We start from the raw sequence: 72,089 nt of genomic DNA on the forward strand, positions 1-72,089 counted from the left end.
TCCCACTCCACAAGAATCTGTCTGTAATTTCCATATAATATTTATTCACTTATACTGTATAGCACCATTAATTCCACGGTGCTTTACATTGTGAGCCCCAATGGGGACGGTGTTGCCATTCTAAATTTCCTATCAGTATGGTCTTCGGAGTGTGGGAGGAAACTGGAGAATCTGGAGGAAACCCACACAAACACAGGGAGAACATACAAACTCCTAATAGATGTTGTCCTTGGTAGGATTTGAACCCAGGACCCCAGCGAGATATATTTAGATATATATGTAACGCCCCTGGACTATCAGGTCGTCACAGGGTACTGCACGCTCTTTCCCCTTAGTGCAGTATTCAAATCCCTCATGGTTCTGGGTCCCCATCTTACAGTGCTGCCTCCAACAGCAAATCAAATCCTAGGTACACCCTGCACCACACCCACCAGACACACCAGTGGGCGGCTTGAGCGGAATAGGGTCACCCACCTAGGGGTCAGGAAGGGAAGGTTAGGAGTGTGAGTGAAGTAGAGTGGAGTAGAGTGAAGTGGAGCAGGCAGGGAGCAGTGGCTCCCAAGAGTAGCTGTTTTGGTTGCGGACGGTGGTCTGGACCTAAAGGAGTCGGACCCCCGGTCGCAGGGGATTGAGGCAAGGTGCCTGGACCTGTTAAAGAGAATGGTCAGCAGCCTGGTCCTATCACCAGTCCGGGACTGAAGGCACGGCGGGATACACGGACCCTAGGTCGGGGAGAACCTTCAAGCAGCCCGACAATTAACCTGCGGAGAACGGAGCCTTTATGGACTGTTCCCACTAGATCCAGAATCGGGGCACTAGCGCAACGAGAGGGATAGGGCCTTCCATACAAGCAGCCCACTAAAATCCCAAGCGTGAGCCCTGAGAGCTGGCTCCCACACTTAACCACAGTGGGGAGCGGGGCCCAGCAAGTTCCAGACTACCGGGCCACCACGGTGAATCTGAACTTTGTGCCGGGAGGCGGGTCACGGATCATCAGGCAGCACTGCAGGGGACGGGACCCGGATGAACGGATCAACAGCATCTGCTTACTGGCTGAGTGAGTACATGAGTGATCTCCCCATCACGGCACCCAGTATCATCTTCCAGAGTCCCGGGGCATACCCCTACCCGTGGAGGGTAATGACACCTTGCTGCCCCATTCCATCGCCCCGGGTACTCCCAATGACAGCGGCGGTACTCCCAGTTACTGCATCCCACGGGTGCCTTTACGAACTATAACTCCCCTGTAAATATCCCCCTTTTACTTTAGAGTGTGGCCCCTAAGCCCCCAGGTCCGGAGACCCTCGAGCCACAAATGGACATTACCCCGGATCCGAGCGGTTCGATCCGCTGCTGGGGCGGCACATATATACTGTAATAAATATATATAAATAAATAAAATATGTATATATATATATATATATACACACACACAGCATATATAAATGGCTGTCTACTAATGGAGCTGTTTATGTTCGGTACCTGAGTACATAAACTCTTTCATTACACCATATGGCTTTACCTGATGATCTCTATGGTATGTGATCTCCTGAGACCAAATTTCCATTCTCATAGCTAAACATACTACAAGCTTAGATGACTCCTGCTTTCTTGTTGAAAACTGCAAATGTAGAACTACAAGTAAAAGAATCACACAAGCCGATAGCTACCGCTCATCTACCATAACAATGCCTTACCCAGAAAACGTACACGGCCACAGGCACTCAGGAAAGTTTGCTGGCATTCTTTGCTCTTTATTTCTAGTGCCGTGCCAGTATTGTTATTGCAGCCATTATGTGTTTTCATTTATACCTTGAGCGATGATCCAGAGGTCGTGCGATATATCCATAGGGACGCATGTAGATATGTCATTTATGGAGACAGGCGCATATAAACTATTTCCTTCATATATAGTATATTATCAATACAAAGAACTACATGTATACAGTAATATTCATAGAAATCAGAAAATCTTAAAAAAAAATAACAGATATAGTAAATGCAATGAGTCAGTATAAAAAATGTGAAAATAAAAGGAATTTTCGCACCCCAACCAAATATGTAGAACGCCTCACCTTATGTGTGCTGGTTTATACCTTGCCCTGCATCTTCCTGGGTCCCTCCCTTTACCTGTCCCACATGATCTCATACCTGTCCCTCCTACTGCATTGCTCATACTGGAAGTGAGACTCACAGAGACAGGCACCAGTAAGTATCGACTAACGAATTCATAAAATATAGCCATAGAGCATGGATTAACGAACCCAATGAAACGTTTGTAGTGGATAAAAGAACTAACGATAACTAGGAGTTTGGGGAAATGAGATTGGGACCTTACTAGAGGCCAGGTAATAGGGGATTCCAGGCAAGCTCTCCATAATCAGCAATGTGCAGTTCAGCTTCAGTATGTTGGGTCATTAACCCTGTGATGGATTTATTTTTGAGGGGTTTTCAGGTGTTCTAAGAATAAAACGCTTGTATGAATATACCCTAAGAAACTTTTGAAGCTTTTCATTGCGGGGTGTGGTGGAGGTTGTGCGTTACATCTGGGAGGTGCAGCAATGAACTTTGGAAGTCAGAATTATGTCTCGTAGGAATGTCGCAGGTGTAGGACAGGTCAGACCTGGCGTGAGGCTTGTGTCACCATTTTTCACAGTATTACATTACAGATGTTATCAGAGATCGGGACGAGTATAAACTGATATGTTGCAAATATCTCGACCTAATTCTGTCCCTGAGCTATTATTGCTATATGAGCCTCACATGTAATCCACCTACGTGGTGTATAAATAGTTAATGTTAGGCAGCTAGGAGAGGCCCTGCTGTAGAGCTCAGTTCTAGATCTGTTGTCTCTGGCAGCAGTGAAATGTCCAGGAAGAAAGTCAAAAAGGCTATTTGTAGCAGCAGATAGATATGCTGAGGTGTGTGCACAAAAGTACTGACCCCCTTTTTTATTGGCATTTGACCAGTGGCGTAAAAAGAGTTTGATAGGCCCCAATGCGAAGTTTGGTCCTGGGGCCTCCCCTCCATGTACACCGACACTTGGGGTACGGGATAAAGACACTGACACTCGGGGTACAGGATAATGATGCTGACACTTGGCGCTTACCCTCAGCACCCAGGTTTCACATGATATGAAATCCCTCTATAAGCACCCGCTTTCCTATGTTCTGATATCCATCCACCCAGCTTTTCCATGCTCTGCTATACATTTTTCCCTCAGCACCCAGCTTTCCCATATCAGCATGGGAAAGCTGGGTCCTGATGGAAAGAGCGTTTTTCCCTCAGTACAAAACATTCCCATCCCATGCTTGTATCTTTGTCCCCCCTCATATATAGTTCTCCAAATACAATAATGGCCCCCACATAGCCTTCCATAAAGTATAAAGGGTCCCACATAACCCATCATATATTAGAATGCACCCACATAGTCCTCTATGTATCATAATGCATTTCCCATAGTCCTCCATGTATTATAATTCACCCCATAGTTCTCCATATATTATAATGCGACCCCATGGTACTCCATATTTTATACTAAACCACATAGTCCTCCATATATTATAATGCACCCCCATAGTCCTCCATGTATTATAATGCATTTCCCATAGTTCATAACGTATTATAATTCACCCCATAGTTCTCCAGATATTATAATTCACCCCATAGTTCTTCATATATTATAATGCACCCCCATAGTCCTCCATGTTTTATAATGCACCTCCATAGTCCATGTATAAGGTAGCCCCCATAGTACTTCATATATTATAATGTAGCCCCTATAGTCCTATATGTATTATAATGCAGCCCCATAAACCTTCATATTGTATTATGCAGCCCCATACTCCTCCATGTATAATGCACCCCTATAGTCCATGTATAAGGTGTCCTTCATGTTGTATAATGCAGCCCCCTAGGCCTCCATGTATAATGCAGCCCCCTAGGCCTCCATGTATAATGCAGCCCCCTAGGCCTCCATGTATAATGCAGCCCCCTAGGCCTCCATGTATAATGCAGCCCCCTAGGCCTCCATGTATAATGCAGCCCCCTAGGCCTCCATGTATAATGCAGCCCCCTAGGCCTCCATGTATAATGCAGCCCACTAAGCCTCCATGTATAATGGAGCCCACTAGGCCTCCATGTATAATGCAGCCCCCTAGGCCTCCATGTATAATGCAGCCCACTAGGCCTCCATGTATAATGCAGCCCACTAGGCCTCCATGTATAATGCAGCCCCCTAGGCCTCCATGTATAATGCAGCCCCCTAGGCCTCCATGTATAATGCAGCCCCCTAGGCCTCCATGTATAATGCAGCCCCCTAGGCCTCCATGTATAATGCAGCCCCCTAGGCCTCCATGTATAATGCAGCCCCCTAGGCCTCCATGTATAATGCAGCCCCCTAGGCCTCCATGTATAATGCAGCCCCCTAGGCCTCCATGTATAATGCAGCCCCCTAGGCCTCCATGTATAATGCAGCCCCCTAGGCCTCCATGTATAATGCAGCCCCCTAGGCCTCCATGTATAATGCAGCCCCCTAGGCCTCCATGTATAATTCAGAACCCCTAGATCTCCATGTATAATGCAGAACCCCTAGACCTCCATGTATAATGCAGTCAGCCCCCCATGTATAATGCAGCCAGCCCCCCAGGCCACCATGTATAATGCAGCCAGCCCCCCCAGGCCACCATGTATAATGCAACCAGCCCCCCCAGGCCACCATGTATAATGCAGCCAGCCCCCCCAGGCCACCATGTATAATGCAGCCAGCCCCCCCCCAGGCCTCCATGTATAATGCAGCCAGCCCCCCCCGGCCTCCATGTATAATGCAGCCAGGGCCCTCAGGCCTCCATGTATAATGCAGCCAGGGCCCCCAGGCCTCCATGTATAATGCAGCCAGGGCCCCCAGGCCTCCATGTATAATGCAGCCAGGGCCCCAGGCCTCCATGTATAATGCAGCCAGGGCCCCCAGGCCTCCATGTATAATGCAGCCAGGGCCCCCAGGCCTTCTTGTATAATGCAGCCAGGGCCCCCAGGCCTCCATGTATAATGCAGCCAGGGCCCCCAGGCCTCCATGTATAATGCAGCCAGGGCCCCAGGCCTCCATGTATAATGCAGCCAGGGCCCCAGGCCTCCATGTATAATGCAGCCAGCCCCCCTAGGCCTCCATGTATAATGCAGCCAGCCCCCCCAGGCCTCCATGTATAATGCAGCCAGCCCCCCCAGGCCTCCATGTATAATGCAGCCAGCCCCCCCAGGCCTCCATGTATAATGCAGCCAGCCCCCCCAGGCCTCCATGTATAATGCAGCCAGCCCCCCCAGGCCTCCATGTATAATGCAGCCAGCCCCCCCAGACCTCCATGTATAATGCAGCCAGCCCCCCCAGGCCTCCATGTATAATGCAGCCAGGGCCTCCAGGCCTCCATGTATAATGCAGCCAGGGCCCCCAGGCCTCCATGTATAATGCAGCCAGGGCCCCCAGGCCTCCATGTATAATGCAATGCAGCCAGGGGTCACCAGGCCTCCATGTATAATGCAGCCAGGGCCCCCCGGCCTCCATGTATAATGCAGCCAGGGCCCCCCGGCCTCCATGTATAATGCAGCCAGGGCCCCCAGGCCTCCATGTATAATGCAGCCAGGGCCCCCAGGCCTCCATGTATAATGCAGCCAGGGCCCCCAGGCCTCCATGTATAATGCAGCCAGGGCCCCCAGGCCTCCATGTATAATGCAGCCAGGGCCCCCAGGCCTCCATGTATAATGCAGCCAGGGCCCCCAGGCCTCCATGTATAATGCATAAAAAAAAAAAATCGAAAACCAAGTACTCATTTCTCCTTGTTTCACCGCTGTTCTGTCTTCACCTCTCTCCTCGTCCCCCCGCTGCTCTGGTCAGAGCGTCCTCCCATCCTGCACTCTACATGCCTCAGCACAGCAGTCGCACAGGAGTGACTTCACCGCGCAGGCACAGGATAGAATGATGATGCATGGAGCGCCGCGCACTGCTCGATGCTTCATCTTTGCTGTGTACAATGACTAGCGAGGGGGGCGCGATACCGCTGACACCAAGCCCCTCTGACTCACGGGTCATATAGCGGCCGCGTGGTCTGCCACAGAGCAGTGCGGCTCCTCTCTCACAGAAAGGAGCCGTCTGCTGATCTGCAGGGTGGGCCCTTAACCTGCCGGGTCCGGTCGCGATGGCGACCTTTGTTACCGTTGTGGTTACACCCCTGCATATGACCTCTGCAGCCAATGTGTGGCTACAGTGGTGATGCATTGGTCACCAGAGTGGTCATGTTAAGGAATTAACATTGGTAAAGACCAGCAGGGGTCCAAGGCAGTGGCAGGCACATGATCATAGGGGAGTACGTGCTTTTTACTATTTTAGAGCATTCGCCGGTCCTTCTTAATATGAAACAAGCCTGCATGCCCAATGAGTTTTTGAAGTAGAAGGCTTTTCAGGAAAACGCCATTGATTTTTTATCTGAAGCGTCTTCTTTGTCATTTTTATGGTCGTTTTTGTGCCACTTGAATCAGAAACCATCTGAATAATGGCCAGGTCACTTAGCCACTTCTCGGTTTTTGAAGCCTTGAAAAGATGGAGAAAAAGACAGAACATATGCACAGCAATTTTGTTTTGATGTTGTGATAATTCTTTTTAGGATTTTTTAAGTATTTTTTCAGACAGATTTCAGATGGAGTCTGCTTGAAAAAGACATTGTGTGCACATGATGTGAAGAGCTACATCCCGGCAGAGGCTCACAGGCTTCCCTGCTTCATTCAATGTATATGTCCATGTGATGCTCCTATTGGGGAGTGCGGCACTTACAATAACATCTGGTATTACCTCCATCTTGACTGTGGGTCCTTCTTGTAGATGGGGAAGGACGACACAATTGACACACCAGCCTCTTGTAAAACAATTCAGGAGCCAGTTTATTAGTGGTTATCACTTCTTCCTTCTGACACACAAGGCCGCTGTGCTGTTGTTGCTCTTCCGGAGGAAGGTCTATCTTGCTGGCACTTGTCCTGGGGACTATAGTCCAGCAGCTGAGTTCAATATATGCTTCCTGCCCCCGTGTCGTTTCTTAGCTGCTACTGTGTCTCACTCAGGCCCTCAGACGATGTACCAGCCCCAACCAGTTCAGGGCCATGACAGCAGTCTCGATACCCCGATGTCCCACTGGTCTCAAAATGCTCTACAGCCCATCCGCACGGTGAGATCTTGACACATGGGAGGATTCCTCCCGGTCCAGATAGGTCCTCACTTTTGGCCCTGTCCTCTTACTTGGACCTCTGCAGCTTCACTGACCAACTTTCCTGCCTTCCTGATCCTACTCTGCTTACTCCTCCCTCCTTGTCTCCTTCTCCCTGGTAACCATTTTGCTACTTGCCTCTGTTCCTGCTCTATCCTAACAAACTAACTAACTACCACTGACAGCCCACTCCTGCACACTTAGTCCCTAGTTACACTACACTAAAACATCCTATCTTATTAATGCTATATCTATTCTATCCTTAACTTTATATCTATTGTGCTCCTGCCTGACATAGCATGAGGAGCCAGCATCTTACATTACACGTACACATTATTTACAGTATTCTAAATCATGCATATTATCAAATACATTTCTTACTATAGAACATTTGACACTTACGATCATAGGGGGTGCAGAACCGTGCTCCCGTCCAGCTCTGCTACATCCTACATTGAATATATTATAATGTTATATACATTACATTTATAATACACTAGAATTTTTACGTATGAGTGGGCATAGCCCGGCCACCTCCTACACAAATATCCTAATTTTTACAGTCTGCTCACACTAGCGTATAAAAAAATTGGTCTGATTTTCATCTAGATAAGTTGGACAAGTGTCATGTAGCTGACGTGCCCCAGGGCCTAGGGTACTTGGTTCCGGGCGTTGGATACATGGGGACAATGTCACTCAGGTGGCTGGTGCCCGGTTCCGTGACGCTGGGGGTAGCTTGAAAAAGAAAGGATTTTTCCAAGGGAGTATGTACAACATGTCTGTGACGCCACTTGAGGTGCGTGGGTATTTAGGAGAAAGCCATAGCAGTTTAATGTCCTCTGCTAGGGCTGTTGGTGTGGTGCAGCATAGATGTTGAACCCTCCGGAAAGCAGGGTTAGGCCCCAGGTGATCAATGTTAGGCGTAGCAGTTGGTGCTGAGGAAGGTATAGCAGTAATTCAGACGACATGGGTTCTGCGCTTTAACTGGGTTTTACTCACTGAGTCCTGGTAGCCGCAGCCCGCTTCTTGCTGGTTTCGGGGTCCTGGGATCCCTTTGTCCCAGTGCTGGCATGGAGACCCGGTAAAACCTTCTCTTTGTACTTTTTGGTATTAGGGTCCCTGTGGCCTGGAGCAACTTGGGGTCCCTCTCTGTTCTCCCTGTTGTCCTTTTGGGTACGTATAACAGGTAACTTGAACCTCTCTTGGGTCAGACCTTTCTTTCTGTCTCAATGCCCAGGTTCCCTCTTTGTTACTGTGTCCCGTACCTTCAGTGGCGACAGACCCTTATAGTTCCTGATCATCTGCAGGATTACTGGGTGGGCTTGAAACTTCCGCCCAGACTAGGGTCCTGTGCCCCGTCATGCTCGGTCCCTTAGGGTACAGGCTCTGTTCCCCTTCAGGCGACCGGTCTCCTCTTTCATTTACCAAGGCCTCCGCCAGACCACACACACACCCTTTCTCCCTCACGCCGGCCTCCCGTTTCTTGTAGTTCACCGGTACAGGATGTGTATCAGGTAACCATCGCGACCGATGCTGGAGCTTCCACTGCCAGAGCACTGACGTCAAAGGCATGAGACGCTTGCCTCTGATTGGTCAGCGTGCTGCCTTTGAGAAGCGGCTGACAGCGTAAGTTCCTCCATCGTCGCGATGGTTACCCGATACACATCCTGTACTGGCAAACTACAAGAACAAGGAGGCCGGCGAGGGAATGGAAGGTAAGATGAGCATAATATGTGTGTACGTAAGTGTTTGTGTGGACTGTAAGAGCGGGTCAGAGAGCGGTGAAAGTACGGAACCGGAAGTGTGTGCGGTGAGTATTTGCTCATACAGCAAAGTATGCTCGTAAACTTACAAATTTACAGCAAGCTTTGCTCGTATAGCAAAATACTCACACACCAAGTTACTCGTAAACTGAGGTTCCACTGTATTTTTAAATAGGGGTTGTCGACTACTGTTACATTGATGACCTATACTTAGGAAAGGTCATCAAGGTCTCATCGACTGGGGTCTGACATCCCACACCTCTGCTGACCAGCTGTTCGCAATGCCGGCGGTGGCAGCAGGCAGCCTAAAATGTTCAGGTCCAGAGCCACCCTGTCAACTGATGGTGGCCGCTGCCGGGTACTTCACATCTGCTTCCCATTCAAATCAATAGAAGGTGGATATACAGTACCCTGCTGCGGGCACTATCAGAAGATGGAGCTGCTCCGGAACTGAGCTTTTCCGGCTGCGTTATGCTGGCACTGAGAACAGCTGATTGGCGAGGTTGCCGGAGGGTGTCGGACCCTGGCCGATCAGACATTGATAGCCGATCAGACATTGATGACATATCCTAGGGATAGGCCATTAATGTAAAAGTAGTGGCCAACCTCTATATAAAGCTTTACTTTTCAAGCTGCAGAACTGATATACTGATTTGTGTATAAGCAGACTATACACAGACTTCGTATACACATTTTTTCAGAGGTCTACGAGTAATTGCGCACCCTTGGGGCGCGCGGTGAGATTACGAACCATGCAATGGGGTGTAACCACGCATCAGACTGGGTATGTGCAGACTAACAGCAAACATAAATGCCTGGTGTACGTGTCCTGCCACTCTTAACATAGTGTATGAAAAATAGAGGGAATAGTGCCAATAGTGCTTCTTTTTTCGATAGCGCTATCCATTCTCTAGGAGTAGCGCTATTGGTTAGCTCTATGTCGCGGGCGGAGGAGTGGACGCTGCGCTCCCCCACTGCTCGGGTCCGGCCGCTGCTGCTCGGTTGGTGGCTCGAGCAGTGGGCCAGATCCCGGGGACTCGAGCGGCGCTCCTCGCCCGTGAGTGAAAAGGGGAATTTTGATGGTGGGGGTTTTGATTATTGTCCGTGATGCCACCCACGGCTGTGGTGATAATGGTGACACCACCACTGCTCTGGACGGGGATCCCGGGAGCGGTGACAGGGAGCAGCTTTGTTGTTAGTTCTCCCCTCCGTGGGTAGGGGGTTGGTGGTCCCGGGGCCCGGTGATGGGGTAGGGATGGATGGCAGGTGGGTTACGGGGCCTGGCGAGGTGCAGGGTCGCAGGGGCAGCGCTGTGCCGCACGGCACGGTGGTACTCACTCAGCCCAAGGATGAAGACACAGTTCTCGGTAAAACACTCGGCTGGATGGACGGGTCCCACAGACGGCTGCGGTGTTGTTTCTCCCGGCAGGTTGATAGTGACTGCCTTTCCCTGCACCTAAGTACGGTTGATGGTTCCGATGGGTTCCCACCGGTAACCCGCTCCCCAGCTTGGATATGGGCTGGAGGAGCCCCTCTTTGCCCGCAGGCGCTGGCCCTGAGAAACGGTTGCCTTTGCGGTGGCGGTGTCTCCCTCTGTTGGTTGGACTGTTGCCTTCTGTCGGGACTTAACTGTTTGGAAAACCAGGAGGTCCCCTTCACTAACGGATTCAGCAAATTCACGGCGACTCCTAGCCTTGCCGGGGTCCGAAAAGCCCCTGCCAGATGGTGCTGGCTTCTGTTTGTGTACCGGTCCGGTACCGCCGGGCCACCGCCCGTCCACGGTCCTTTCGGTAACTCGGATAGGGATTCCTGCAGACGGTCACCACAGTCTGCCAACCTTGCTGATCTGTCCGGGTCACACACCCGGACCAACTTCAGGCTGCTCTCTTATTACTCCTCCTTCCACTTCAACCTCCACAACTAATCTGCCTGGTTTTCCCGCCTCCAAGACTGTGAACTCCTCGGTGGGCGGGACCAACTGTCTGGCCCACCCGCTGGTGTGATCATCAGCCCCTGGAGGAAGGCAACAAGGGTTTTGTGTCTGACTTCGGTGTGCCTGCTGGGAGTGTGGGGTGTGTGGGTGTTGTGCTCTGTGGCCCCTGGCTTGTCCAGGGCGCCACATCTACATGTTCTCTTTCATTATCGGTAGCGCAATGTGGATAGTGCTATCTGTGCTCTTTCATTTGAAGTAGCATTATCAGATAGCGCTAGCCCGACATAGTGTTGCCTCAGAAATATTACCTCACAGTGTGGCCTCACAATATTGCCTCGGTGTTTCCTCAAAGTTTCCTCAGTGTTGCCTCAATATTGCCTGAGTGTTCCCTCAGTGTTGCCTCAGTTTTGTCTCACAATGTTGCCTCAGTTTTGCGTGAATGTTGCGTCAGTGTTGGCTCACAATGTCGCCTCACACAGTGTTTCCGTCAGGGGACAGCTCTGTCATTAATACTGTTCGGGTAGAGCTATCCGATAGCGCTACCCATGTAGAAAGTGAACGGGTAGACCTATCTGATAGCACTTTCCATGAAAGAAGTGAACGGGTAGAGCTATCCCATAGCTCTATTCCTAAAGGAAATTAATGGGTAGAGCTATCCGATAGGGCTACTTTTGCGACACGTATTCTATCTTGTTCTCGTCTTTGCGAAATTTGTGTCTTAGTTTGTGCATTGCGTGTTGCTCGTTCTCGTGCAGCATTAGATGTTCTACATGATTCAGTTACTTCATTTGTTTCTCTTGCTCTGGCCGCCCTCTGTCGGGCTGCATCAGCAGTTCTTTGACAATTTCGTTCATCTTCTGTTTCATTAAGACGCAGGTTATGCATCTGTATGCGATTTGCTTCTCTACATGCAGCAGCGCAATCAATTTGATCCATCGTTGCAAAGTTGCCTCACACTGTTGCCTCGGCAACACATTGCCTCACACTGTTGCCTCACACTGTTGCCTCACACTGTTGCCTCACACTGTTGCCTCACACTGTTGCCTCAGTGTTTCCTCAATATTGCCTCACAATGTTGCCTGACAGTGTTGCCTCGGCAACAGAGGGCTGTGGATAGTGTCCTCGGCAACATAGGCCTGGGGATGACTCATTGCGCACAGACACACAAACACGTCCAAATTAGGTATATTGATTATTCTATGCCAGCTAAGTGGGTGACACTTCCCTCAGAGGTCCCCAACCTTGCTGACCTTGAGATCCATGTCCAGCTCTGAGAGAGGGTCACGAGCCACATACAGCTCCTGCCCCTTACAGTAGTGACACACAAAGCCTCCAATATCGGTAAAGTGACAACCAAAGTTTTTCCACAGAAAACACACTAAGGCGATATACCAACATCCATGGGTTCTTACCTTACCCCATTTAGATCAACTCTTCTTTGTGGGGTTACGCATAAATGTTACCATCTGGAGACTTGCTCTTCATAGTTGCTTGATAGACCTGGTTCTAATGCACCAAGCTGGAAGACAGTCATGAACCCCACATCACGGGTCCGCGAGCCACATGTTGCTCATGACTCATGAGCTACATATTGGGGACTCCTGATCTACGGTACATACAGGTGTTCTGGCATACAGTTTTCTAAACCTGTGGCAGTGCTGTAGCAATTTCCTTGTTTTGTTTTCGTTTCTGTTTCTTTCACTCTCGGTTTAGGCATAAAATCTTTTCAATCTGTATTCACTGATAAGATATTTTCCCCTCTCTGAGATGGATGATGACAGTCAGTGTGGCGCCCCTGAGGCTTCCGTCGCCACAGGACATTGCACCCCATCCAGCGGTGTGATGCCCCATTCTGGGTGAGGAAGGGAGTGAACACCGGTCCCCTGGTAAAGCCACACTACACCCATTGCTAGGAACACACTGGGACCAGGGATCGTGGCAGAAACCCTCCCATGCTGCATGCTGGGAGGGGCCGTAAGACCCATCCCTGCTCCTATAGGGTAGATCAGAGCAACTCGGGAGGTGGGAGGAGCCACATGAGAGCAGACACAGAAAGGAAAGTCTAGTGTGAGCAGATAGAGAGAGTGTAGGGAAGGAGAAGGAGGCCTGCAGGAGGCAGGCAAGGAGGAGAGAAAGGAAGAGAGCTCCAAGTCAGTCAGGAGCTAAGGAAAGAAAGAGACGCTTCCTGGTGAAGATCCTGGGACTCAGAGGGCCCAGGTGCCACCAAGCAGAGAACAGAAGGGGTCCCAGGGCCACGGGTAGCTGTAGAGCTGCGGAGGGATCAAGCTGCAACAGGGGACGGTCCCTAGAAACCGGAGGAGCGCAAAATCATCTCCAAACAGTAAAAACCGAGGCCCAGGGAATGTTGTAAGCTCCCCGGGCCACAGCCCACAGCAGAACTTCTAGAAAAGGGGTAATCGGCCGACAGCTGACCCCCCAGCCTGGAGGCTGTTGTGGAGGCCAAGCCAGGTTTATCCTACAAAAGGCAAGGCTTAGGAAGACAGCTGAAGACGGAGACACTTAAGAGAAGGGTACCGGGTTTTGCTCCAAGAATCATCCAGGAACGGCGGAGGTCCCCGACAGTGGTCCCAGCAGTCCAAGGGTTCCTGCCGGCCTTGACAAGAACTGTGAGTAAAGAACTTGAAACTGCACCCTTGGAGTTGCCTCTGTTATTTCACCTGCATAGACACTCACAAGCACCAACAGTGTGCCCCGGGGCATTGCTCCACCTGTGGGGAGCAGTACCATCATTGCTGCCATATCATCACCCCGGAGGCCTTACACAGCAGCGGCGGCTTAAAAGCCGTGTTGCGGGCGGGGAGGAGGGTGTCAGCACACTACGCTCACCCCCTTCTGCTCGGGTCCGGCGGCCGCTGCTCAGTGGTGGCTCGAGCTGTAGGCCGGATCCCGGGGGTTCTCGAGCGGCACTCCTCGCCCGTGAGTGAAAGGGGATTGTGGGGTGTGGGGATTGTTTATTGTCCGTGACGCCACCCACGGTTGTGGTGATTTCACCACCGCTGCTCAATATGGGGATCCCGGGGATGGTGATTCGGAGCAGCCAGGTGTTGTGTTGCCCCTCCGTGGGTAGGGGTTGGTGATCCCGGGGCCCAGTGATGGTGTGGAAGGTGCAGGGCCTGGTGGGCGCAGGGACGCGGGGGCAGCGCTGTGCCTTGCGGCACTGTGGTACTCACTCAGCGTGAGACGTTGACACAGTTTTACGGTAAACCACACGGCTGGAAAGACGGTTCCCACGGACGGCTGCACCTGCTCTCCCAGCAGGTGACGGTGATGTCCCTTTTCCTTGCACCTTTGTTTCTATGTTGGTCGCGATGGGTCCCCACCGGTAACCCGCTCCCCGGCTTCAAGCTGGACCGGGGGAGCTCTACTCTTTGCCCGCAGGCGCTGGCCCTGAGAAACTGGTGCCCTGGCGGTGGCGGTGCTTCCCCTAAAATGGTTGGACTGTTGCCTTCTATCGGGCCTTGGTTGTTGGGGGATCGACGTCCCCTTCACTGACGGATTTGGCAAATTATGGCGACTCCTAGCCTTGCCAGGGTCCGAGAGGCCCCTGCCCTGGTGCTGACTGTCCTTTGGTCCACTGCTCCAGACCGCCGGGCCACTACCCGTCCGCGGTCCTTCCAGGAACTTCCAAACGGTCCCCCTCCAGACAGTCACCGCCGTTGCTGACCTTGCTGACTCTGTCCTGCACACACTTTTCACCTTCCTTCACTCCTCCTTTACCACTTCACTTTCACTTAGCTGTTTACTCTTTTCCGTCCCTAGCTGGGCTCCTCACACAAGCCCTGCCTGGGCTAATCTGCCTGGTTCTTCCTGCCTCCAGAGCTGTGTCCTCCTCGGTGGGCGGAGCCAACCACCTGGCCCACCCCCTGGTGTGAACATCAGCCTCTGGAGGAAGGCAACAAAGGATTTTTGGTTAGCTTTGGTGTGCCTAACTGGGGTGTAGGGTGTGGTGGTGCAATGACCTGTGACCCCTGGCTTGCCCAGGGTGTCACATTCCCCCTTAGCAAAATGCAGACCGTCCGCGGGCTGCCCGTCCAACACCGGTTTTATTTTTCTGTAAAATATAACATGGTAACGGTAACATATATACATTTTTAATGAATCTTCTTCCCTTAACGGGAAGCACTTTTACTTAAACGTTTCAAACTGTTTACGGTTACGGTTTCCGCTCTCTCCCACCCAAGCAACTTGGCCCTGATGCTGCCCCTAAAGCCCAGGCAGCACCCCTTGACCCACAGTCCAGCACACGGTACCCGAGCGGGATCTGTCCTTCCCCTCCAGAGGGTAGCCACCGGTTCCTTTGGTGGCTGGGCCCCAGCCTGCTCTGCTGAGGGCCCTCCCTCCAACCTGCCTCTCCGGAGGCGGCAATGCGGAAACGGTAACGGCAAACAACATATTTACAAGCCACTTAACGTTTGTGGGTGCCCTGCAAGTTCACGGGCTTGTCCATGGATAGTTCCCATGCAAAACTTTTTAAACGGTCCCCACTGGGACAACGGTGCCGGCTCCGGCCGGTTGCAAATCAAGCAGACAATCAGGTAAAGTACTCGGTATCATCTTTCATCATTTTCTGCAAACTTTTCAAACTTTTAAACAACAATTCACACAAACGTCCTGGCCCCCCCCCCCCTTCTTTAAAGGACAGTCTCCCTGTACCTAAGTGGGGGTCTACCTAGGTTGGGACGGGTGGACCTTCGGGGCCCGGTGTCAGTGGGGCTATGCAGTGGGGCAGAGGGAACAACCGGTTCCTCCTCCCTTCTATCGTGTGGGGCAGGCGGAGGCATAGGGGAGCTGGGTACAGGTTCATCCCTGGGCACTGGCAATGGTTCTGGCTCACGGTCGACCGCTTCCACCACTTCTTCATCCACGGGTTGTGGGAACAGTATCACTGGAAGAATCACCGTGCCGTTCTGTGTAGGCCAGTCTGCTGGGAAGTCACCCATGACAGTGTGGATCACCTCTTTTGCCTTCTCCGCTGGTGGCGGAACTGGTACGTCCGCCGTTGTCCTCAATGCTGGTGGGCACCTTTTCAGATGGTCCCGGGAGACGGTGGCCAAAGTGCCCCCTTGGTCACGACTGATCTGGTAGGCCTTCCCATCTTCCCACCCTGTGGGTTGTATGACGTATGGGATCGGTTCCCATTGATCATCCAGCTTGTGGGTCTTCCTCTTCTGTTTTAACACCACATCTCCCGGCTGGAAAGGGCTCGCAGACGCTTTCTGGTTGAATCGCTGCTCCTGCTGTTCTCGACTTCGACTTAGATTCTTCTCCACATACTCCTGAATCTGCCGGTATTGTGCTCTCCGCCGAGTTTCCCACTCAGCTGTCGAAGGGAGTGCTTCTGGGGGCTCCAACCCTATCTCTAGGTCCACCGGCAGGCGGCCGGGACGAGCCCTCATCAGGTATGCTGGGGTGCACTTTGTTGAGCTGGACGGGATATTGTTGTACATATCGACCTAGTCAGGTAGCTTCTCCGGCCACAGGTTCCGCTCTTCCAGCGGTAACGTCTTGAGGAGTCCCAGGACCAAGTGGTTCATCTTCTCACACATGCCGTTGGTCTGGGCATGGTAAGGGGTGGTCCGGATCTTCTTACAGCCGTACAACTGGCAGAACTCGTGGAACACCTCCGCTTCAAAAGCCAGGCCTTGGTCAGTAAGCACCTTTTCTGGATATCCATGTGGGCGGCAGAAATAGGCTTGGAACGCTCGAGCAGCAGTTCGTCCAGTTAGGTCCTTGACGGGGACAACCACCATGAATCTTAAATAGTGGTCTACGATGGTCAACGCGTAGGCGTACCCGCTTCTGCTGGGGGTGAGCTTGACATGGTCTAGGGCGAGCAACTCCAGCGGTTGATGTGTGATGATTGGGTGCAAGGGCGCCCTCTGGCTGGCCTCGTCCTTCCTTCTCAGCGTGCAAGGACCACACTCTCGGCACCAGGCTTCTACCGACTCCCGCATCCCACTCCAGTAGAACTGCTCTCTCAACAGCATCTCCAGCTTCTTCCACCCGAAGTGTCCGGCACCATCATGGTATGCCCGCAGAACAGTAGCCACATCAGCTTGGGGGATAACCAACTGGCAAATTTTCTCATGGGTCTTCGGGTTGATCAGCTCACGGTACAGCTTCCCTTGATGTAGATAAAGCCGTTTCCGTTCCTTCCACAAGCGCTGGGCTTCAGCTGGAGCAGCAGGGTCTATCCCTATAGCACATTGTTCCACCAGGGTCTTGACGAGGCGGACAGCCGGCACCTGGTTTTGAGCTTCCTGCCATTCCTGACCGGGCCGGGGGTCCAGATCCACCCGTTGTTGGTGTATTTGTACTTTCTCAGTTGGTGGCTGGTGAAATGCAGGCAGCTCAATCTCCTCGAGGTCATCATTCTCGCCCCCTTCCTCTGACAAATGGGGCATTCGGGAGAGTGCGTCAGCGTTAATGTTGACACGACCAGCTCGGTACTTGATGGTGAAGTCGTAGTTGGCTAGCCGGGCCACCCACCGCTGCTCCAATGCGCCCAGCTTAGCTGTGTCCAGGTGGGTCAACGGATTGTTGTCCGTAAAAGCGGTGAATTTTGCGGCAGCCAAGTAGTGGCGGAACCGCTCGGTGATAGCCCACACCAATGCCAGGAGCTCGAGCTTGAAGGAGCTGTAGTTCTCGGGGTTCCTTTCAGTTGGCCTAAGCTTCCGGCTAGCATAAGCTATCACTTTCTCCTTCCCATCCTGGACCTGGGACAGGACTGCTCCCAGTCCCACATTGCTGGCGTCAGTATAAAGGATGAATGGGCAGCCATAATCAGGATATGCTAAGACTTCTTCCCCAGTCAAGGCCGCCTTCAGCTGGCAGAAGGATTCTTCATGCTTTTCCTCCCACACCAGTGGGGTCCCTAGGGGTCTACCACCTTTGGTCTGTCCCACGAGGAGATCTTGCATGGGAGCAGCCATCTTCGTGTACCCTTTGATAAAGCGCCGGTAGTACCCCACCAGACCCAGAAACTGCCTTACTTCCCTCACTGTGGTTGGTCTCGGCCAGCCTTGGATGGCAGTGATCTTCTCAGGGTCGGGGGTGACACCCTCTGCACTTACCACGTGCCCCAGGTATTGCACCCTGGGTTTCAGCAGGTGACACTTAGAAGGCTTCAATTTCATCCCATATTTGGCAAGGGACGTGAACACCTCGGCCAGGTGCTCCAGATGGGCTTCATACGTCTGGGAGTAAACAATCACATCATCCAAATACAATAGGACGGTCTCGAAGTTTAGGTGTCCCAGACAGCACTCCATCAGCCGTTGGAAGGTTCCTGGCGCGTTGCACAGCCCGAACGGCATACTATTGAATTCACAGAGCCCCATCGGAGTGGTGAAGGCGGTTTTCTCCCGGTCTTCCGGTGCTACTGCCACTTGCCAATATCCGCTGGTGAGGTCAAGGGTAGAGAAGTAATTTGCAGTTCTCAGTGCGGCCAAAGACTCTTCAATACGAGGCAGTGGGTAGGCATCTTTATGGGTGATCTGATTAATCTTCCGGTAGTCCACACACATCCGCATGGTACCATCCTTCTTTTTAACCAGTACCAACGGAGCGGCCCAGGGACTACAGCTGTCCCGAATAACCCCTGCCTCCTTCATATTCCTCAACATGTCCTTGGCACACTGGTAATGCGCAGGGGGAATAGGCCTGTACCTCTCTTTGATAGGGGGGTGTTCGCCGGTGGGGATGTGGTGTTGGACCCCTTTGATCCGCCCAAAGTCTAGTGGATGTTTACTGAAAACCTGTTCATACTCCTGCACCACCCTGTACACCCCTGCTTTGTGATGTGTAGGAGTATCGTCAGTACCCACGTGTAGCTGTTGGTGCCACTCCTTTACCACCCCTTGAGGCGGGGAAGTGCTGGTGTTAGGTGGGGAGACTGAGGGACTGGCTTCGTGGATGGTGTGGGGATCCAGAGTGAGCAGCTTGGCAATAGTGGCATACCGGGGAAGCCTGACTTCTTCCTCCCCACAGTTCAACACTCTCACAGGCACTCTCCCCTTCTTTACATCCACCACCCCTCTGGCGGCCATTACAGTGGGCCAGTGCTCGGAGGGCATGGGCTCCATCATAGCAGGGTAGTCACGCCCCTGAGGCCCTACTGCTGCCCTACACCAAATCATCATCTCACTCCTAGGGGGCACAGTCAATGGAGCAACATCCATCACTCTCACTCCACCAATCTCCCCTCCTGTTGAGCTTACATGCTGGCGGTACATCAGGGCTCGGATCTCACGCTGCCGGCTCCCTGCCGCGGTGGCGGCTAGCTGTTGCAATAGGGTCAACACATCAGCCATGCAGTGCTCCATCACATTGGTTCCCAGCACTATCTTCGGGTTATGATCACTGGGTTCATTCATGATCACAATCATACCCTGGTGTTGCAGTTCAGCTTGCCCCACTGTCATAGCTACTTGTTTATACCCCACCTGGGTCAATGGAAGTCCATTAGCGGCAATTAGCGTTATACTATTATCTGGGGGTGCCAGCTCGTCTATTGCCCAATACCGCTGGTACAACGTGTACGGTATAGTGGTTACCTGAGATCCAGTGTCCAAGAGAGCCATCACTGGTATGCCGTCCACAGCCACGGGGATGATGGGGCGGGCCCCGATATATCGGTCCCGCCAGTCCGGGGGGCCACGATGTTCTACTCCTGAGGATTGGCCCGGGGCCCCAGGGGTTGCTCGTTTAACGGGCACTGTCGGAAGTAATGGCCCGGCTTACGGCACTTGTAGCAGATTGGACGTCTGCTCCGCGGGTTGTTAGCACTTCTCCGCTGCATCCAGGGAACATCCTCGGGACTGTCAGCAAGCTGTATCTGTGCTGGAGGCTGAGACCTGGTCAAAGGTTGTAATGCAGCAAGGATCTTGGCGAGGTCTCCGTCCATGCGACGGACCTGGGCTGCCAGTTCTTCCACTGTGCTGCTTGGGGCTGTAGGTGTTGGAGAGGTTGGTATGGCAGAGGCCGCCACAACGGGGGCCGTCTCGACGGGCCACGGGGCGGGTTCCAGAACTTCTGCAGCTGGGGGCTGTAGTGCTTTAATGGCCCGCTCCTTTAACACAGCAAAGTCCACATCAGGGTGTTCCAGGGCCCACAGCCGGAGTTGTTTACGATCCTCAGGGGACCTCATCCCCTGCGCAAATTGCTCTACTAACATCTTGTTGCTATCCGCCTCATTAATAGGATTCACCCGCTTCAGCGTGCGGAGAGCGGTCTGCAAACGTAAAGCATAGTCCCGAATGCTATCCCCAGCCCGTTGCCGGCACTGGTAAAACTGCATCCTCAGCTCAGCTTCAGTTCGGGTCTCGAAGGCAGTCTGCAGCTTCTCAAAGATGGTGGCTACAGAGAGCCGATCCCCCTCGGCCCAGGTCTCCGCTTCCTGCTCAGCCGCACCGGTTAACTGGCCTAGCACTATCGCTGCACGTTGCTTATCAGTCAGGGGGTACAGCTCTAGCAACGGGTTAAGCTTTTTCCGGAAGGCCTGTAGGGCATCCGGTTTCCCGTCATACTACGGTAGCCAGGCAGCTCCGGGCGCATAGGGCAAGGAGAACGGCATGACCTGAGCGAGTGCGGGGGCCGCGGCACCTCCCGCCGCGGCACCTCCCATCCGCGGATGCCGCTGCGACCACCGCTCCTCCAGCGGCTCCGTCGGGCGCAGACATCTTGTTTCCGTCCCCCTTAGCTCTTTCCGGCCCCTCCTCTCTCGGGGCGGGGTTTTGGCCTTCGCGCCTCTGCTACTCGAGAAGACGCTCGAGCGGGAACTTTTCGCGCCAAAGATGGCGGCTTCTGAAATTTTCCTGCCGGGTATCTCCGGCGGTAACAAGGCGCACCTCTACCAAACGGCAGAGCGGTAGTATCCTGTTCGTGACGCCAAGTTGTCGCGGGCGGGGAGGAGGGTGTCAGCACACTACGCTCACCCCCTTCTGCTCGGGTCCGGCGGCCGCTGCTCAGTGGTGGCTCGAGCTGTAGGCCGGATCCCGGGGGTTCTCGAGCGGCACTCCTCACCCGTGAGTGAAAGGGGATTGTGGGGTGTGGGGATTGTTTATTGTCCGTGACGCCACCCACGGTTGTGGTGATTTCACCACCGCTGCTCAATATGGGGATCCCGGGGATGGTGATGCGGAGCAGCCAGGTGTTGTGTTGCCCCTCCGTGGGTAGGGGTTGGTGATCCCGGGGCCCAGTGATGGTGTGGAAGGTGCAGGGCCTGGTGGGCGCAGGGACGCGGGGGCAGCGCTGTGCCTTGCGGCACTGTGGTACTCACTAAGCCTGAGACGTTGACACAGTTTTACGGTAAACCACACGGCTGGAAAGACGGTTCCCACGGACGGCTGCACTTGCTCTCCCAGCAGGTGACGGTGATGTCCCTTTTCCTTGCACCTTTGTTTCTATGTTGGTCGCGATGGGTCCCCACCGGTAACCCGCTCCCCGGCTTCAAGCTGGACCGGGGGAGCTCTACTCTTTGCCCGCAGGCGCTGGACCTGAGAAACTGGTGCCGTGGCGGTGCTTCCCCTAAAATGGTTGGACTGTTGCCTTCTATCGGGACTTGGTTGTTGGGGGATCGACGTCCCCTTCACTGACGGATTTGGCAAATTATGGCGACTCCTAGCCTTGCCGGGGTCCGAGAGGCCCCTGCCCTGGTGCTGACTGTCCTTTGGTCCACTGCTCCAGACCGCCGGGCCACTACCCGTCCGCGGTCCTTCCAGGAACTTCCAAACGGTCCCCCTCCAGACAGTCACCGCCGTTGCTGACCTTGCTGACTCTGTCCTGCACACAGCTGGACTACTTCAGGCTTTCCTTTCTGTCACTTTTCACCTTCCTTCACTCCTCCTTTACCACTTCACTTTCACTTAGCTGTTTACTCGTTTCCGTCCCTAGCTGGGCTCCTCACACAAGCCCTGCCTGGGCTAATCTGCCTGGTTCTTCCTGCCTCCAGAGCTGTGTCCTCCTCGGTGGGCGGAGCCAACCGCCTGGCCCACCCCCTGGTGTGAACATCAGCCTCTGGAGGAAGGCAACAAGGATTTTTGGTTAGCTTTGGTGTGCCTAACTGGGGTGTAGGGTGTGGTGGTGCAATGACCTGTGACCCCTGACTTGCCCAGGGCGTCACAGCCGCATATCACAGGTGGCGTCACGAACACAAACTTTATTCATCACCAAGTCATCAGCCATATTTAAACTGACACCCACCAGGGCCACGGAGCCGGGCCCTGCCACCACTGACGACCCCCGGACTAGTCCGGCCCGGCACCGGGTGTCCCATAGCCCTGGGGTGGGTGAGTCAATTTTGTCATCACGAACAGGATTTCGTGCCCGGTCCCACCGGGTACTGTGCGCCTGAAGAACCGTGTGACAAAACTGTGTGTTTTACTGTGAAAACCGCCGCCATTAGCGCTGCTGAGAGCGGGAAGAAGGGGGGCGTGTCAGAAGAAAGGGCGCGAAGAGAAGCCCCGCCCCCTTGGTCTTGGCAAAAAGAGCGCGAAGAAGTGCCCGCCATGGAGGGCGGAAGAAGAAGAGATGGCGACTAGAAAAGCTGGCCGGCTGGCAGCAAGAGTCTAGATGCCAGACCAGACAAGAGCCAAAATGTACCTCATCGCAAGCGGAGTGGTGCCGGCCGTGATGGGCTGGGCGCCAGTCTGGCGCCAGATGCTAGTGCAGCCTCCGGCCCCGCCTCCGAGAAGGGAAAGGGTGCAGCCGAGTGGCGTGGTCGAGCACCCGAGCAGTGTTCCAGCAAGCGTTCCCCAGGTCGGCAGCATGGCAGAGAGGCTGCAGAAGTGCGCACCAGGGACCGGGAAGATGGATCCTGAGCTGGACCTGCTCCGGGAGGAGATGAAAATCCTGGCCCGGAGGCTGAACAGCATGCAAACGGAGGTGGACCGGCGGAGAGGAAACCCGATGGTGCCGGAGAGCGTGGGCCACAGGATGGAGGCCGCCGAGCAGCGTCCAGGTGAGCCATTTCTAATCCCGACCCGTCCGGACCCATGGCCCTACCAAGCGCCACCGCCCAGTCCCTCCACCGTCCCGCTAGCTTTCCCAGCCAGCCCCGCTGATGCCCGGTGGGGCACCGGAGGCCTGCCGGAAACCCCCGAAGACGGCGCCTGGGGTGTGGTGGACCCCGAACAGTTAGTGGGCCCCTTACCAAGTCCCCCTGTAAGCCTCCTGGGAGCAACATCCCCGGGAGTGAACTGGGACGCAGTGCCCATTGAGAGTGGGAGACTGCAGCAGCCACTGCACCCCAAGGAGACTCCCCTGGCAAATGCCTTAGCCTGCCAGAAAATGGTGGTAGAGTTCCAGAGAGAGCGGGAGACCCGGGAGGAGAAGAGGAGGGCCGAGGAGGCGTCCAACCTGGCCTCCAAGGAGCAGATTAGAAAAGCCCTCAAGGGATCCCAGGGTCCGGTGAGAAGGGGCCGAGTGATCGACTTCAGACAACAAGGCGGCTGGGGCTTCATCAGAGAGCCCGGACTGGGCAAAGATGTTTTTGTTGCCCACCGGGATATCGAGGAGCACTTGCCCAAAGGCCACCCCGAGCGGGATGCTAAGCCGGGTGACACCGTGGAGTACACCAGGCTGATGGGGAGCCGTGGATGGTACGCTCTGAATGTCCACATCCTGCGGGAAGAGGCAGCCCCAGAAGAACCGGAGTGGCGCCGCACTATGCCAGCGTGCAGCATCTCCCCTGCCAGCAGCAGCACTACCTCAAAGCAGGCTCAGGCCGCAGAACCATGCAGCAGCCCTGCTCAAGCCACGCAGGAGACGCAGACCAAAATCTCCATGGCTTATATGCTGCCCAGGGCCCTGCCAAAGCACGACCCCGAAGATCACAGCAGTCTCATGCAAGCAAGCAGTCCCCTGCAGAAACGCCGTGCTGTGCCTACAAGCAGCCCCACTCCTACCCAGGCTGCAGCGCCCCGCAGTAGGTCAGTGACCAGCACCAGGGAGACCCAGACTATGATCTCATCGGCATACCTGTTGCCCGGAGCAATGCCGGAGTGGGACCCCCGCATCTATCCTCGTGAGTGAAAAGGAAAAGAAGAAGCTGAACTGTAAATAGCCCCTGTCTGCCCCTCATTCTTTGTGAAGATGTCCCTTTTGTGCTGCCCCAATGTTCTTTTTGAAGATGACACCTTTCCTGCCTTACTGCCCCTAGTGCTTTTTGAAGAAGTCACCCCCCCATGTGTATGTGTACCGGGCCACGGAACTGGAATGTGGTCCCCGGTGAATGTCAATGTATGTGTCCTGTGTTACCAGGCCACTGGACTTAGTGGCTGGTATGTTGCTTTTGTAGCTTAAGAAAGTTGAACTAACTGCCAGGCTACTGGACTTGTTGTAGCCAACAATGTAAATAGTTGCACCTGTTGTGCCCCCTACCAGAATTATGGGGGATGTGCCCAAACTGTGCAATAGACTGAAAGTGCACACTTAGATGTTTCTTTATAAGAAGTTTGCAACGTTCAAATACTTGTGCCTCCCATAAAGGGAAGAAATGTTTAATTGTTTTATGTTATGCATAACAAAAATGTCTTTGCAGTTTTTCCACATGTTTTGTTGTCTTTTCAGCCCGAGGACGTGCTGGGATTCGCTGTGGGGGAGTGTGGCGCCCCTGAGGCTTCCGTCGCCACAGGACATTGCACCCCATCCAGCGGTGTGATGCCCCATTCTGGGTGAGGAAGGGAGTGAACAACGGTCCCCTGGTAAATCCACACTACACCCATTGCTAGGAACACACTGGAACAGGGATAGTGGCAGAAACCCTCCCATGCTGCATGCTTGGAGGGGCCGTAAGACCCATCCCTGCTCCTATAGGGTAGATCAGAGCAACTGGGGAGGTGGGAGGAGCCACATGAGAGCAGACACAGAAAGGAAAGTCTAGTGTGAGCAGATAGAGCGAGTGTGGGGAAGGAGAAGGAGGCCTGCAGGAGGCAGGCAAGGAGGAGAGAAAGGAAGAGAGCTCCAAGTCAGTCAGGAGCTAAGGAAAGAAAGAGACGCTTCATGGTGAAGATCCTGGGACTCAGAGGGTCCAGGTGCCACCAAGCAGAGAACAGAAGGGGTCCCAGGGCCACGGGTAGCTGTAGAGCTGCGGTGGCCTGTTCCACGGATCAAGCTGCAACAGGGGACGGTCCCTAGAAACCGCAGGAGCGCAAAATCCTCTCCAAACAGTAAAAACCGAGGCCCAGGGAATGTTGTAAGCTCTCCGGGCCACAGCCCACAGCAGAACTTCTAGAAAAGGGGTAATCAGCCGACAGGTGACCCCCCAGCCTGGAGGCTGTTGTGGAGGCCAAGCCAGGTTTATCCTACAAAAGGCAAGGCTTAGGAAGACAGCTGAAGACGGAGACACTTAAGAGAAGGGTACCGGGTTTTGCTCCAAGAATCATCCAGGAACGGCGGAGGTCCCCGACAGTGGTCCCAGCAGTCCAAGGGTTCCTGCCGGCCTTGACAAGAACTGTGAGTAAAGAACTTGAAACTGCACCCTTGGAGTTGCCTCTGTTATTTCACCTGCATAGACACTCACAAGCACCAACAGTGTGCCCCGGGGCATTGCTCCACCTGTGGGGAGCAGTACCATCATTGCTGCCATATCATCACCCCGGAGGCCTTACACAGCAGCGGCGGCTTAATAGCCGCATACCACAGGTGGCGTCACGAACACAAACTTTATTCATCACCAAGTCATCAGCCATATTTAAACTGACACCCACCAGGGCCACGGAGCCGGGCCCCGCCACCACTGACGACCCCCGGACTAGTCCGGCCCGGCACCGGGTGTCCCATAGCCCTGGGGTGGGCGAGTCATCAGTGCTTGTTAAACTCTGACATTTACATTTCTCCATAGAATTTTATGAGCACCAACTGTCATCTCCTATCTTGGTAATGGGAAAGCCTGTATTTATTTATCTCACTTATACAGCGCTATTAATTCCACAGATGTGATCATTCACTAAATACAGATTTTAGCCCCAAATTGAGAGTTTGAGAATGAAGGATGAGTCCAAGAGAAGAAAGGATTGGATTTCTCTGATAGAATAGATTACAAAGTTTCTTATTGTTATGTGTACTATTAATTTATGGGGAAAAAAAATGTTGGTTAGTCTTTCTAGGAAATTTGTTACATCAAAAAATATTTTTAACCTGCAAATTAATGATGAGCAAGTGTGCTCACCAATACTCATTACTCGATCGAGCATCAGGGTTTTCGGCCACGATTCGAGTACCACATGTAATGGACATCAATGGGAAACTCGTGCTTTTTCAAACTTAGATGCTCGATTGAGTAACGAGCTGCGGCAAGCTCGCTCGCTCACCATTGCTGCAGATATGGGGCTGATCCGCAGGTTATTAGTTTTCTAAATCTGCCCTGCCACCGCACTGACAGCTCAGCTGGCTGCAGGAAATTAACTTTAGTCTTCCCTGCAGCCTTGGGCTTACAGTCATTGAGGCACGGCTGGAGCAGTTTGTCATTGCTCAGTATACAGTGATTGGCAGCTGTAACCGCACCCCGGCTCTGTACTGATGCACTACTGGGCCGGCTGTTAGTCAGTGTCATGCTGTGTTATGGTTCCAGCCACTGCTCACTATGTACTGAGCAATGATTGAAAATGCTCTGTATGCAGCTCTAGGGCTACAAGCCTAAGGCTGCCGGGAGGAATAAAGTTCATTCCCTCCTGGTAGCCAGGCTGCTTAAAAACACTATTAACCTGCAGATTAACCCTATAGCTGCATGTTAATCGTGTTTTTTGACATTAGAGGTTCCCTTTATCACTTCTTTAGCTTGTTTGCTGTGGATGAATGGAGCCGGCTCAGGAGCTGAGCCCGTCCTATTCCTGGCAGATAATGGCTTTGCCATATGGCTCCACTCACCTCATGACTGTTAACCTGTCAAATGCTGCTGTCCTCTTCTCGTTGACTCCGCACCACTGCTCCAATTTTTGTTGATCGCTGGAGTGCTGACGTCACATCTACAACGTTGCGGCCAATCTCTGGATTTAGCAACTTGTGAATTCTATATGGCTGTACAGTTAAGCTCAATAATTGGCTGCAGCAGTTATGAGTTGGGTGATATCACCACTGCAGCCAATCAACCAGAGCTGAGCACAGTGCCATTCAAATGTAGCTGCCACAGCTGCAGTACAGCTTTTACAGAAGGTGACAAAAGCTGTACTGCAGAAAACAGTAGTGGCAACTACACTATGCCGGAGAAAAAAAAAACAGCTGATCGGAGGGGGCACCAGGTGTCAGACCCCATCAATCTGCTAGTCATGACTCATCCTGTAGATGATCTGTGCTCAGACAAACCCTTTAAAGTCATTTACATTTGTCTACCGCTGTTGTTAAACGACCACTATTGAGTTCAATGATCGTTTTGCTCATTCATCGGTGAATGTTGTCATGTTTACACAAGCTGGCAATCGTTGTCCGAGCATTTTACCAAACACCTATTCTTGATTATTGGCTCTTCTAATTGGGCCTTTAGGAATAGGAGTGACTGCGGAGTGATAATAAGCTTTACAATTGTTGAGAGAGGAACGTCTGTCATCATAACATTCATAATATATGACGACGCAGTAGATATAAGGTGTGGCCGTACTGAGGGAACAAAGTCTATGTGAAATGGCTGAATTATGCCTTCTTTAACGTCATTTACAGTAGGCTGATCCATCGAGGATCTCTGAGGCTATGCTGTATTTACATCAGATTTTTATTATTACCTCATAAAATCTATTCTTTCTGTATCTACAATATGTTGATTCTTTGAAGCTTCACTTTATACTAGTAACAGTGAGAAATTGTAACAACTCATGACCTGACGTTATTAGTAGTTTCATTCCCCATGAAATAACAATTGAGCTGTTCGGTCTAAGGCTATGTCCGCACTTTGCGTCGAGGTAGTTGCAGTTCTAAACGCATCCTCTGGCAGAAATTGCTTTTGCCAAAGTTGCTTTTGACAACAAAATCACGGTAAATACGCGTGCGTTTTTACCGCATTTTAGCCGCGTTTTTAGCGCTTTTTACCTGCGTTTCCATTGCTTAAAGTCAGATGCGTTTTGATTACAAAGACACTGCTATATAAAGTTTTGACATACAAATACTATGAAAAAAGGAAAAAAAAAATTTAACGAAAATAGTTATAATTAATATAATTATAGCGGTTTTATACTATTTATCGCTATAATTCCAATAAATTAATATTTTTCATTAATTTAATTGTCGGACTATGTGTGTGTGTAAAGGGACATATCATTCCATTATTTTGATGTCAGAAACGCATGGGTTTATATAGTCCAAAACGCATGTTTTCTGCAGCCAAAAAGCAGGTAAAACGCTGGAATTTTGATGTTTGTTGCTTTTTACAACTTCTCATTGACTGACTTCAATTTTAGCAAAACGCAGCCCAAATGGCAAAAACAATTGACATGCTGCTTCTTTGAATGCAGAATTTTTGCCCAAAATTATGCAAATTAAACGCAGCGTTTTGAACTGCAAAGTGCGTACAAGAAATCCCTATTTCCCATAGACTTTGCAGGAAAATCAAAACGCATGCATTTTGGCATGAAAACGCTGCAGTTCAAAATGCTGCAGAAAAGCAGGTGAAAACGCAAAGTGCGGACACAGCCTAAATCTATGTCTGCAGTCCCTCCATGTGTTAGTCTATGTGACTGCAGATTTGTGAATCCTCACATTACAAGCACTATATGGTGTCAGAAACGGGAAGGGTGGTCATGAGGCCGCGAGTATGTGATATACATACTCCCAGGCAAAATCTGACTAGATCGCGAGGCCTCCCTGAATACACTTGCATTGAGTGGGGTCGTACCCATCTAGTCAGATACTGCCTGGGAGTATGTATATCACATACTCGGGGCCACATGAGCACCCTTCCCATCTTGGCTACTTTCACACTTCATGGAGAGAAGGTATGCACACCAGTGACTATGTAAGGAGAATATATGAAAAGCAGAAACTGCTGTGTGAATACTGACATGAAAAATGGAATCTGCATTACTGCCATGAACATATGAATAAAGAGAAGTTTAGCTACTGAATTGATCAATGCAATAGAGCCCCAACACTACGCCAAAGTATTTCTCTACGTTGGGGTCCCTAGCTAGTGTGTGTCCTCTCATGCAGTTAAAAAACCTACCGTGTATGGGAAGCTGAGACCCAGGCTATATATGCGTATAATGTGGACTGGCAATAGGTGTGAATGGGGCCGGGTTCACAAACGAAAGACTACAAATCAATCAAGAAATAACGTCTGGAACTCCATTCTGAGTCTGAACTGGGTGCAAAAATCAGATACTGATACAGTCAGATACTGCCTGGGAGTATGTATATCACATACTCGTGGCAACATGAGCACCCTTCCCGTCTAGGCTACTTTCACACTTCAGTCGTTTAAAATCCATCAGGTCAGTCGTTGCGGCAGAACGACGGATCCGTTGCTTTTTTTTTAGCTGTCAAGGGACGCAACGGATGTGATATTTCACAGGATTCTGTTCACAAGAATCCTGTGAAATAACTGATCCGTCGCCTCCGTTACATCCGTTGTGCATACGTTTTACAACGGATCCGTCATAATCCGTTTGTTTTTCAGACAGCCCAATGAGAGTGCCAAACATTTTGGTGACCTATTACTTTGTTTTCATAGGCCATCTGTGACAGTTTGTAGAGAGAGGGGCAGAATAAATGTTGTTATAGCTAAAACTGTGTGTGGATTATTCCCATCAAGCCTATCTGGAGCCTTGCAGTGTGATTGTGTACATACTGGGCATGCTCAGTAGCAAATGACGGAATCCAGCACTGGATTCCGTTGTGCGACGGATTATGCCGGAATCCAGCACCATAGACAACCATTATACCTTGTGACGGATTGCGACGGAATCCTGCGCAGTGAGTTTTTTTGACGTTCCAAAAAACGCTAGTGTCAGTTCCTTCCACCCGGTGGTCAGTCATTCCACGACTAATCCGTCGCGCGCAGATGCATTGTAAGGCAATCAGTTGCAATCCATCATTGATACAAGTCTATGGGGAAACAACTGACTCCTGCAAAATATGTTGCAGGATACCGTATTTTCTCAAGGTAACGGATTGTGACTGATGGAAAAAGACTGACGTGTGAAAGTATGCCAGGATTCACAAGTCTGCAGTCACATAGAGTATCACATAGAGGGACTGAGGGACTGCACATAGAGGGACTGTAGACTTATATTTAGACCGGACAACCCCATTAAAGTTAATTTATTTTTTCTTCCAATAAGGTCTTATTTACTTTACTACATTACGTGTGTGCTGCAGCACTGCATAAGGGTACAGTCACACATCCATTGTACATGTCCATGCGCTGTCTGTTCTGTACATGGATAGCACATGGACCCATACAGTTTCACTGAGCCACACACATCCATTTTAAAAACAGATCCGTGTGTCTGATCCATGAGACTTCGAGCATGTCCTATTCTTATCTGTTTTGCGGAATCCGACTTGTACTTTAAAGACTATGGAGAAAAAATGAATTAAAAAACAGAAGATAAACTTTTTACTTCAGTTTTCCATCCGATTTTAATTCATTTTTAACAAATCCATTGCCAAGAGTCAATGTATATTAAAAAAAAAAAATACAGATCGTTTATCTCCTTCAATTTCTTAAAGGGAACCTGTCATCTGATTAATGCTGCTCAAACTGCAAGAAGCATGAATCAGATCAGAAATGGATGTGTGACTGGAGCTTAGTATTGCACCCTTAGAAATTCATACGGGTTAGAAATTCAAAAGCTTAGAAAAGTTGCTAAATTCGGGCACAACATGAGGCTTCAGTACAATTGTGCAACTTTAGGCAGTCTCATGCCATTTTCACCCAACTACTACAAAGTGACCGGAAGTGGGGGAGGACAGGCGCTTGAAAACCTCCGCTCGTCCGTAGTGATGGGTGAATCCGAACTGTAAAGTTCGGGGTCTGTACCGAACACATACTGTTCGTGTACACGGTCCCAAACACGAGTTTTCCTGGGAAACTCGTGTTACAGTTCGGGTCCAGGGGCGGTATAAAACAAAGCACATTAGTAAAAAGCATTGATTATACTTACCGGTCCCGTGACGTGTCCTGCAGACTCTGTCTCCAGGCCACTTCTGCACCGCCCCGCGGGCTCGGCTGCGACCGCCGAGCCACTTGGATCTGTGCTCGTACGGTGGGTGGCTCGAGCTCCTCACGGACCCGGAAATCACGTCGCTTTGCAAGGGGGTTGGCGCTACACGCAGGGATTTTGGTGGGGAGTTCCACGGCCGGGGCCGCGGTGGTTTGCAATGGCATGTAAGTTTGTGACGCCACCCACGGGTTGTGGTGAATGGATGGACACTACCGCTGCCGTTAACTAGGCCTCCCGGGGACGTTGTTGCGCAGCTTGGTGTTGACCCCTCCGTGGGTAGGGGAGTGATGGTCCCGGGAGCCCGAGGGAGGTACTGAGGCGTGAGAGCGGGTGCGTGCTGGGTGCTGATGCGGTGCGGCGCGGTGCGCGGCCCGAAGGCACTGGTGTACTCAATATGACACAATACACTGGAGTCTCTGGTAAACCAAACGGGATGATGAACGGGGCCCGCAGCCGGCTGCAGCTTCTCCCTTGTCAGGGTGGTGGTTTCCGCCTTTCTCCTGCACCTCCTTATGTGAATGTTTTGACTCCTATGCCTAAGAAACGGTAGTCCGCTCCCCGGCTTGCTGGGTGCCGGAGGAGCCCTGTTTGCCCGCAGACGATGGCCCTTTGGGTCTCTATGCCTTGGCGGTGGCTTTACCCTGTATGGTTCGGCTGTTGTCTTCTAACGGGTCTTGTGTAGGAAAGGTCCTTAAGTCCAGTTATCAATCAGTTGATTTGACTCGACCCTGTCGGTTCGGGGCTTTGTGCTGGATCGGAGTACCCCTCCTGGTGCTCCAGTTTCCAATCGGTTCCCCGGTTCGGTACCGGTGGGCCACCGCCCGACCCCGGTCCCTACGGTTCCAGCGGCTGTAATCCCAGCTCCTGCAGGCGGCCACCACCGTCTACCTCCTTGCCAGAGGTGACTGGGCTCCAACCCAGCCACCTGAGTACATTATTGGCAGGCCTGGTCACAGGTCTGCCCTTGAACTCGACCTCTCTCTCCTTCACTGTCAAGACTCATCTACTTGTGCTCTAGAACTTGTGTCTTTTCCCGCCTCCAGGCCTGTGAACTCCTCGGTGGGTGGAGCCAACCGCCTGGCTCCACCACTCCTTGTGTGAACATCAAACCTGGAGGGTGGTGACAAGGTTTTTAAGTTTGGCTGCGGTCACCTTTTTAGGGAGGGGGTGTGTGTGCATGGGACTACCTGGGACGACCTGACTAGTCCAGGGCGTCACACTTCCAGGTCTCATCATTAACTTCCGGCGGTATTCACTGCACTGCTCGTCACTCGGCAGTTTTCGGCTTTTTCAGCCGCGTTCATGGTGACATCAGATTTCACCCGAGTCTATGAGCCATGGACGCGATTGAACTTTGCCTGTTACTGTGTGAGTCTCGCATCGGTATCACCCGGAACGGCGCACACTCTCCTGACAGGAGAGGGTCAGCTGTATGTATTTCTATGCAGCTGAGGTGCTCTTGTTAGGAGAGTGTGCGCTGTGCCGGTTGATACCGATGCGAGACTCGCAGGAGTCATACGCAAGCCTCAGCTGTGCACTGGGTGAAGTCTCTCACAGCTTTTAGCTGAGTCTGTGTGAGCAGACCTGTGTTTGTCTTCTCGCACAGATGTAGCAGAGCTGAAGATTCTAGCCTGCCTTTACATTGGAGGTTTTTTTTGGGGTAATAAAGATGAGTCCTAAATGCCTCCTGTTTTATTTCTAATAAAATATTTTTTTCTGTGTTGTTGTTTATTTTACTGTTAAAATAATAGCCAATCACAGACGCTGTCACAGAGTGGGCGTCTGTGATTGGATGCATCTAGAATATATGGTCAGATTCCAGGTTACTCCAACAGCCAATCACGGGCGCCCATTCTGCGTGACCGTTTGAGATTGGCTGTTGGGCCCCTCACACATATAGTAGTGTAAAAATAAATAAATACTTTTAAAAAATTACGTAGCGCTCCGTGGTATTTTTGATTCTCAGCTACGAGAAGTTTGCGTTATCTCAGAACCCGAACGTTACAAAAGGTTTGGGTGAGTCTCCTGAACACTAACATCGGGGGGTTTGCCCATCACTACTCATCAGAGTTCCTTACGCCACAAATCTCACTCTAGTTATCGCTGGAGTCAGATTTGTGGCGAGGTGCACACCATTGTTCTACAGAGTGCGTCTCTCAAGACTAGTTTGAACGACACTGATCTTGATGAATCAGGGCCATTGTCTATAGGGCAGACTGTGGTCTTGTGCAGAGGCATCATACAGTGGAAGTATGAAATAAGAGTTGAGGTAATCTGTTACTGAGACATTGGATTATTTGTGACAAAATTGGATATTAAAATACATGTAAGCACATCACAAATGACTTGTAGAACACCGCGCTGTAGTGCTCTTCGTTGTGTAGCTTTGGGCCCCCTTGTAGCTTTCTCCACACACCTTTACGCCCCTTATAAGGAGGATTGGCTGCATTCCCTGGAATACACAGTCTTCTGTGGAGGGTTCCCTGCGCACTGTCACTGAGTGGGGCTGAGAGCTATATAAGGCAGAATATCCTGTATTTGGGTTTAGATCAGAGTGTCCCACAGATCTTGCATCCTCCTCAAATTCCTTTTCCATGTATGGCCAAATCCCAGGCGGGAGGGCAGCTAGAGGGGGAGAGTGCCTTCTCCATTGGCTGCTCTCTTCCTTTGGATTTAGGACCCTGGGAAGCATAATGCAGACTTTCCCTGTGTCCTGATCCACAGAGGAGATCTCAGACTTGCTGTCTTACTCCTGTGCAGGTAAGAGGAGCATAAAGCTTCTCAATTAACACTTTTTCACCTTCACCTCTGCCACTTTTCTCCTATATGAGTAATGGCATGTCCCTACCGCACCCACTCTGACCTTTCCTCTCCCTTCTATTCCCACAATCACCCTCTCATCATTACTTACTTTGTACATCTTTGGCTGACACAGACAGGCATATAAAGAAACTACATATAAATAAGTACACACACATATATATATATATATATATGTATATGTGTGTGGTGTGTGTGTATGTGTGTGTGTATATATATATATATATATATATATATATATATACACATACACACACACCACACACACGCACATATACATACATATATATATATATGTATGTATGTGTATGTGTATATATATATATATATATATATACACACACACACACACACACACACACACACACACACACACACATATATATATATATATATATGTATATATATATATATATATATGTGTGTGTGTACATGTATATATATTTGTGTGTGTATGTATCTGTGCATATATGTGTGTGTGTAAATGTACTTATATGTGTACTTATTCATATGTTAATTATTTATTTTGCTTGTATATATGTATGTATACTGTGTGTATATGTGTGTGTGTGTCTGTATTTATATTTAATCTCTTACTATATAAACTCTTACCATAGATTTCTATAGATATACATTTATCATGAAGGACTGTTGCTTTGGGTGTTCATTTGCAGTCCCCATCCCCGAACTTGACTCTCGAGAGCACAGATACTCTTCTGTATTACTGTATTATGCAATGTAACCTATACCCCAATATGGACATGTAATACCGTTGTGGTGTTTTTTTGTTGTTTTTTGGCTCAAGCTTCAAATGCTGTAACACCCAGATGTCATAGTGCGGTTAATAGAATTTTAGAGAATCCCATTTACACAGTGTTGCTGAAAAGTTAAACTACTTGTTTTAAGACCATGCTGGATTTTCTGTGGTTTTTTGTTTGCAGATTAGTGGTTAGCTCTGTTATATGGACTGTTGATTTTCAGCTCCGCTGGGGACAGTGATGATAATGTCTGTAAAGTGCTGCAGAGTAAGATGGGGATGTGTAGGCAAGCATAATAGATGTAACTTGGTATTTATTTTGTAATCTTGCAACCGCAGTGCCCATAGAAACTGCATCCAGATGTTGCCCATAGATTTGAACCCAGGACCCCAATGCTGCAGAATGTGCGGGCCACTGGACCAACCCCCATGGTATTCCTATACATACAAGAGCAGTTTCCAGAAGATTTTATAAGTGTGCATTGATTTGTCCTTCCAAGTACATCCGGGAGTATTCTGATACCCCACCCTGCAGGGGAGAGAGCCGTACCCACAGCTGCTGCCCCTTTGTCTGTGCATTTTGCAGTGTATGTGTACAGTATATGTTGGCAAGATGTCCTCTTCTATACCCCTGATGAATGCCACTCTCTAGGGGCATACAGTGGCATCAATCGCCCATGAACCGCCTGAGCTTATGTACCACGTTTACTGGATACCTGGGTATGTGGTGCAGTGCAGTTTGCCATATAGTGATATCCTGCTCATGTATAATCTTTGGGTTTACATTGGACTGTGTAGGGTTAAATATACATACTGTTACATACCATTAATTTAATACAATATTAATAGTACCAATATTACTAACTGACAATTATCAGGTATAATGTACAATGCTTACATTTCCGAATATGGTTCTCATCACACCAGAAGTGGTTACTGACCAGTGTGACAAGATATTCCTATGTAATAAGCACAGTGTAGAAGTATTCATTAACGGTAACCCGTCATCATGAAAATGCAGTCTAATCTGCAGGCATGTTATAGAGCAGATGTATCCCTACTGTAGTTTTGTGGGGAAAGAGTCAGTATAACCTGTTTTATTAATTTAAACCTTTTTGGTCCAGTGGGCGGTCCTATCGGTGACTGACAGCCATCTCCGTATCCACACTTAGGCTGCTTTCACACATCCATTTTTTGCTGTGCGGCACAATACGGCTCTTTGCAGAAAAAACGCAACCGTTTTTTTTGCCGCCGGTTGCGGTTTTTTCTGCATAGACTTTTATTAGTGCCGGATTGTGCCGCATGGCCTTGCGTTTGGGCCGTTTTTTGCCGGATGCGGCATATTTAGCCCATGCGGCGGCCGGATGGAACGTTGCCGATGCAGCGCTTTTTCCAATGCATGCCTATGGATGCCGGATGCGGCGCGATGCGTCAAAAACCGCATCCGGCCACCGCATGCGTTTTTTTGCACTGCGCATGCTCAGTGGCGTGCCGCAACTGGCAAAAAACGGACGGGCCGCATGTAAAAACTTATGCAAAGGATGCGGTTTTTTTGCTGCATCCGTTGCATAGGTTTTAGAGCCGGTTAGCCGCACTGCTAAAACCGGAGATGTGAAAGCAGCCTTATACATATAAAGCTGTCAATCACCAATAGGACCGCCCTCTGGACCAAAAAGGTTTAAATGAATAAAACATAGGTTATCTTGAATTTTTTTTGGCACAAAGTTATCAATGTACTCCGCTCCTCCTGCTCTAGAACATGATGCCAGCAAATTAGACTACATTTTCCTGGTGACGGGTTCCCTTTAAGATTAAGAGCAGTGGTGTTATATGTTTTCGAGTATGTTCACATGTGGCAGATTTACTGCAGACATTTTTTGCAACTGACCAAAGATCCAAATGGGGAAAGTCTTTATAAAAAATCTGCAGTGTAAGGATAGACTTTTCTGCTTATTGTGTATGACCTACAGTATATGACAAAAGTGAGTACACCCCTCACATTTTTAAAAATATTTTATTATATCTGTTCTTGAGACAACACTGAAGATTTGACACTTTGATACAATGTAGTCAGTGTACAGCTTATATAACGGTGTAAATTTGGTGCGTCCTCTAATAACTCGCAGCCATTAATGTCTAAACCACTGGCATCAAAAGTGAGTACACCCCTAAGTGAAAATGGCCAAATTGTGAACAATTAGCCATTTTCTCTCTCTGGTGTCATGTTACTCATTAATGATACAATGTCTCAGGTGTAAATGGGGAGCAGGTATATTAAACTTATATTATTGTTGACACACTCTCTCATACTGATCACTGGAAATTCAACATGGCATCTCATGGGAAACAATTCTCAGAGGATCTGAAAAAAGAATTGTTACTCTACGTAAAGATGCCTTAGGCTATAAGAAGATTGCAAACACCCTGAACCTGAGCTGCAGCACGGTGGCCAAGACCATACAACGGTTTAACAAGACAGGTTCCAAGCAGAACAGGCCTCGCCATGGTCGACCAAAAAAGTTGAGTGCACGTGCTCAGTATCATATCCAGAGGCTGCCTTTTCAAAATAGGCATATGAGGGTTGCCAGCATTGCTGCAAAGGTTAAATGGGTGGGGGAAGTCAGCCTTTCAGTGCTCAGACCGTACGCCACAAACTGCATCAAATTGATCTGCATAGCTGTCATCCCAAAAGGAAGCTTATTCTAAAGATGATGCATAAGAAAGCCCTCAAACAGTTTGCTGAAGACAAGCAGACTAAGGGTTTGGATTACTGGAACCATGTCTTTTGGTCTGATGAGACTAAAGGCTACTTTACACGCTGCGATATCGGTCCCAAGATCGCTAGCGTGGGTACCCGCCCCCATCTGTTGTGCGACACGGGCAAATCGCTGCCCGTGCCGCACAACATCGCGCAGCCCCGTCACACATACTTACCTGCCCGGCGACGTCGCTGTGACCGGCGAACCGCCTCCTTTCTAAGTCACTGAGCGGCCGCCCAATAGAAGCGGAGGGGCGGAGATGAGTGGCCGGAACATCCCGCCCACCTCCTTCCTTCCTCATAGCGGCTGTGAGGCAGGTAAGGAGAGGTTCCTCGTTCCTGCGGCGTCACACATAGCGATGTGTGCTGCCGCAGGAGCGACGAACTACATCGTTACTGCTGCAGTAACGATAATCAAGAATGGACCCCCATGTCACCGATGAGCGATTTTGCACGTTTTTGCAATGATGCAAAATCGCTCATCGGTGTCACACGCAGCAACATCGCTAGTGTGGCCGGATGTGCGTCACAAATTCCGTGACCCCAACGACTCCGCATTAGCGATGTCGCAGCGTGTAAAGCCCCCTTTAGTGAGACTAAGATATACTCATTTGGTTCAGATGATGTCAAGTGTGTTTTGCAGCAACCAAATGAGGAGTACAAAGACATGTGTCTTGCCTACAGTCAAGCATGGTGGTGGGAGTGTCATGGTTTGAAGCTGAATAAATGGTGCTGGCTGTGGGGAGCTACAGTTCATTGAGGGAACCATAAATATCCACATGTACTGTGACATACTGAACCAAAGGATGATCCCCCCTCCGTTCCGACACTGGCCTGCAGGGCAGTATTCCAACATGATAACGACCCCAAACACACCTCCAAGATGACCACTGCCTTACTAAAGAAACTGAGGGTAAAGGTGCTGGACAGGCCAAGCATGTCTCCAGACCTAAACCCTATTGAATATCTGTGGGGCTTCCTCAAATGAAAGGTGGAGAAGTGCAAAGTCTCTAATGTCCACTAACTTCGTAATGCCACCATGGAGGTGTGGAAGAGGATTCCATTGGTAACCTGTGAAACTCTAGTGAATTCCATGTCCACAAGAGTTATTATTATTTATTATTATAGCGCCATTTATTCCATGGCTCTTTACAAGTGAAAGAGGGTATACGTACAACAATCATTAACAGTACAAAACAGAGGAGAGAGGACCCTGTCCGCGAGGGCTCACAGTCTACAGGGAATGGGTGATGGTACAATAGGTGAGGACAGAGCTGGTTGTGCAGTGGTGTACTGGACTGAGGGCTATTGTAGGTTGTAGGATTGGTGGAAGAGGTGGGTCTTGAGGTTCCTCTTGAAGCTTTCCACGGTAGGTGAGAGTCTGATATGATGGGGTAGAGCGTTCCAGAGTATGGGGGAGGCACGGGAGAAATCTTGTACGCGATTGTGGGAAGAGGACATAAGAGAGGAGCAGAGAAGGAGATCTTGTGAGGATCTGAGGTTGCGTGCAGGTAGGTACCGGGAGACTAGGTCACAGATGTAGGGGGGAGACAGGTTGTGCATGGCTTTGTATGTCATTGTTAATGTTTTGAACTGGAGTCGTTGGGTGATGGGAAGCCAGTGAAGGGATTGGCAGAGTGGCGAGGCTGGGGAGTAGCGAGGGGAGAGGTCGATTAGGCGAGCCGCAGAGTTTAGGATAGATTGGAGGGGTGCAAGAGTGTTGGAAGGGAGGCCAGAGAGCAGGAGGTTTCAGTAGTCGAGGCGGGAGATGATGAGGGCATGCACTAATGTTTTTGCTGATTCTTGGTTAAGGAAAGCAGGCAGTTAAGGCAGTGCTTAAAAATAATGGTGGCCACAAAATGTTGACACTTTGGGCACAGTTTTGCCATTTTCACTTTGGGGTGTACTCCCTTTTTGTTGCCAGGGGTTTAGACATTAATGGCTGTGTGTTGTTATTTAGAGGGCACACCAAATTTACACTGCTATATGAGCTGTACACCGACTACTTTACATTGTATCAAAGTGTCATATCTTCAGTGTTGTCCCAAGAAAAGATATAATAAAAAAAATTACAAAAGTGAAGAGTGTACTCACTTTTTTGATATACTGTCTATAGCAAGTAACAACCTATCAAGTCTTTGACTTTATTTTCTAGACAATGCAGACCAAGTAGCAGCTACTATAGGTCATTATCAAGAAGAGGAGATTTAAAGGGGTGTTTCAACCGTTTTCATTGCTGGCCACATCGATATTATGTTGAGAAACAAGGTTTTTCTCAAATACCTTATGTTGCCAATAGTGCCTGTGAGTGGCACTATTGTGGTCCACTCACCCCCTTCACATGACCCCCGGGCTTCGTGATCTCTGATGTCTGGTGATGTCACGTCAACTGAGGCGGGTCCCAGTCTTCCTGAGTGACTGGGCTGTGGCGGCTTTTCACCCCTCATCACAGCCCAACATCTCTCTGCTCTCCTTCACTGTAGAGCGCTGCAAGTAGGAGTGACGCTGGGTTGTGATGAGCGGTGAAACGCTACCCGCAGCTCAGTCACTTAGGAAGACTGCGCCTCGCCTCAGTTGACCTGACATCACTGGATATCAGAGGTCACTGAGCCCGGGGGTGACGTGAAAGAGTTGAGCGGGACGCAATAGCGCTGCGCACAGGCATTATTGGCAACACAAGGTATTTGAAAGAAACATAATATCGATGTGGCCAGTAATGAAAATGGGTGAACCTCTTCTTTAATCGGCTATAGCTGTGGGGGGAAAAAAAAGATGTGGACCGCACACCCAAAACATATACTTTGGTCTTTTATAAAGCAGAAATTTACAAAACTTGGGGGTTTACCATGATGTAATAGTGGACTTCATACAGTCTAATCAGAATGTTAACTATGAACCTCGTATACAGTTTTTTGGGGGAATTTTTCTTCTCTGCATTAGACCAGTGCATATATTTTTGGTGTGTGGTCCAAATCTTTTCTTTACCGTTATGCTGTAACGGTAGTCTGTCCTCTTTATATTGTGTAGTCTGTCCTCTTTATATATGTATATGTTCCTTGGTACCAGCACTCCTCCCATTTGGCCAAATTGTTTTTACATGTGAAGGAAACTGCAAGAGGGGTTTCTGCATATTTTACTATTAGCTTTTTGTGTGAGATGATGGGGAAGATGAGGTTTTTTTTTTATCCTTTCACAGGGTGTTGGTTTGTCTCCTGAAGAAAAAAGTCCTGCACACTGCGCCTCTGACTACAAACATGTACCCCACCATTAATATACAATTAGCCACACAGTAGTCACAATACAAATGGATAAGCCAGCCCTCATTAACTACAATGTTTGTGCAATATAAATATAAACAAATCAGTCTCTGTGACTCTTCTGCCCCGATTTCATTTGAAGACTATATGTACACAATGCGTTTTTGTTGAATTTTTCCCCCCATTATTTTTTTTCCTTGTAAATATTAAAATCTTTTTTGCAGCATTTTTGCAGTGTATTTCACTCATACAAATGACTGGGGAAAAAGAAAATATACATAAAAAAAACAAACCATGTCGAAAATTTATTTTTTGCAAATCCTGAGTGTATGTATGTATTTTTAGTCCCTGTCCTATGTCCCCTGCTCCACACACGCATTTATTATAAGTCCCTGATAGCATAATTATGAATTAGGGGGTAGGAGAAGACATTCTCGATATCTTATTATGAAACAGGGGGGTGGGGTGATAGAGGATGCTATCAGATCTTTAGCGAACTTTAGACCTTGGCCCCCACCTACATGTTAATCAGATGTATGGGCCCTTGTAGTGTTTTAGATCCTATAAAGATACGTGTTCGCCCCCATACAGTGATTTCCCCCGTACTGAACCCATTCTAGGGATAATGTCTCCTAACCTGGGGCCCCATCCTATAATAATGTCCCTCATTCTGATCCCATTTCTGGTATATTGTCCCTCATTCCAAGCCCCTTCCTGGTAAAATGTCACCCATTCTGTACCCATCTCCAGTAATAATGTACCTTATCCTGGGCCTTTTCCTGGGAAAATCTCTCCCAACCTGGGCTCCTTCTTGGTATAATGTGCACCATCCTGGTATAATGTGACCTATTATGGGCACTTTCCTTGTATATGGTGCCCCATTCTGGTCTCTTTCCTGGGAAAATGTGCCTCATCTTGGTCCTTTTCCTGGGATAATATGCCTCATCCTGTTCCCCTTCTTAGTATAATGTGTCCTATCATGGTCCCTTTCATAGGATAATGTCCCCCATTCTGAGACCTCCCTCATAGAATAATGTGCCCCATCCTGGAGGTCTTCATGGGATAATGTGCCTAATCCTGGTCTCCTTCTTTGTACAATGTCCCTCATCCTTCATTCTTGGCCCTTTCCAATAATAATGTGTCCTCTCCTGGTCTCCTGCCTGGGATAATGTCTCCCAACTTTGGCTCCTTCCTGGTATAATGGGCCTCATCCTGGCCCCCTTCTTGGTATATATGCCCCCCATTCTGGGCCCCTCCATGATATAATGTGCTCTATCCTGGTATTATGTTCCTTGTTTTCGTCCAACATATTAAAAACAAACCCCAAAATATTCTACTCACCCTCCTCCAATCCCACGCCTTGGATCATGGCTTGGATCATGTGCATGGTCATATTATATATTCTTGTTATATATATATTACAATGAATATAATCGGCGGTGGGCCCACATTGATCCTTGGTGGGTCTATCATTTTATACAGTTTTATTTATTACATGAAAATCTGTTTAGACAACAATACTATGACTTGGAGTGGCCCCATATGATGACATCCGAGGTGCTTATTGTTTATTGTCTGCTTTCTCCATGTCCATTTTATATATGCATTTTGAACTAAACAAAAGTCTAAAAAAAATCCCATAGCTTAAATATTGAGAAAAAAAAATCTGCTTGAAATAATTTTTATTCTAAATATTGCAAAAGGAAAAAATAATTAAACACTTCAAAAACTACAGTGTGCAAACTTGGCTGAAGATTTCATTTACAAGTTTGTTTTCATTAGAATCCACTGTTTTTTTTACTTAAAAAAATACTAAATTGGATTAGATTAAATACATTTTTCAAATTTTATATCCAACTTTAAGGGTGCGTTTCTACGATAAGAACTATCAGTTTTGGACGCAGTGTGTTTTTGCTGCATCCAAAATGCTGCGTTGTACAGTAGTTGTACCCTTTTCTCCACAGCAAACACTGACCTGCGGTATGGCTTTCCGAGCAGCAGCATGTCAATTTATGCTTGTGGAAACGTGAGTGTTCTCCGCAGGAAGAACACAGCTAAAATCCGCAGTGCCCCGAACCCTGACCGTGGGCATGGATCGCTGCATTCTCCTGAGGACAACACTTGCGTTTCCGCAGTAGGGGGCATTCTGCATCCAATACATAGCATGTCTGTATCGTAGGCACGTACCCCAAGGCTGCCTTTTCAACAATGTGGCCGTAGTGCGAACTTTTGCCACAATTAAAATTAAATTAAAATTGCTTCATTTTTTGCTGAGATTTTGTTATCGTGGCAGTAAAACACAATGAAGTTTGAGGTTTAAAGGACACCTTCCTGTGTGTCAGCTCCTCTGATACTAAAAGGTCCTATTGCTGAATCCATTGGTGAGCTGTAATTTCTTTGTAAAGAGCAGCATCCCACTTTGGGTAATAGACATATTTCATGGCTTTTTATAGTCATATGATCCATACTTGCAGTTTAGAACGTACTCAAAGTAACAAAAGGATTTGATGATTTTTAAAGAGCTGATTCTATACAGAATTTAACTTTTATTGGTTAAAAATCATTTTTTGTTTGTCAACACAAGTAGCTTCATTTCCTAATAATTAGTAATGCGTGCGGGAATGTTCCACATGCTGTCTGTAGGCAAGATGTTTTGTATGGGAAGTGATTAAACTACACATTCCAAGCCCCAAACGCTCCAGAACAGGACATGCCCTTGTAAGGTTTCCAGAGAAGATTGGAGGCTTCATCTCCGAGAGCTTGCGGTAATAATGTGAGAAGAGAAGTCTGTGCAGTTACAGAGGCTGGTTGATCTTTATGTTCATAACGGTATTGGATTAACCTGTATTTATGGAGTAGCTGACATATGGGAGATGTACACTACTCACAAAAAATTAGGGATATTTGGCTTTCGGGTGAAAACTTGGGATGATTATAAAATGCACTCTAACCTTTTCAGGTGAACTCAATGTGACCTTCACTGAATTTTTTAATACACATGTCCAACTTCAATGTTCCAGTCCTTTTTGCACAACTTGCTGTTCTATAACAAGGAGCTTAAAGGAAACCTGTCAGGTCCCTTATGCCCTCCAAGCCAGCAGCATTTACATTCTGCACTTCTGCTCATGCACAGTGTGCCTCTGTAGCTTGTTGTACGCTTCCAGACTTCATAGGCCACTGCACATGGTTGGAAGTGCAGAAGACTTTGATCATGCTCCGTGTGCTCTCTAAAGTCAGGACACATACACCTGGCTTCTGAGACGCACTTGTCTGTTACATCTCGTGGCTCTCCTGAGGCAAGGACTGAGGCAGTCTCCCATTCCTTGCCTGCCACAAGCACTCCTGCTCAGCAGCGCCGAAGGTCTGCCAGACTGCGCAGTGTGCAGGAGATACCTTCTCAGAGAGGCAGCAGAAGGGTGACACCTAGTGGTTCTCCTGTTACAAGGAGTGAAGCGGTCTCCCATTCCTGGCCTGCCGCAGACTCTCCTGCTCAGCGGCCCCGAAGGTCTGCGAGGCTGCGCAATGTGCAGAGGTTTACTGCTCAGGGAAGCAGTGAGATTCCCGTTATCTCTGCACATTGTGAGACCGAGGATCCCGCCTCTATTTCCCAGAGGCAGGAGGGTGAGCATGTGCAATGCGTGGTGGGTCCTGATTCGCTCACTGACGTCACACGGCTTGATGACAAGGCTGGTGACGTGGTGAATCCTGACTGGCCAGGCTGGGACGTCGTGGACCCTGATTGGGTCAAGTCCGTCATCTCCGCCTCGCGCCCGCCCTCGGGTGGAGCTGCACCTCCTTAAAAGCTCCCCCTGCCATCATGGCGGCGCGCGGCCGTCCTTCTATGTTTGGATGTCTGGCAGCGTGCTGCCACGCCACTGCTCAGGCATTTCTGTCTCTTGTGGGCTTGGCCCTTGCTGCTCCGGCAGTACCTCGTTTGCAGGCCGTGTTCCTGCCTTGCTGCTCCGGCAGTACCCCCGTCAACAGGCCGTGTTCCTGTCCCAGGTGAGCTCCTCAAGTCTCCATTGGACTCACCTGGTTATTGAAAGCACACGTGCGTGGGCACCTCTGTGCTACCCTCGTGCCATATTCTCGTGACTTCCACTGGCACACGTGCGTGGGCACCTCTGTGCTTCCCCGTGCAACAGGTACACCGAGCCGTGAGATCTGTGCCATACAACCCTCAGGGGTTAGGGCAGATCGGTGTACATAGATCGTCTGTGACATTCCAGACGATCGCTAGCAGCAACCCGCTCACTCTTCACCCACCATAGCGGCGGTCCCTTACACCGCACAGTGGACCTTGACCGGCGGAAGCAGTCCATTTCCCATCTTGGCACGCTTCCCCGGGTCCCCCTCGTAACACTTGTCACGCCCAGGAATATAGGGTACTCGGTCCCGTGCGGTATATGTCTTGGTGTCATGTCACGGTGGTGGCCGATGCCCAGTTCCGTGCTCTGGGCCCTTTTTGTAATGAAGTGTATTTACTGGGGATTTAGATTAGTGTTCATACGTGACGCCACTTGCAGTGTTGCGGCTATATGTGTGGAGCCACCGCTGCAGAATGTCTCTACTGGGGCTGGTGTTAATTGCAGCCTGGATGGTAGGCCCTCCGCAAGCAGGGCCGGGCCCCAGAGGATGGGTGTTGTGACGGGCATTGGAAGAAGGTAGTCCACACAGAATTTAGTGCAACTGGATCTTACTCACTGCTGGTTGATGGTAACTGGTCACCCGAGGGTGGCTGGTTTCACCTCCAGGTCCCCTTCGTCCCAGTGCCAGTTCAGTACTCTGGTACCTTCTTCCGCTGCACCTGTCTCTGGTAAATGGGTCCCCATGGCATAGAGCAACTGGGGGTCCCCGTCCGGTGGTTTGTCCACTTCTGTCCGCCTGACTGTAGCGTGAACCCTGTGGGATTGGAGTCTCTGGTCCTGTCCCCGGTTCTCCCTTTGCTACTGAGTCTTCGGATTTTCAGTGAGGTCCTTGATGGTACCCTCGCTGTGCAGGTTTTAACAGGTCGGCTTGAAGCTCTTTCCTGTCCTAGGGTCATGTACCCCGTCGGTGCGTAGTTCCGGGAGTACTCCACTGTACTCCACTGGCAACTACTCTCCTGGGTACCAGGTTACCGTTAACCTGAGTCAGGACGTCGCTTTGCTTCCACCTTCACTCCTCCCCTGCTACTGTACGACTTCTTTCCACAGTCTACCCCTCCCATCTGGTCAACTAGTGGGCTAGTCTGGCTCCAGCTCTAGGCGGCCATCCATTGGTCCGACCCTAGCTAAGTACCATTGTAGGGGGGATTATTGGGGAAAAACTGGGATTACCTGGGTTTTTGGTGTTAACGGCACTGGGTCTCCAGGTCCCTAGGGGGTAGGCCCTGCATCCTTATGGGGATGCGGAACCTTGTAGCACTCTGATGGCTTCAGGGGTGCTACACATTGATATGACCAGAACAAGCTGCGCGCATGTGCAAGACTTCCAGGAGCTGGTGGTGATGCTGGCTCTTGGAAATCCTGTTATCACGTCCAAAAGGGCATGATAAAAAGGTACGACAAGTCAGGGGAATTAACGCCCCTGCGACTAGTCACTGGCTTAATTTGAATAAGAAAAATGGAGTTAATTATATGCTTTACGTTTTGTTTTAGAGAATATTATTAATGTTATACAGGGATGGTTTTGAAGTGAATTTGGACATGCAAATGTAAATGCTGCTGGCTTGGAGGGCATGAGGGACCTGACAGGTTGCCTTTAATGGAAAATTTCACAACAGATGTTTGTGTGGCGCCCTGGACTAGCCAGGTCATCACAGGTACTACAACACACACCCCCACCCCGAGACAGGCACATCAGCCAGACACAAAATCCTTGTTGCCTCCCTCCAGGGGCTGATGTCCACACCAGGTGGGGTGGAGCCAGGTGGTTGGCCCCACTCACTGAGGAGTTCACAGTCCTGGAGGCGGGAAAAGGAGTCAGAGTAGAGTGCAGTTAGGGAAGTGAAGGAGTGAGGAGCAAATTGACCGTGTCCGGGTATGTGGCCCGGGCACTGAGAGCAAGGTTGGCAGATGGTGGTGGCCGTCTGCAGGAGAGGCGAATCAACGCGGAACCGTAGGACCAGGGACGGGCGGTGGCCCGCCAGTACCGAACCGGGGAGCGAAGTGAAGCCAGCACACACAGGCAGGGCCTGTGGACCCCGACCAGGCTTGGAGCCGCCATTAGAGGTCAAATCCGTCAGTGACCAGAACCCCAGGGTTTTCCTAAGCAGAAGGAAATACAGCTACCGCCACAGCTAGAGTTCCAAGGGCCAGAGCCTGCGGGCAAAAGGGCTCCTCCGGCACATATACACGCTGGGGAGCAGGTTACCGGTGGGAACCCATCGGGACTGAACATACACACAGGTGCAGGGAAAGGCAGCCACCACCAACCATCTGGGAGGAGCCACAGCAGCCGGCTGCGGGACCCGTCCATCCAGCCGTTTGGTTTACAAGAGACTTTGCGTACATTTGTGGCTGAGTGAGTACTACCGTGCCATCCGGCACCACGCTGCACAGTCCAAGAGACCCTGCACCTTCCCGACCCTGCCTCCCCGTCACCTCACCGGGCCCCGGGACCACCAACCCCTACCCACGGAGGGGAAAACAACATCCCAGCTGCTCCCTGCCATTGCTCCCGGGATCCCAGTCACCAGCAGCAGTGGTGCCCCAACCTCACCACAACCCGTGGGTGGCATCACGGACTAAATCCCCAAACCAAACCACCCCTTTCACTCACGGGCCCACCGCTCGAGCCACCGAGCAGCCATCGCAGCAGCGCCGGACCCGAGCGTTAGCGAGAGCAGTGGCGCACCCCCCGCCCTCGACATTTGATCCATGAAACGCCCAATAAATTTCAGGGTTAATTAGAATAGGTATTTAAACAGTCCATCTCATCATGCTGTTCACATTTTGACATCATGAGGCTAAAACGTCACCTAACAATTGATCAACAGTACCTCTCCATTGCGTGGCTTCAAGCAGGAGATTCTCAGACTAAAGTGGCCACTGAGCTAAGAGTGTCACAGACTGTCATTAGCAGGTTGTAACAGAGAGACTGGAAGAGTCACAAAAAGGCATAGAAGTAGACATCCTTTGGCTGCATTTCAAACTGATGACTGCTTTATTGTGAACAATACCCTTCAGAACTGGATGAGGAATGCCACACAGCTCAAGGCACATTTAAGGGAGGTGAGAGGCACCCAAGTGTCACGTCAGACCTTTTGAAACCATTTACATCAGCGTGGTCTGCATGGTAGATGAATGACCTGCAAGGATACCTGACCACACCACCATGCACGGGAGCATCTATGCTGGACGAGGGACCAGTGGTCCTCAATGCTGTTCACTGATGAAAGTTGATTCACATTGAGCATAAATAATGGCCACCAACGATGTTTGAGATGTCAAGGAAAACACTATGCATCAGCCACAGTTGTCACCAGATGAGCTTTTGGTAGTGGTGGTACAGTGAGGGCTGTTGTGTCTAGTCAATACAGAATTGCCCTACAATTTGTGAATGGTATAGTGAAAAGCCCCTACTACTTGAATGACCTCATTAATCCAGTCATTGTGCCTCTGCATGAACAACATAATCCTAATTTCATTCTCATGGGCAACAATAATCAAGCTTATCGAGGCCGCATCATTAGGGAATGGCTGCTGGAGACTGGGCTACCTCAAGTTGAGTGACCTGCACTTTCGCCAGAAATGCATCCCATAGAAAACCTATGGGATCAGCTGAGTCACCGTGTAGAGGCTCGTAACGCTATACCCCAGAAGCTCAATGACCTGAGGGCCACCCTTCAAGAAAAGTTTGATGTCATTCCTCAGCAGACAATGACTTGACTTGTGAACACATGAGATGTCGTTGTCAAACTATAATTGATGCTAAAGGCCTCATGACAAGTTGTTGACATTTTAAGGGGTATACCCATCACTGTTGTTGGCTTTTTGTATCCATAAATTGTTTGGGAGGAGGAAATCACCATTACATGCTTCTACTTAAATGCCCTACTTTCATGATAAAATATCACTGTACCATGATCGTTTTACATGTTCCTTAAATCTCACCCAAAAGCCAAATATCCCTAACTTTTCATGAGTAGTGTATTCTTGATCCTAAAAAAGTCATGCCCAGACCTTCGTGTAGCAGTATAGCATGAGTAAATCATACAGTGCCAAAGTGATTTCTTCTATTGTTAAAGGGAACCAATCACCAGGATTTTCGTATATAACCTAAAGCCAGTGCTATACTGGCACTATCAGGCTGATTCTCTACATACCTTTAGTGGTCAGCTCAGATGTATAGGTTTTGAAACACAAGAAAGTAAAGATTATAAAATCGGCAGCCTCTTGAGTGACAGCAGCAAAGGATCAGATAATATCTGGGGGGTATGCATAGTTATCCCCTCCCCCTATTACAATTAGCATAAGTATTATACAAACGATTCATTTCCCCTTGCAGGACCTGTTTGAGGTCATACCCTTGTGACCAGAAGGGGTAGGGCCTCAACCAACAAAGCTGATACCAGGAAGCAACATTTTTCTGTTGTCTGAGGCCCTGCCCCTTCTGGTCACATGGGTATGACCTCACACAGGTCCTGCAAGGGAAAAAGTGAATTATTTGTATAATACGTATGCTAATTCTAACAGGAGGAGGGGATAACTATGACACCCCCCCAGATATTATCTGATCCTCAGCTGCTGTCACTGAAGAAGCTGCTGATTTTATAAACTTTACTTTCTTGTGTTTCAAAACCTATACCTTTTAGTAGTCAGCTCGGTTGCATAGGTTTTGAAATCCAATAAAGTAAAACTTATAAAATCATCAGCTTCTTGAGTGACAGCAGCTGAGGAGCAGATAATATCTGGGGGGAGTATTCATAGTTATCCCCTCCCCTGTTAGAATTAGCAAAAGTATTATACAATCGATTCACTTTTTGACTTGCAGGACCTGTGCTGAGGTCATATCCATGTGACCAGAAGGGGTGGGGCCTAAGCCAACAAAGCTGATACCAGGAAGCAACATTTTTCTTTTGGTTGAGGCCCCACCCCTTCTGGTCACATGGGTATGACCTCCTCATAGATCCTGCAAGTCAAAAATTAAATCGATTGAATAATATTTATGCTATGAAGTGGCAGGGGTGGCTCAAAGAATTGATCAATTATTTACTAAAAATCTAATTTTTTATTATAGTACAGTTGGAATAAATTCGTAAATTTGCACTTTTATATGATGCACGCAACTCTCAGATCGTGCTGGCTCTTCTTTCTCTGATACTGCCAGGATAGCACTGGCTTTAGGTTATATACAAAATACTGATGATTAGTTCCCTTTAAGTGTATGCGGCTGCCATATATTGTATATACTGGGAGAATTCTATGATATTTTAAAACATTCATGGAAATCTGTGGCGGGTGAAACCCCAAAAGATGGCCAGAAAAAGTAGTGGGTTGCAGGAGCTTACGGTATATATAGTGGTACTATAACAGATATTTACATCACTTATTTTAATATTTATTTATTTTTAAATATAGGCTCCCTCCTCCAGCCAACATGTCCAGCAAGAAGACCAAAGCTAAGACCACCAAGAAGCGTCCTCAGAGGGCGACTTCCAATGTGTTTGCAATGTTTGACCAATCCCAAATTCAGGAGTTTAAAGAGGCTTTTAACATGATTGACCAGAACAGGGATGGCTTCATCGATAAGGAAGATCTGCATGACATGTTGGCTTCCATGGGTATGTATACAGTCAAGACAACTGTTGGATTTGTTGTAATTTTCCATTGCAATTCTATTTATTTTTTATATATATATGGCCAGAAACTGCACCATTATTTTCCATGGGTTGTATTTGGCACTGCAATTAAAGCTCCCCTCACTTAAATGAGGTTGAGCTGCAATAGCGGACATAAGTTATGGCCAAGAGTGATGTTCTTTCTATGATAATTTTTATTTCATGTCTCATCTGCATATGAAGCATGGGTTTCAAAAATACCGAAAAACTAGTTCAGCGCACAGTGATATTTTTCCCGGTAAAGTGACAGACTTATAGTCAATGAGCTCCATCAGGCACTGTTGGTGTCCGTCTTGTGACAGGTCATGCACTGTCGACATTTTAGTTTTTCTGTTCCAATAGGGTTGCACTTACCTCTCCAATCCCATCCTGACTGGTGACATATCATATGTGTCAATGTCCACAAAAAAGTATATATATGGCTTTAAATCCCTGCTCTCTGTGCCATCAAACAGCAACATCACTAATAAACATTAGGCAATGAAAGATTATATTAATAGATTAGAAAACAGAAGATAAAGCTGGTGGGGCTATAATTTTAAATATTGAAGCAATCTTCATTCTATTGTTTGGATTTCTAGGTAAAAATCCCTCTGATGAATATTTGGAAGCCATGATGAGTGAAGCTCCTGGTCCTATTAACTTCACCATGTTCCTGACAATGTTTGGAGAGAAACTCAATGGTACTGACCCAGAAGATGTGATCAGGAACGCATTTGCCTGTTTTGATGAAGAAGGCACAGGTACTCACAGTTCACCTCAATATCAATGTGTTACTTCTAAGTCTCCAAGTTTCCTTTTAGATACTCTGTAGATATTTATAACATGTGATGTTGCAGGTCACCTCTATTCCTTATTCTTGCACATTCAGTCATATTCTGTCACAGAAAAGTCCCCTTAGCTGCTTCCTGGAGTGGTCTTTGTATGAACACACACTTTTATAATGAATTCACGGGCTGCTATAATCAGACTATTGGCTGTTCTCTTGTATTGCAGCTCAGCTCCTGATGAAGGGGAGTTGAGTTGTAGTACCAAAGAACAACCACTTATAGTGTCTTGAGCCAAGTTGTTCAGTCTTTGTACACTGTGTGAGTCACAAACAACTGACCAGTGCACGTAGTCTGACCATCAACCATCTGATATTGATATTTGTGTGTATATATATACATATAGGTACATATATATACACTGAATAAAACTATAAATGCAACACTTTGATTTCATTTTCATGAGTTTAACTCTAAGATCTAAAACCTATTCTCTCAGTTATTGTTTACAAATGTATCTAGATCTGTGTTAGTGAGCACTTCTCCTTTGCCGAGATAATACATCTATGTCACCTGTGTGGAATATCAAAATGCTGATTAGACACCATGATTATTGCACAGGTGTGCCTTAGGCTGGCCACAATTAAAGCCTGTGTATGTGAGCTTTTTCCCACTCCAGTGGGTTGTGATGATGAACTGCAGTTAGGTTTATACTCTGGAGGATGACTAGCATGCATGTGTATGTAATATACATATATATATATATATATATATAATATGGTGTATGTATATATGCAGCTCTGGCAAAAATTAAGAGACTACTGGAAAAGTTTCAGTTTTTCGGATTTTTCTCTTTATAGATATATTTTTGAGTAAAATGTAAATTGTTCTTTTATTCTATAAACTACTGACAACACGTCTCTGAATTTCCAAGCAATAAATTTTGTATTTACTTTCAGAAAATGAGGAATGTTCAAAATAAAAAAATGCATTGCTTTCAGACCTCAAATAATGCAAAGAAACCAAGTTCATAATCATTTAGAAACAACAATACTAATGTTTTAACTCAAGAAGAGTTCATAAATCAATATTTTGTGGAATAACCATAATTTTTAATCACAGCTTTCATGTGTCTTGGCATGCTTTCCACCAGTCTTTCACACTGCGTTTGGGTGAACTTATGCTACTCCTGGAGCACAAATGTAAGTAGTTCTTCTTTGATTGCTTGTGACTATCCATCTTTCTCTTGATTACATTCCACAGGTTTTCAATGGGGTTCAGGTTTGGAGATTGGGCTGGCCACGACAGAGCTTTGATTGACCGAGCTGAGGCGCATTGTCCTGTTGGAAAAAATAGTCCTCAGAGTTGGGGAACGTTGCCTGAGCAGAAGGAAGCAACTGTTTTTCTAGGAAAACCTTGTATTCGGCTTGACTCATACGTCCTTTGCAAAGTTTAATCCACCCAATTCCAGCCTTGCTGAAGCACCCCCAGATTGTGACCGATCTGCTACCAAATTTCACAGTGGGTGCAAGACACTGTGGCTTGTACGCCTCTCCAGGTCTCCATCTAACCATTAGACATAGGGTGTTGGACAAAGCTGAAAATTAGAATCATCAGAGATTACCTTACTCCAGTTTACTTTGGTCCAATCCTTATGGGCTTTGGCAAACTTCAGCCTGGCTCTCCTTTGCTTCTCATTGATGAAAGTTTTTTTTCTAGTTTTACATGACTTGAGCCCTGCCTCTAGTAGCCTATTATGAACTGCTCTTGCCATGCACTTCACCCCAGCTGCCATTTGCCATTCCTTTTGTAGGTCACTGTAGGGCCAGCCAGCCCAATCTCCAGACCTGAACCCCGTTTAAAACCTCTGGAATGTAATCAAGAGGAAGATGAAAAGTCACAAGCCATCAAACAAAGAAGAACTGCTTACATTTTTGCGCCAGGAATAGCATAAGGTCACCCAAAAGCAGTGTGAAAAACTGGTGGAAAGCATGCCAAGATGTATGAAAGTTGTGATTACAAATCATGGTTATTACACAAAATATTGATTTCTGAACTCTTCTTGAGTTAAAACATTATTAGTATTGTTGTTTCAAAATGAATATGAATTTGATTTCTTTGCATTATTTGAGGTCTGAAAGCAATGCATTTTTTTGTTATTTTGACCATTTCTCACTTTCAGAAAATAAATACAAAATTTATTGCTTGGAGATTTGGAGACGTGTTGTCAGTAGTTTATCGAATAAAAGAACAATTTACATCTTACTGAAAAATATAACTATAAAGAGAAAAATCAGAAAAACTAAAAATTTTGCAGTGCTGTTTTAATTTCTGCCAGAGCTGTGTATATCTGCGCGTGTGTATGTGTGTGTACATACAGTGCCTACAAGTAGTATTCAACCCCCTGCAGATTTAGCAGGTTTACACATTCGGAATGAACTTGGCACTGTGACATTTGGACTGTAGATCAGCCTGGAAGTGTGAAATGCACCGCAGCAAAAAAGAATGTTATTTCTTTTTTTTTTTTTTAAATTGTGAAAAGTTTATTCAGAGGGTCATTTATTATTCAACCCCTCAAACCACCAGAATTCTGTTTGGTTCCCCTAAAGTATTAAGAAGTATTTCAGGCACAAAGAACAATGAGCTTCACATGTTTGGATTAATTATCTCTTTTTCCAAGGCCATCAGAGACAGGATCGTGGAGGGTCACAAGGCTGGCAAGGGGTACAAAACCCTTTCCAAGGAGTTGGGCCTACCTGTCTCCACTGTTGGGAGCATCATCCGGAAGTGGAAGGCTTATGGAACTACTGTTAGCCTTCCACGGCCTGGACAGCCTTTAAAGGTTTCCACCCGTGCCGAGGCCAGGCTTGTCCGAAGAGTCAAGGCTAACCCAAGGACAACAAGGAAGGAGCTCCGGGAAGATCTCATGGCAGTGGGGACATTGGTTTCAGTCAATACCATAAGTAACGTACTCCACCGCAATGGTCTCCGTTCCAGACGAGCCCGTAAGGTACCTTTTACTTTCAAAGCGTCATGTCAAGGCTCGTCTACAGTTTGCTCATGATCACTTGGAGGACTCTGAGAGAGACTGGTTCAAGGTTCTCTGGTCTGATGAGACCAAGATCGACATCTTTGGTGCCAACCACACACGTGACGTTTGGAAACTGGATGGCACTGCATACGACCCCAAGAATACCATCCCTACAGTCAAGCATGGTGGTGGCAGCATCATGCTGTGGGGCTGTTTCTCAGCCAAGGGGCCTGGCCATCTGGTCCACATCCATGGGAAGATGGATAGCACGGCCCACCTGGAGATTTTGGCCAAGAACCTCCGCTCCTCCATCAAGGATCTTAAGATGGGTCGTCATTTCATCTTCCAACAAGACAACAACCCAAAGCACACAGCCAAGAAAACCAAGGCCTGGTTCAAGAGGGAAAAAATCAAGGTGTTGCAGTGGCCTAGTCAGTCTCCTGACCTTAACCCAATTGAAAACTTGTGGAAGGAGCTCAAGAATAAAGTCCACATGAGACACCCAAAGAACCTAGATAACTTGGAGAAGATCTGCATGGAGGAGTGGGCCAAGATAACTCCAGAGACCTGTGCCGGCCTGATCAGGTCTTATAAAAGACGATTATTATCTGTAATTGCAAACAAGGGTTATTCCACAAAATATTAAACCTAGGGGTTGAATAATAATTGACCCACACTTTTATGTTGAAAATTTATTAAAATTTAACTGAGCAACATAACTTGTTGGTTTGTAAGATTTCTGCCTCTGTTAATAAATCCTGCTCCTGTTTGAAGTTTGTAGGCCCTAACTTATTTGCATCTTATCAAACCTGCTAAATCTGCAGGGGGTTGAATACTACTTTTAGGCACTGTATGTGTGTGTATCTATCATATATATATATATATATATATATATATATATATATATATATAAAATTATATCACATACATACAAGGAAAAAACAAAAATGCACGGTTTCGCTGCGCTGCTCAGAAAGGTAGTGATAAGGTTATTTGGGATGTAGATTTATTAATTATTTACATGCCACTACGCGTTTCGGGGGTACAACCTCCCCCTTCCTCAGGTAGCCTACATACACAGTTGAAGCCAGATGTTTACATACACTATTTAGGTTAATTAGGATTGCCAAAATTATTTGTATTTGCCAAATTCCAGAATAGTGAGAGCTGGGGCTATACATAAGAAAGGATACATTGGCACTGGTATACACATTACATAGGAGATAGAGGAGAGACTACAACTGCTGTCATTTGAAATGGGATGGGAGCTTAAACAGCTAATTCTGACCATAAAGAATGTCCTGACATTGGCACTGGCCAGTGTCCGGATGGAAGCCTTTATTACATGTGCTGGATCAATCAGTAGTGACCACTGCATGCGCGTGCACACTTGCAGTCTTAAGAAAAATTAAAGAGCCAGCGTCCCAAGCACTGCAATCTCTGGGAATCTGCTCAGGGGACTGGAAGAAATTACATCAGCCTGCGGGCGATAGGTTGCCCACCCTTACTCTAAGAGAATATGAACTTGGTTGGTTATTTGAATCACCAGGGTGAGGCTTAAGGCCGCTTTAGACGCTGCTACATCACTAGCAATGTCGCTAGCGATCGCACCCGCCCCCGTCGTTTGTGCGTCACGGGCAAATCGCTGCCCATGGTGAACAATATCGCTAGGACGCGTCAAACGGACTTGCCTGACGTCGCTGCGGGCGGCAAACAACCTATTTTTTAGGCGGCAGTTCGTGCGGCGTCACAGCGACGTCAACGAGCGGGCCACCAATAGATGCGGAGGGGCGGAGAGCAGCCGCATTCACGTCACTCTCACCTCGTTGCCGGAGGACGCAGGACGCAGGAACGCTGTTGTTCGTCGTTCCCAGGGTGTCACACGTAGCGATGTGTGCTGCCTCAGGAACGACGAACAACCTGCGTCCAGCATGAGCAACGATATTTTGAAAATGAATGATGTGTCAACGATGAACGATTTGGTGAGTATTTCTGATAGTTAGCGGTCGCTCATAGGTGTCACACGCAACGATGTCACTAACGAGGCCGGATGTGCGTCACAAATTCCGTGACCCCAACGATATCTCGTTAGCGATGTCGTTACGTGTAAAGCGGCCTTCACTCTGCCAATCTGATTAAAGTTACATTTCATATTTTCCATTTAATAGAGGCACGTGCACTGCTCCTTTTGTACATACCAACTGAAGAGGCAAGAGTATTTTACAGCAGATATCTTGAGCAGGTTCTACTTGGGGTTCCTTTGTGACCTTGTGGACTATTAGGCTAGGTTCGCACACTGCGTCTTTTTGACGCTGCGTTTTTGTGCGTTTTTGGCCGCTAAAAACGCACAAACGCACCTGCGTCGAAAAAACGCATCAAAAAACGCATGCGTTTTTGCCGCGATTTGGTGCGTTTTTGGCTGCGTTTTGCTGCGTTTTTGATCTCTGCGTTTTGCTGCGTTTTTCAAATGCATTGCATGGGGGGGAAAACGCAGAAAAACGCAGGAAAGAACTGACATGTCCATTTTTTTTTTTTAACTCAAAAACGCAGGTAAAAAAAAACAGATGTGTGCGGACAGCAAAAATGAAAACTCATAGACTTTGCTGGGGAAGCAAAGTCCTGCAGTTTTGAGGCCAAAAACGCACCCGAAAAATGCCGCGAAAAACGCACTGTGCGCACATAGCCATATATGCCTCTAGTAATCTTTGTTGGGCCACCACTCCTAGGAAGGGAAAATAATAGTCTTGGATTCCCTCCAGTATACACAATTTGTCTGAATGAATTAGTGGAGAGCAAACGCTTTAGAGATGGCTTTGTAACCTTTTTTTCAACCTGATGAGCATCAACAACCCTTCTTCTAAGGTTATCATAAATCTTCCTTGTTTATGCTATTGCCCACTTCCACAAACATGTGGTGTGAAGATCACACTTTGATAGATCCTTGTTATTTACATAAAACAGGTCAGCCCTTCACATCTGATTGTCATGCCATTGATTGAAAACCCCAGATCTAATTTCACTTTTGAATTCTCTGCCAATCCTTAAGTTTCACATTCTCTTGCACACAATATATTTACACAAGATATATATAGATATTAAATAATTTTCTTCATTTAAAAAATGATTAAGACTAATAATTTTGTTTCTGTTTGATTTAGTTCTCTTTATCTATTTTTAGGACTTGTGTGAAAAGTTGATGTAATTTTAGGTCAAATATATGCAAAAATATGAAATATTCACAAACTTTCAAGGACCAGTTTACAGCCTACATAATGCCTTTTAGGCCATGTGCACACTAGAAAGTGAATTTTTCTTAAGGAAAATCCGGACCCTCGTAAAGAATCCCGCACCCACAGTAAAAAAAACGCAACGAAATCCGCATGCGGTTTATCCGCTGTTTTCCGCTGATCTGCCGCGGATTTTCCGCAAGTTGGTCCCTGCGGATTTTTACCATTATCTATGGCAAAAAACCGCAGGTACCTGCGGAAAAGAAGTGACATGCTCATTAATTCTGCAGCGGAAAATCCGTGGGTATAAAAAAACGCAGTGTGCGAACAGCATTTTTTAAATCCCATTAGGATTTGCTGGGGAATGACTGCAGCAATGTTAGACACTTTCTGCAGCAAATCCGTGGCAAAATCCACGGTAAATGCGCAGCGTGCGCACATAGCCTTAAAAATTCTGAAAATTAAATTGTTATGGCTTTTCAAAAGGACCTCTTTAAAGAGATTTTTAGGCTTTCAGCATTGCTGCAAAAACTGTTATATGGAGTTAAGTGAACTAGTTCATAATTTATCAAAAATGCTTAGGCAATCCACCTCTGTGGTGTAGAATATGTTTTAATTTAAGGATGTAGGGAGATAAGTGAAATTAGTAGGATCTAGTAGAATTTTATCTCATGGAACATTAAAGATGGGACAGCTCAAAATTCAGTCTATTCAATTACTATTCATCTCATTAGGAAAGAGGCTGATTGCATCAATTATATTCAGTTATAGCTGTGTTTTCATAGGCAGATACTGAAGGACCTTTCTTTTAGCAGGATACAATCTCTTGTCATGGTAGCTTTAGAACACCTGAGCACTGTGAAGATTGTCTATTTCTTCAAAATATGGCAAGGATTGGTGAATACAGTAGTGAGTTGTCCAACAGAAATGCTGAACAGCTTCCCATCCGTGGATTAAAAAGGTTGTTCACTACTCTGCAGTAGTGACCACAGGTCTGTAAAAACGATAGGGAAGGCTTTTTCTAAATGCCTTGATTAGCCAATTCAGTCTCTGAGCGGCGCTATCGCAGTCCGCTCTTCCCCATTGTGTGACCACCTGGGCTCACAGCTCAGTGTCACAGCCCAGCATCTCGCCTGCTTGTGGCGCTCTGCAGTGAAGGAGAGCGCATGTGAGATGCTGGGCTGTGACGAGCGGTGAAACGCCGCCCACAGCCCAGTCACTCAGGAAGACTGGAAAACAAGAATGCCGCGGAGACACCATCACATGTTTCTCAACGCTGGCAGGAAACGTGGCATTGGCATTGCTCCCACTAGCCAGTTTCCTACTCCACACTGATGAGGGGCAATTACCCCGAAACAGCTGTCTGTGGATGGATACCATGTTTTGGTATAGGCGGTTTCCTTGACTGGAGACTGCCCTTCCCATGGTTGTTCCTTCCCGGTGAAAGACCTAGCTAGTTTCCTGCCAGCGTTGAGAAACATATGATGCTGTCTCCGCGGCATTCTTGTTTTGCATATTTTCCCAGGGGGCCTTGTTCTAGTGTCACTTCGTTGAGAAACACGTGATGGTGTCTCCATGGTGTTGGATGTTGATCTCCACAAGGTCAACCATCCTTACCCATGTACTCAGAAAGACTGGGGCCAGTCGCTTTGATGTCAGGCCAACTGGAAGTTGACCTGACCTCACCAGATCCCAGAGGTCATGGAGCCTGGTGGGGTCACGCAATGGGGAAGAGTGGACCGCGATAGCGCCGCTCAGAGCCTGAATTGGCTAATCAAGGTATTTATAAAAAGCCTCTCCCATCACTTTTACAGAGATGTGGTCACTACTGCAGAGTAGTGCACCGCCCCTTTAATTCAGCTCATACATGGCCACTTTTATGCAACATAATCTAAAGTATATTATTTCCAGTTTATTTGTGTTTTTTTTAACTGTGTTTTTTGCAAGTTTCTGCATGCTGATTCAACCATATATGTGTTCTACAGGCGTCATCAATGAGGACCATTTACGTGAGCTCTTAACCACAATGGGGGACCGCTTTACGGATGAGGAGGTGGATGAGATGTACAGAGAAGCACCAATTGACAAAAAAGGAAACTTCAATTACGTGGAATTCACCCGTATCCTGAAACATGGAGCCAAGGACAAGGATGACTAAATTATCAGTGAACAACAGCATACGGATTGTAAAAATTAGGGGGCCATGGTAAAGCAGATCTGAGAAGAGCCTCTTTCTCTCCTTTTTTGCAGCCATAGTGAAAAAAAAATCATCATAGCAGCTATATGTCACACACTCATACAAGATGTTATATGAAGATTTGGCCAACAATTTTTGATCAGCATTATAGTCCAGGGTTGGCTTTGAATGCAAATGAAATGAGAAAGAGTCATTGTAAATGTTCACCTCCGTCTCTGTCAGGAAAGGAAGGAAAAAATGTGACTGAGACCACTAGGAATGGCCATCCCTCTAGCTGCTCAGATATGTTTAATTCATCTTAATATATACCGTAAATAAATTGATTTATTGACATGACTTCTTTTTTGTGTTGCAACATACTGTATGTAACTGCTGTACAAACCAAACATATAGATGGGCAAATTAGAACTAATGTCTAACAAAGAAGATAATCAAGGATTCAAAAATAACTGTCTACCAAGAAAAAAAACTTTCCCCTTACTTTAAAAATAAAACGTTCATATTTTATTACTATGCACTAAAAATGTAGAAAAAACCTAAATTCCAAAGATTAGTTTATTTAAAACAATAAAGGGACATTCACTACATCCATGAAGAACAACTATACTGTATCAAGGAAAATAAGGGTAGGAGCATGTATCAATTTGAAAAGGCTACACTTTCCACAGTATCCATTTAGGAACAGATATAGGGGAGATTAGCCTTTTCAATTTGATACATGTTCCTCTCCATATTTTCCTTGGTGTATCTGTTCAGCATGAATATCCCTTCTTTTAAAAATAAATTAGTGTTCGTCTTTTTTTTTTTTTTGTTTTTCTAGGTTATAGTGCGTATCAATAAAATATATATAAATATATATATATATATATATATATATATATATATATATATATATATATATATAATATTATTATTATTATTATTATTATTATTATTATTATATATATATATTTTTTTTTTTTTAAGTAAAAGGAGGGTTTCTTTTTTGGTAGACAGCAAATTGGAACTAGTTTAGTGCATCAAGGATCTAAATCTGCCGAAGATGACCTTGTTAATTCATACACATAATTCTAAATTGCATCCATTTACGTAATAATTTGTACTGAAACTCTTAGGAGAATGGAGGCACAATAGGTTCTTTATGGGTCTGTAATATTGGTGTATGAGGACTTACAATAGGTAAAAATAAACTAAATGAGTAGTATCAATGCACTTTTCCCACATTTCTTAGGACTCTTTCTGATCTCATTTTTTTTTTTGGTATTTCTCACTTTTTGTCATACTCTCTGAGCACTACGAGGTGGTAATATGTGACCTGGTCATGGGGTTCGGTGTTTCTCCCTTATATGTGGTATTCTTCAGTCACTATGTGATGGAAATATGGGTAGGTCATAGTTTGGCTGTATTTGTCCTTAGCTTGTAGTATTATCCAGTTGCTATGTAGTGGTAAGATGTTGGCTGGTCATGGTGTGGCAGTGTTTCTCCCTTGTATGGGGTATTATTTGGTCACTATGTGGCTGGTCATTGTGTAGTGTTATGTCTATTGTATGTGATCTGGTCAGAGTTTGGTGCTATTTCTCCCCTGTATGCAATACTATTCAGTCACTATGTGGTGGTAATATGTGGTTTGGTCATGGTAGGGTAGAATTTCTCATTTGTATGTGGTATTACACAATCACTATGTGGTGGTAACACCTCTAACACTTCTTGCAATGCTGTCTCATAGTGGAATACTCCTTCCTCTTCTCACTGCAGTCTATAGAAGAATGTTGCCTGGATGTGCCCTGCACTGATTGTTTTGCTGTAGATTTTTTCCAGGAACTCCACTAACTCCTTTAGCATACTGCATGGGGACTCCGCTTAGACAGTCCTGGAGGATGATGCCCGCAGAAATTTCTGCCTGCAACTAATGTCCACCTGCAGTCTGGTCACCCAGTCGGACAGTGTCATATTGTAAACATCAAATTTAGGTAGCACATTAAATATTGTGCCCATGGGAAGAGTCCTTGCAGGGGTTCCACCATTGCCTATGGTGCCCCCATTAATATTAGCATCAGCTTTGACATTAGCATGCCCGCCGTTGCTGTTTGCTGCCTCTTGCAGTGGAAGCAATGGTACCAACGCTAGACAGAGGCAGAGTTCAATTAAGATACAGGAGACAAAGGTGCAGAAACAAAGGAACCACTTTATTAACGGACAGGGAATATATGAGTAAATCAACAGTGGAGTATAGTTTGGCAACAGTATGGTTAACAAGCGCTACAGATTCTATCTGGGTTGTAGCAACCCTGTGTTTTACTAACTATTACAAGTATCAATACAACAGTAAACTTTGCAAGGAGAATCTACTGTACTTTAAACTACACTACACAAACAACCTAACTGGCCTCTGCTAAATAGGCCACGCAGCTATCGTGCTCAAACTACTGAGGCCCATCTAGTGTGCATACTGGTAAATGACTCACAGTACAGTTGAGGGGGAACAAGTCCATTCCCAGGATGCTCGGATGGCCTATCGGTGCGCATTTTTCTTCCAGGACAGGCGGGAACTTTTCGTCTACAGACCCTGGGGTTCTTTGACTCTTCCGGACTACATCTCTTCTTATTTACGGGATCGCTGACTCTGCACGGGGAAGCACCATCTCTTAAAGTCACAGCATGCTTATCCGTTCGTAGGCGCGATAACCCTACACGTAATACCCTAAAACAGCCTGATGAAGAGTGCCCTAATGCAGCCTGGTACACAGACCCCTAATAGAAGCCGGCGCACAACATCCTAATAGAGCCTGGTGCACAGCACCCTACTAGAGAGTGGTACAGGATGCCCTAAGTGAGCCTAGTGCATAGCACCCTAATAGACATTGGTGTATGGTGCCCTAACAGAGCCTGGTGCACAGTACCATAAAAGAGCCTGTTGCATGGTACCCCAATAGAGCTTGGAGCACAACACCCTAACAGAGGTGCATAGTACTTTAATAGACCCTGGTTCAGTGTGCCCTAACAGAGCTTCGTGTTAAGTACACTAATTGAGCCTGGTGTGGAGTGCCCTAACAGAGCCTTGTGCTTAGTATCTTAATAGACCCTGGTGCAGTGTGCCCTAACAGAGCTTCATGCACAATACCCTAATTGAGCCTGGTGCAGAGTGCCTTAACAGAGCCTGGTGCACTGTACCCTAATAGAACCAGATGTAGAGTGCCCTATAAGAGCTTAATGCAGAGTACCTCAACAGTGCATAAATCTACTGTGCACTTGTGACACCCCTGAGGTTCAGGTCACCACAGGGTACTGCACCTCAATTAAGGTGTGGTATCCATCTCAGGTAAGGTAGAGGTTAATCACCAGTATTCCACCTTCATACACTACATACAGCTTAGGAACCTTCACATAGGGTGGGTTGGCTCAGGGTAGGCAGGGGGGTGGTCATAACGTCATGGGACTTCCCTTTCCCTGAAGCCATCCACCTGGGGGGCGGGTTCCACTGGGGGGTAGAGGAAGGCGCAACACACTCACATGGTTAGTTAAGTCGGGACCATAGTTCTGGCAAGAGCTCTCTGGAAAACTTGGACTTTACTGAGCCCGCGGCTTGGAGTGGGAGCTCAGCCAGGGTACCTAACTGCTGAGGGGGACACCCTAGAAATAGGACACTCTCTCTCCTTCTTTCTCCAAACACCAGTGGTGAACCCTTACCGAATCTGGGATTGACCTCAGCCCATCACGGCAGTAACCAGAGTGACCGGGCTGGCAGCTGAAGTTGTGAGTAAACTACACCCTGAATCTGCAGACTGTGTTGGCTCGTCCTTACTGGCGCTGCTGCCTAGCGCTTAGGCGCTGACTGGCAATATAACCCTCATCATCCACCCGGGCCCGCTCCGCCTGTGGGGAGCAACACCATCCCGGCTGCCTCAACACCTGCCCCAGAGAGGATATCCTACAGCGGCGGCTATTACTGGCCGCATACCACAGGTGGTGTCACGACAAACTCTCCCCATTACCCCGCTTCCGCCACCATTGACTGTTTGCCTCGGAGCAACGTTACCAGGCAAAGCCACCCCGTGACAACACCTGACCGACCCGAAACGGCCCGGCAACGAGTAGGTTATATTTTTTTTTTAAGTAAAAGGAGGGTTTCTTTTTTGGTAGACAGCAAATTGGAACTAGTTTAGTGCATCAAGGATCTAAATCTGCCAAAGATGACCTTGTTAATCCATACACATAATTATAAATTGCATCCATTTACGTAATAATTTGTACTGAAACTCTTAGGAGAATGGAGGCACAATAGGTTCTTTATGGGTCTGTAATATTGGTGTATGAGGACTTACAATAGGTAAAAATAAACTAAATGAGTAGTATCAATGCACTTTTCCCACATTTCTTAGGACTCTTTCTGATCTCATTTTTTTTTCTTTTTATGAGAAAATACAGACCAAGGTTCATCAGTGTTTTTGATCAGATTTTCATCTAAGGTTCAGTAGTGTCATCTTAGTTTGGTCAGAGTTTCATCCGTTTTTTTTCTGAGAAATAAAATAGTATTTGGAGCTTTTCCACATGGCATCCAATTGCAGTCTAATTACTTAATGGAACCATATGCTTGCGTTGGTAAGCTTCCCCCCCAAAAAAAAATTCAATAATAATAATTTCCACTTTTAAAACCTTCAGTTTTTGAATGCTTCAAGAAATTTCATGTGGCTATATCCTATTGGTCACATTTGGTCACTATGTAGCGGTAATGTGTGATCTGGCCATTGTTTGGTGGTATTTCTCACTTTTTGTCATACTCTCTGAGCACTACGAGGTGGTAATATGTGACCTGGTCATGGGGTTCGGTGTTTCTCCCTTATATGTGGTATTCTTCAGTCACTATGTGATGGAAATATGGGTAGGTCATAGTTTGGCTGTATTTGTCCTTAGCTTGTAGTATTATCCAGTTGCTATGTAGTGGTAAGATGTTGGCTGGTCATGGTGTGGCAGTGTTTCTCCCTTGTATGGGGTATTATTTGGTCACTATGTGGCTGGTCATTGTGTAGTGTTATGTCTATTGTATGTGATCTGGTCAGAGTTTGGTGCTATTTCTCCCCTGTATGCAATACTATTCAGTCACTATGTGGTGGTAATATGTGGTTTGGTCATGGTAGGGTAGAATTTCTCATTTGTATGTGGTATTACACAATCACTATGTGGTGGTAACACCTCTAACACTTCTTGCAATGCTGTCTCATAGTGGAATACTCCTTCCTCTTCTCACTGCAGTCTATAGAAGAATGTTGCCTGGATGTGCCCTGCACTGATTGTTTTGCTGTAGATTTTTTCCAGGAACTCCACTAACTCCTTTAGCATACTGCATGGGGACTCCGCTTAGACAGTCCTGGAGGATGATGCCCGCAGAAATTTCTGCCTGCAACTAATGTCCACCTGCAGTCTGGTCACCCAGTCGGACAGTGTCATATTGTAAACATCAAATTTAGGTAGCACATTAAATATTGTGCCCATGGGAAGAGTCCTTGCAGGGGTTCCACCATTGCCTATGGTGCCCCCATTAATATTAGCATCAGCTTTGACATTAGCATGCCCGCCGTTGCTGTTTGCTGCCTCTTGCAGTGGAAGCAATGGTACCAACGCTAGACAGAGGCAGAGTTCAATTAAGATACAGGAGACAAAGGTGCAGAAACAAAGGAACCACTTTATTAATGGACAGGGAATATATGAGTAAATCAACAGTGGAGTATAGTTTGGCAACAGTATGGTTAACAAGCGCTGCAGATTCTATCTGGGTTGTAGCAACCCTGTGTTGTACTAACTATTACAAGTATCAATACAACAGTAAACTTTGCAAGGAGAATCTACTGTACTTTAAACTACACTACACAAACAACCTAACTGGCCTCTGCTAAATAGGCCACGCAGCTATCGTGCTCAAACTACTGAGGCCCATCTAGTGTGCATACTGGTAAATGACTCACAGTACAGTTGAGGGGGAACAAGTCCATTCCCAGGATGCTCGGATGGCCTATCGGTGCGCATTTTTCTTCCAGGACAGGCGGGAACTTTTCGTCTACAGACCCTGGGGTTCTTTGACTCTTCCGGACTACATCTCTTCTTATTTACGGGATCGCTGACTCTGCACGGGGAAGCACCATCTCTTAAAGTCACAGCATGCTTATCCGTTCGTAGGCGCGATAACCCTACACGTAATACCCTAAAACAGCCTGATGAAGAGTGCCCTAATGCAGCCTGGTACACAGACCCCTAATAGAAGCCGGCGCACAACATCCTAATAGAGCCTGGTGCACAGCACCCTACTAGAGAGTGGTACAGGATGCCCTAAGTGAGCCTAGTGCATAGCACCCTAATAGACATTGGTGTATGGTGCCCTAACAGAGCCTGGTGCACAGTACCATAAAAGAGCCTGTTGCATGGTACCCCAATAGAGCCTGGAGCACAACACCCTAACAGAGGTGCATAGTACTTTAATAGACCCTGGTTCAGTGTGCCCTAACAGAGCTTCGTGTTAAGTACACTAATTGAGCCTGGTGTGGAGTGCCCTAACAGAGCCTTGTGCTTAGTATCTTAATAGACCCTGGTGCAGTGTGCCCTAACAGAGCTTCATGCACAATACCCTAATTGAGCCTGGTGCAGAGTGCCTTAACAGAGCCTGGTGCACTGTACCCTAATAGAACCAGATGTAGAGTGCCCTATAAGAGCTTAATGCAGAGTACCTCAACAGTGCATAAATCTACTGTGCACTTGTGGCACCCCTGAGGTTCAGGTCACCACAGGGTACTGCACCTCAATTAAGGTGTGGTATCCATCTCAGGTAAGGTGGAGGTTAATCACCGGTATTCCACCTTCATACACTACATACAGCTTAGGAACCTTCACATAGGGTGGGTTGGCTCAGGGTAGGCAGGGGGGTGGTCATAACGTCATGGGACTTCCCTTTCCCTGAAGCCATCCACCTGGGGGGCGGGTTCCACTGGGGGGTAGAGGAAGGCGCAACACACTCACATGGTTAGTTAAGTCGGGACCATAGTTCTGGCAAGAGCTCTCTGGAAAACTTGGACTTTACTGAGCCCGCGGCTTGGAGTGGGAGCTCAGCCAGGGTACCTAACTGCTGAGGGGGACACCCTAGAAATAGGACACTCTCTCTCCTTCTTTCTCCAAACACCAGTGGTGAACCCTTACCGAATCTGGGATTGACCTCAGCCCATCACGGCAGTAACCAGAGTGACCGGGCTGGCAGCTGAAGTTGTGAGTAAACTACACCCTGAATCTGCAGACTGTGTTGGCTCGTCCTTACTGGCGCTACTGCCTAGCGCTTAGGCGCTGACTGGCAATATAACCCTCATCATCCACCCGGGCCCGCTCCGCCTGTGGGGAGCAACACCATCCCGGCTGCCTCAACACCTGCCCCAGAGAGGAAATCCTACAGCGGCGGCTACTACTGGCCGCATACCACAGGTGGTGTCACGACAAACTCTCCCCATTACCCCGCTTCCCCCACCATTGACTGTATGCCTCGGAGCAACGTTACCAGGCAAAGCCACCCCGTGACAACACCTGACCGACCCGAAACGGCCTGGCAACGAGTAGGTTAACCGCGCGGGCACGTGGGGTGCTACACACTTGCACTCTTCTGTACTGTGGGGTGCAAAGAATGAGGAGAGCATCAAATAGGGGATGTGGACAAGGTGCTGGTGATGGTAGTAGACGAGCTGCTGCAATAAGCAGATGTGGTCAATCTGTGCTTGCTACGCACCTCGCACCCAAATGAAACACTTTCCTCTGGTGCACGCAGGCAACAGGATGTTCTGCATAATTTCATAGGACTGAGTACCACTGCACAAATGGTGAGTCCAGAACAAATGGAGGAGATTTTAGATTGGATGGTTGAGTGTGCCTCCAGTTCGTTTGCTTTGTCTTCCATCCAGTCCACTGCTGAAATGGCAGAATTTTCACCTGCGGCTCATGGTCATCTATCTTCCACCTAACCCCTGACCAAATCAGTCAAGTCTGAGCCCCAAGTCATGCAGCAGTCACTGCAGCTTGTTGATGACTCTGCTAGCTTTTGTTCCATGTTCTATCCACTTGGCACTGCCGTAGAAGTGGAAGAGATTGAGTGCACTGATGCCCAACCACTTGTGTTTGAGAATGAGTACTTAGGAGGGCTAGTGTACATGGTCAGCACATATCTGATGATGATAAAATATAGGTGCCAACTGCTGCAGCTTTTTGCAGTGTGCAGACCGGCAAGGAGGGCAGGGGTGAGGAGTGGGTGGAAGATGATGCTGGGGATGATGAGGTCCTAGACCCCACATGGAGGGAAGGCCATCAAAGTGATGTGCACAGTTCGGAGGAAGAGGAGGTGGTCGCTGCATAGCAAAAGAGGGAGCAATATGCAAAAGCACAGCAGTTCGCCCCTAGCCAGTACATCAGTTACCACTACGTAAATGTTCTTAACCCCTGCACCCTCGAGCGATTTTTCCGGGTTTTTTTTTTGCTCCTCTTCTTCCGAGAGTCTTAACTTTTTAATTTTTCCATCAATCTTGCCATATATGGGCTTGTTTTTTAAGGGATGAGCTGTACTTTTAAATGAAAGCATAAGTTTTATACTGGAAAACAGCAAAAAAATTTCAAGTGCGGAAAAACTGCAAAAAAGAGTGATTGCACAATAGTCTTTGGGATATTTTATTCACCATGTTCACTATATGATAAAACTGATGTGTCGGTGTAATGCCTCAGGTTGGTATGAGTTTGTAGATACCAACAAACGTGTAGATTTACTTTTATCTAAGTGGTTAAAAAGTTCACACGTTTGTCCAAAAAAAGTGGCATACTTTTTGTGCCATTTTCCGAAACTCATAGCATTCTCATTTTTCGGTATCTATGGCTCAGTGATGCCTTATTTTATGCGCCTTGAGCTGACATTTTTAATGGTACTATTTTTGCGCAGACGTTATGTTTTGATCGCCTGTTATTGCATTTTGCATAAAATTTGCAGCGACCAAAAAACGTCATTTTGGCGTTTGGAATTTGTTTGCCACTACGCCGTTTATTGATCGGATTAATTGATTTCATATATTGATAGATTGGGCGTTTCTGAACGCGGCAATACCAAATATGTGTATATTTTTTATTTTTTTAACCCTTTAATTTTCAATGGGCCGAATGGGGGGTGATTTGAACTTTTAGGTTTTTTTTATTGTTTTTTTTAATTTTTAAAACTTTTTTTTCAACTTATTTTTTATTTTACTAGTTCCCCTAGGGGGCTATAAGGATCAGTAATCTGATCACTCTTCCATTTCTCCAGATCACAGCTGCACAGCTAAGATCTGGAGAAAAGCTGCTTAAAGGCCACTTTACACACAGACATAAATCTTTGGCAGATCTGTGGTTGCAGTGAAATCATGGACATATTGTTCCATTTGTACACAGCCACAAACCTGGCACTGATTGTCCACAATTTCACTGCAACCACAGATCTGCCACAGATCTATCTCTGTGTGTAAAGTTGCCTTTACTCTCACACACGGTAGTCTGCCGGCAGTGAGAGAAAGCGACTTATGATAGCTACAGGAGTCATCACATGACCCTGTGCTACCATGGCAACCACCGGAAGTCACGTGATTTCTGATGGGGGTGGGTAAGTTATGCTTATGGCATCAAACTGATACATCTCGCTGTCAGAATTTGACAGCGAGATGTAAGGGGTTAATAGGCGGGGGTGGAACGCGATTCCACTCGTGCCTGGCAGGCACACATGTCAGCTGTTGAAATCAGCTGACATGTCCGCGGACTGCCCACGGCAGCCCGCGGGGATTAACCTCACACGATCCATGATGTACCCAGTACATCATGTGTCGTGAAGAGGTTAACCTGAGCACGACCTGCATAATGAGGCATCTGAATGCAAAGCACAAGCTGCAGTGGAGTAGACACCTCAAAAACCAGGAAAGATCTGAGGCATCCTTTGCTCCCTCTACTGCTGCAGTCTCGTCCTCTTCCTCCCGCTCTCATAAACAAGGCCACCTGGCTCCCCGCAGAGATAGGATGTGACATTACCACCACCATCAGCAGTGTCACCAAGCATCTCCATACCGTCACCTGGAAGCATTCAGCTGTCCATGCCAAACACTGGAGAGAAAGAGAAAGTAACCCCTATCAACTTATGAGCCCTGGTCCTGAATAACAGCATTTCAACATTCCTGGGCTTTAAATGTTGCCATGGAGTGGAGACAGGCACTTTTAAAAAACTTATGACAGTGGAAGTCACACATTACGTGGATCCCAGCCACCACTACTTATCCAGGTGGGTCTTCCTTGCCCTGCACAAGCAGGTTGTGGCCAAAATTACGTGTGCGGTGTGCAACGCCATCAGTGGCAAGATCCACATTCCGATACATGGAACCAGTGGCGTAACTAGAGTTTGATGATCCCAGTGCAAAGTTCGGACCTGGGCCCCCCCTCCACGTACACCGACACTTGGGGTATGGGACAATGACACTGAAACTCGGGGTACGGGATAATGACTCTGACACTTGGCTATTAGGGGTACTTTGCACGCTGCGACATCGCTAGCCGATGATAGCAATGCCAAGCGCGATAGTACCCGCCCACGTCGCACATGCGACATCTTGTGATAGCTGCCGTAGCGAACATCGCTACGGCAGATTCACACGCATTACCTGCCCTGCGACGTCGCTCTGGCCGGCGACCCGCCTCCTTCCTAAGGGGGCGGGTCGTACGGTGTCACAGCGACGTCACACAGCAAGCGGCCAATAGAAGCGAAGGGGCGGAGAGGAGTGGGACGTAAACATCACGCCCACCTCCTTCCTTCCACATAGCTGATGGAGGCAGGTAAGGAGATGTTCCTCGCTCCTGTGGCTTCATACACAGCGATGTTTGCTGCCGCAGGAACGAGGAACAACATCGTACCTGTCGCTGCAGCGATATTATGGAAATGACCGACACTGCACAGATCACCAATTTACAACGCTTTTGCGATCGTTTATTGGCGCATATAGGCTTTACACGTTGCGACGTCGTTACCGGCGCCGGATGTGCATCACTTTTGATTTGACCCCGACGATATCGCAGTAGCGATGTTCGCAACGTTCAAAGTTCCCCTTACCCTCAGCACCCAGATTTCCCATGATCTGAAATCCCTCTATCAGCACCCAGCTTTCCTATGTTCTGATATCCATCTTGTCCTCAGCATCCAGCTTCCCCATGCTCTGCTATACATCTTTCCCTCAGCACTCAGCTTTCCCATATCAGTGCATGGAAAGCTGGATGCTGAGGTAAAAAGCCTTTTCCCTCTGCACAAAACGTTCCCATCCCATATATCTTTGTCCTCCCTCGTATATAGTTCTCCAAATAGAATAATGGCTGCCGCATAGCCTTCCATATAGTATAAAGGGTCCCACATAACCCTTCATATATTAGAATGCAGTTACATAGTCCTCCATGTATTATAATACATTTCCCATAGTTCTCCAAGTATCATAAGTCACCCCACAGTCCTCCATATATTATACTGCGCCCCATAGTCCTCCATGTCCGTCATGTTGTATAATGCAGCCCCATAGACCTCCATGTATAATGCAGCCAGCCCCCCATGCTCCATGTATAATGCAGCCAGCCCCCCATGCTCCATGTATAATGCAAGCAGCACCCCATGCTCCATGTATAATGCAGGCAGCCCCCCATGTATAATGCAGCCAGCCCCCCATGCTCCATGTATAATGCAGCCAGCCCCCCATGCTCCATGTATAATGCAAGCAGCCCCCCATGCTCCATGTATAATGCAGGCAGCCCCCCATGTATAATGCAGGCAGCCCCCCCATGCTCTATGTATAATGCAGGCAGACCCCCATGCTCCATGAATAATGCAGGCAGCCCCCCATGCTCCATGAATAATGCAGGCAGCCCCCCATGCTCCATTTATAATGCAGGCAGCCCCCCATGTTCCATGTATAATGCAGGCAGCCCCCCCGACCTCTGGCCATCGTGTACACATTGATTTAAAAAAACAAAAACAAAACAACAAGTTATTACCTCTCCTCGTTCCAGTTCTGCTCCGTCCTCACCTCTCCTTGTTCCCCAGCATCTGGCGTCAGCGTCCTCCCGCCCTGCCCTCCTCCATGTCCGTCATGTTGTATAATGCAGCCCCATAGACCTCCATGTATAATGCAGCCAGCCCCCCATGCTCCATGTATAATGCAGCCAGCCCCCCATGCTCCATGTATAATGCAAGCAGCACCCCATGCTCCATGTATAATGCAGGCAGCCCCCCATGTATAATGCAGCCAGCCCCCCATGCTCCATGTATAATGCAGCCA

At 48.0% G+C, this 72,089-nt stretch overlaps 1 protein-coding gene across 2 annotated transcripts; it reads left to right on the forward strand.

The window, feature by feature from the left end:
* Window positions 1-2,142: 2,142 nt before the first annotated feature.
* On the forward strand, window positions 2,143-60,087 carry MYL9 (myosin light chain 9). 2 transcript variants are annotated; one of them, XM_075349821.1, is made up of 4 exons: window positions 2,143-2,208; window positions 50,270-50,472; window positions 51,111-51,272; window positions 59,540-60,087. In XM_075349821.1, exons 2-4 carry the CDS (start codon window positions 50,289-50,291, stop codon window positions 59,710-59,712), a joined length of 519 nt encoding a protein of 172 aa, XP_075205936.1. In that variant the 5' UTR covers window positions 2,143-2,208; window positions 50,270-50,288; the 3' UTR covers window positions 59,713-60,087. The 2 variants fall into 2 exon arrangements, with proteins under 2 accessions (XP_075205936.1, XP_075205935.1); XM_075349820.1 differs by lacking the exon at window positions 2,143-2,208 and adding an exon at window positions 33,769-33,874.
* Window positions 60,088-72,089: the final 12,002 nt, after the last annotated feature.

Source organism: Anomaloglossus baeobatrachus, chromosome 5, assembly GCF_048569485.1.
Source record: "Anomaloglossus baeobatrachus isolate aAnoBae1 chromosome 5, aAnoBae1.hap1, whole genome shotgun sequence".
NCBI classification, from domain to species: Eukaryota; Metazoa; Chordata; class Amphibia; order Anura; family Aromobatidae; genus Anomaloglossus; species Anomaloglossus baeobatrachus.

Excerpts from the sequence above, each read along its gene's own strand:
- MYL9 (XM_075349821.1), top strand. The coding sequence starts at position 50,289 with ATGTCCAGCAAGAAGACCAAAGCTAAGACCACCAAGAAGCGTCCTCAG. Across the intron at positions 50,473-51,110 it reads TGACATGTTGGCTTCCATGG|GTAAAAATCCCTCTGATGAA; the intron begins GTATGTATACAG and ends TTGGATTTCTAG. Across the intron at positions 51,273-59,539 it reads TTTTGATGAAGAAGGCACAG|GCGTCATCAATGAGGACCAT; the intron begins GTACTCACAGTT and ends TGTGTTCTACAG.